This window comes from Mytilus trossulus, unplaced genomic scaffold (genome assembly GCF_036588685.1).
Source record: "Mytilus trossulus isolate FHL-02 unplaced genomic scaffold, PNRI_Mtr1.1.1.hap1 h1tg000024l__unscaffolded, whole genome shotgun sequence".
In the NCBI taxonomy this organism is placed as follows: Eukaryota; Metazoa; Mollusca; class Bivalvia; order Mytilida; family Mytilidae; genus Mytilus; species Mytilus trossulus.
The window spans coordinates 4,198,128-4,270,216 of record NW_026963290.1 but is presented as its reverse complement, the minus strand read 5'-3'; the positions used below and the strand labels follow the sequence as shown (position 1 = coordinate 4,270,216).

General features: G+C 32.1%; 6 protein-coding genes and 1 pseudogene across 6 annotated transcripts; 4 read left to right on the top strand and 3 right to left on the bottom strand.

Moving 5' to 3' along the window:
* Nucleotides 1–1,089: 1,089 nt before the first annotated feature.
* On the bottom strand, nucleotides 1,090–2,223 carry LOC134699052 (cholecystokinin receptor-like). Its single transcript, XM_063560738.1, has one exon. It carries the CDS (start codon nucleotides 2,221–2,223, stop codon nucleotides 1,090–1,092), a length of 1,134 nt encoding a protein of 377 aa, XP_063416808.1.
* Nucleotides 2,224–9,485: 7,262 nt separating this feature from the next.
* LOC134699051 (endonuclease/exonuclease/phosphatase family domain-containing protein 1-like) lies at nucleotides 9,486–19,710 on the bottom strand. The gene is made up of 9 exons (XM_063560737.1): nucleotides 19,137–19,710; nucleotides 18,054–18,282; nucleotides 17,648–17,699; nucleotides 16,869–16,976; nucleotides 16,303–16,431; nucleotides 13,694–13,829; nucleotides 13,258–13,311; nucleotides 11,896–12,036; nucleotides 9,486–9,661 (listed from the first exon to the last, which is right to left on the bottom strand). The coding sequence occupies exons 1-9, from the start codon at nucleotides 19,708–19,710 to the stop codon at nucleotides 9,486–9,488; spliced, it is 1,599 nt and encodes a 532-aa protein (XP_063416807.1).
* Nucleotides 19,711–19,720: 10 nt separating this feature from the next.
* On the top strand, nucleotides 19,721–28,788 carry LOC134699050 (endonuclease/exonuclease/phosphatase family domain-containing protein 1-like). Its single transcript, XM_063560735.1, has 9 exons — nucleotides 19,721–19,788; nucleotides 19,961–20,200; nucleotides 20,555–20,606; nucleotides 21,278–21,385; nucleotides 21,823–21,951; nucleotides 24,433–24,568; nucleotides 24,951–25,004; nucleotides 26,226–26,366; nucleotides 28,613–28,788. The coding sequence occupies exons 1-9, from the start codon at nucleotides 19,721–19,723 to the stop codon at nucleotides 28,786–28,788; spliced, it is 1,104 nt and encodes a 367-aa protein (XP_063416805.1).
* A 4,439-nt stretch (nucleotides 28,789–33,227) lies between these two features.
* Nucleotides 33,228–37,207, top strand: LOC134699088 (uncharacterized). The gene is made up of 3 exons (XM_063560773.1): nucleotides 33,228–33,402; nucleotides 33,823–34,119; nucleotides 36,762–37,207. The coding sequence occupies exons 1-3, from the start codon at nucleotides 33,261–33,263 to the stop codon at nucleotides 37,160–37,162; spliced, it is 840 nt and encodes a 279-aa protein (XP_063416843.1). The 5' UTR covers nucleotides 33,228–33,260; the 3' UTR covers nucleotides 37,163–37,207.
* A 3,510-nt stretch (nucleotides 37,208–40,717) lies between these two features.
* Nucleotides 40,718–42,277, top strand: LOC134699049 (uncharacterized; annotated as a pseudogene).
* A 4,566-nt stretch (nucleotides 42,278–46,843) lies between these two features.
* On the bottom strand, nucleotides 46,844–48,122 carry LOC134699048 (uncharacterized). The gene is made up of 2 exons (XM_063560734.1): nucleotides 47,781–48,122; nucleotides 46,844–46,983 (listed from the first exon to the last, which is right to left on the bottom strand). Exons 1-2 carry the CDS (start codon nucleotides 48,055–48,057, stop codon nucleotides 46,844–46,846), a joined length of 417 nt encoding a protein of 138 aa, XP_063416804.1. The 5' UTR covers nucleotides 48,058–48,122.
* Nucleotides 48,123–54,891: 6,769 nt separating this feature from the next.
* Nucleotides 54,892–63,688, top strand: LOC134699046 (endonuclease/exonuclease/phosphatase family domain-containing protein 1-like). The gene is made up of 8 exons (XM_063560733.1): nucleotides 54,892–55,136; nucleotides 55,491–55,542; nucleotides 56,217–56,324; nucleotides 56,766–56,894; nucleotides 59,436–59,571; nucleotides 59,953–60,006; nucleotides 61,408–61,548; nucleotides 63,468–63,688. The coding sequence occupies exons 1-8, from the start codon at nucleotides 54,892–54,894 to the stop codon at nucleotides 63,641–63,643; spliced, it is 1,041 nt and encodes a 346-aa protein (XP_063416803.1). The 3' UTR covers nucleotides 63,644–63,688.
* The last annotated feature ends 8,401 nt before the right edge of the window (nucleotides 63,689–72,089 follow it).

Here is a 72,089-nt window from a genome sequence, read left to right as displayed (position 1 = left end):
AATGTGTCAAGGACAAAGAAACGTTTTTGTCATGAAGGTGGAAATGGTGTTTACATTCAGGCGTCAAATGCCCTCTTATCGATATACTCTCCTTCCTCAATTCGCAGTTGAGATTTGACCAATCTTTGTACCGTGTGAATTTATTTGCTGCGGATTGATCAGCTCATGAGCTGATGATATGATGACATATGCATCGTAGTGTTGTTATTATTCGTTTCTGAGTACTTTCAAACTATAAAAATGTTCATATTTTCCTGCATTTTTACAAACAAAGGTGTTTAGTCTCATTCGTGAAAAATCTTAGAGATTGATTAGATGCTCATTGATATACCAACGAGCAAAATGTGATAAGTGCTTTATTTTATTCAATGAGTGAAAGAAATTATGATAAAAATAATATTTGTTGAACTTCTAAATAGATATAGGAAGATGTGGTGTGAGTGCCAATGAGACAACTCTCCATCCAAATAACAATTTAAAAAGTAAACCATCATAGGTTAAAGTACGGCCTTCAACACGGAGCCTTGGCTCACACCGAACAACAAGCTATAAAGGGCCCCAAAATTATTAGTGTAAAACCATTTAAACGGGAAAACCAACGGTCTAATCTATATAAATGTCTGTATTCTTTTTTAAATCAGAGATAAATAAATCATCAAATTTACAGATCGGGTCTAAACTTGGCAGAAGATACCGTGGGAACACTCATGTCGAAGAAAAAGTGACAAACCCATTGCAAAAAACGAAAAACGACGAAAAGACGGATAAACCCACAAAACACTTCATAGAAAACTTTAGATGGAGCAACTTAAGTTCAGTCCAGTGTGTTAGATTTGGGGTTTTTAATCCATAAGAATTCGTAAACTCGATCCTCAAAAATGAAATAAACAAATATATCATAGCTATAATTTACTTCAATGGAGATAGATATAGCGAGCAGAGCTTTCCCATACAGATAAAATAAAAAAAGCCGAAGAACATGCATTGGTGTGGCCTTGTCTTTATTGGTTATAATACAGTTGTGTTATGCTTTGTAATAATGTGTGCAAGCTGTATTGTGTTGTTTATTATTCACAATCAAAATTTGCTTCAAAAAACACGACTTAAGAGAACTATCGCTTCTTCACGAAACTTGATATCCATGAAAGCGTATATAAAAGGGTTCACGATATTATTAATAATAAAGATATGATATATAAACATCAATCCAGGTCTTTCTGTGTTTGACACTTTTTCCCAAAAGTCTTTGTTTAGGCCTTCAACAATAAGCAACATCACTTTCGACAAATAACTTAATATAAAAACCAAAGTTATAACAAAAAACATAATCGTTAGTTTGTAAGTTATTCGACGGTTATTCTTCTGTCTTCTTTTGGATCCAAGAAGTTGAGACAGAGATGTTTGGTGATTGTTTTCCAGCCGCTGTTTTTTACTTGAAATTGATATTTTGAAATCTAGATCAGAAATGATGTTATTATGTGAAACACCACTAGTTTCGGTTACAGAAGCTCCATCTCCATCAGTTTTTGTCATCGAATTTCTGAATTCTACTCTACTACTTCTACGTTTGTTCAACTTTAATTGACGAAATACTGCACATCCAATTAAAGAGTATAGGACAATAAGTGTTGTTATTAAAGCAACAACAATAACACCTATCACGATGGCATAGATTGTCCTTGCTAGCATGTAACCTTCTTTTACTTTGCCACAACGTTGGCCAATAGTGCCATGAGTGATGCTATGGAATGGAACAGAGCCGTAAACATACGATAAAGGTAGTGCACATAACGATGAAATGACTATTGTTAATATCAATGCAGTTCTTTTGACATTGAGCGATATTGCTGGTTTCAGGGGCATACACACTTTCATATATCTCTGAACTGCAATTATTAGTAATAAAAATATTGGAATAAATGTTGTTAGTCCAATAAAGAATTGTGTCGTTTTACACAAAATGTTGTGTGTAAATGTGACTTGGTTAAGACATTGATATATCATATAAATTCCACAGTAGATCGTTGCTATTAAGTCAAATGCAGCTAAAATCGGTATAAAATATCTTTCATCTGATGGTTCTTTCATTTGAAAAGAATAAACCAACAAAACAAAAACATTTCCGCATGTTCCGAGTACGATGTAAATCACAAGTATAACAATGTTCGGTATAAGAGTTTCTGATATCATGTCATTAAATTCAGAAACTGTAATATTATACATTGTATTATATTTTGTCCTGATTTAGTGAGCAAAAAACAGTTCATTCCATTCCCAGCTTAATACATTAAATGGCATTAACTTCAAGGAAATTGCAGATGTCAATATTTTGATTTTCACACGGACACCTTCCGGCTTCAAAAACAATAACATGTTTCCTCAATCAAATAGTTATTTAAAAATATCTAACGAAGAAATTGTTTTTTAAACAAAAAATAAATACACAATCTATTGCATTAATTTTAAGTTTAAATTATGGCGTGTCAAACGTTGCAATATTCACAAAAAATAAAATATATGGACATAAAATTTGTTCATTAAAAAATTAATTAAAAAAAAAAAGATAAGAAAAAATCCAAATATGTGTTCATAAAATAAATTATATATATTCCCAAAGTAGCCTTAAAATATATATATGTTCACAATAAAATATGGGTGTGGACCCATATCAGTGCAGAAAGTATGTTTTGGTGTTTGAATGTTATCTGACAACAAAAGTTTTTAAAGGTTTTTTTATAGGGTTATAATTGTATGTGAAAACGTGTTCCATAGCGACATCAATCCTTAAACATAAGTTACAAAAACTAACACATAGTTGTTTATTCATTTCTATATTTTAATGTTCAAGACGGTCATGTCTTGACAGCTTTTTATCGAATATAGAAAACATATACATTACATTAAAACACAAAACATGCAGATAAGATATATAAGCAGCAATTATTATTTCAAATGCATAGAAACAGCACAGGCATATTGACATACATGCAAACAGGGTTTCCACTGGGTCAATCATTTTTTTCGCCACCTCTTTCGCCAAAACAATATATTTTTTGCCACTTTATTGTTTTTTTCGCAAAGTAACACAAATATATTTTTCTTTGAAAAATTTCCTTTTTTCCAGCCCCCCTAAATAAGAAGTGTTTTTTACAACAAAACAAAGCATCTTATTTATTGATAATTTTATCCCGACTTTTCCGTATTTCATTTTCTTTAAAAAAAAAAAACCACCAACACATTGTTACGTTTAATGCATTCTTATTTTCGGAAGAGACATTCCAACGAAATGTGTTCATCAGAAGCAGGAGCGTATTTGTTGAACTTCCCCTGTATGGGGTCAAAGTCTCGTGACAGGACTTCTAAAGATACTCAAACAATGACTGGTTATTCATCAGATTTTACACAAAAGTGAAATTTCTGTGAAATGCATTCCAAAATATCGTAATTTGGAGAACGTTTGAAATAAAACATTATGAGAGACAATGATTTACACTTCAATTAGTTCAGAAATAATAGCAAACTGTAGACGATTTTTCTTTTTCCTGTAAGGTAAATTTGAACTATACATACATTATTTATGGGGTAATATACATGTACTCTGGTAGAGTACACCTGTGTGTATAATAATCGTGTGTAATTTAATCTTAACCAATAAGGAATTGCAGAGCTAAGCATGAACATGATTATTATGGAAATAGGTTTCATTACTCTCAATAGCGTGGGTAGACTACACTCACCTTGGCCGTCTGTAGATTTGTCTGTTCGTCCCAAAAATATTTAGGTTTGTCTTTCCTGCGGCGAAAGTCGTTGAAAGCGAGACATACGGATTGCTTTTCCGGTGGCGGCGACGGCTGCGGCTTCAACAATTGTTATGTTTTCTGCTGAATTTAGTTTGATAGGATCTACTTGTGGTGGTTAAATAATATGTTGTATGAAGTCGCATTACTATCAGGACATATCAGTTTTACTACTGTTTTGGGGCCCTTCCCCCTAGACATGGTCAAGTGCCTTTGAATTTATTAACAATTTTCAATGTTGTTTTTTGCTTGAGTTAGTTGTATATGGTATACTTATGAAAGAACAATGATATTCTATATGAAGTTTCCTCATATCAGTTTGATGACTATTTCAAATTCCTGTCCCCTTTAGTCATGTTCCAGTGATTTCAATGGTGAGTTTTTTATGCTTAACTTGTTTAGAATACTTGCGATAAATCAATGCTATTTTGTATAAAGTTGTATATAATTCAGTACATATCAGTTCGACTACTCTTTTGAGGCTCTGTCCTCTAAGACATGGTTCAGTGACTTTAGATTAATTAGCAATTTTAAATGTTTTGTTCTGCTTAACTTACATTGATAGAAACACCTTACAATAAACAACGATATACTATATAAAGTTACTATCCATTACATTGTCTTTTTCTGAACTGTATGCCGATAAGCTAAACATATATCTATGTCAATACTTTATTCATTTAATTCAATAGTTTTCATTATTAATTGTGTATACCAAATATTCTTTTATTAACGTTCACATATATTATTATTTTGTATATTCTTACCAATTTCATTAGTTCAGAAATGCGTTACTTCTTGAATGGGGATTTGGCGAACATAGCTTAACATTAAAAAAAAATCCATTAAGAAGGAGATAATGGTTCTATTAAAAATTTGTAATTACTGCTTACAAATAAATTATACATCCGTATCACAAGTACATGTAGATGCATTTAAATAAACTCATCATAGATACCAAGACTAACTTAGTATACACGCCAGACGCGCGTTTCGTCTACAAAAGACTCATCAGTGACGCTCGAATCCCAAAAAGTTAAAAAGGCCAAATAAAGTATCTATAGCATCGTTGTTTACATTTAATATCATTAATGTTTTCATATGTTGAAAAGTAAATCAGACATTTGAATTGTTACTTAACGGATGGTCATGTGGAGGTGATGAAAGGGATCATTTTCAATTTGAACAGAGCTATACACAAGTAAAGAATGTGAAGCGGATTTAGATGACAGCTTTGATAGTTTAGTTGAATAGAATTGTAAATGGAAACAGGGAAAGTGATAAAGAGACAAAAACCCGACCAAAGAACAGAAAACAGTCAAAGGCCACTTATGGGTGTTCAACGCAGAAATATAATCCCGCACCTGAAAGAGGGCTTCAGCTTGCTCCTAAACAAAAATGTATAATAGTTCAGTGAAAACTGACGCGACATAAACTTCGAAACAGATAAATGAACCAAAATTTAAAATGACAATAGACTTACAAAGGCCAGAGGTTCCTGACTTGGGACATGCACAAAACTGCAGCGGGGTTAAACATGAAGTATTTAATTATATGACAGCAAGGGAAAAGGATTAAAAGAAATAGAGTGTTCACTTGATTACAAAACCCTTTGTGTGCAACCTCATAGATAAAAGGATTATTATAAATGAATACTTATTTCATATTTAAATATATATTTAGCATACTGCAATAGATACTGAAAGACAGTGCTGTTTTTATAATTTCTGTTCAATTTACGTCGTTCTTAAAAGTAAAATGCAAAAGCAATGACAGAGATATATATAATGCTAACTTGTTATTTCACCAGAAGAAAAAGAAACCGCAATCTCCTTCGAATACAGTTAAAGTATAAACGTCATGTATGTTATATATGATGTAATGACTGTATTTTAGCAAAAAAATGATTCCAACTTCAATACACATATATGCATTGTTTATATTGCTGAAAGTGCTCATTGTAATCATTCATTATGAAAAACAATCAGAGCAAAACATTAAGAATTACAAGGATAGGAAACACATTGTAAAAGAAAACAAATCAAAGATGTCAGGCTTATAAATTGATAAACCAGATGCGCGTTGTTTCTACATAAGACTCATTGGTGACACTTTAATAAAAAAAAAAGTCAGAAGGTCAAATCAAATTAACAGACGAAGAGCATTAAAATCCCATAATTCAAAAACAAGATGACAAATATGGTGAAGACAATCTTTGCCTGGGACTAGAAAAATAACCCTTAGTGTTTCAAATAATTTAACAATATATAAAAAGTAAATTTACAGAAAATGAACATATTAATAATATTTCATGTCATCAAAAATTTTCATACTGACTCCTTGCTTGGTTATAACCTTTTGGAAAAAATGTCCATCAGCAGTCGCATCTACCCAATGAATGTAAAATTCTTCAAAGATATTAGAACGTATAATTCAGCAAACGTAGAAAAGACAATTTATCAGAGAAATTGACACTAACTTTTTATAAAAATATAACAATTTTAAATATTACTTACGATGAATTTATTACAATGTATGTAAATAATACAAGAGGTTATCAGTGATGTACCTGAACAGAGTTTCTATTCCGTTATAAAAACCTTAAAGTAAAATTCACAATAAATTATGTATTTTTTTTACTAGATCGATTATATAAAACAAAAGCGAAACCGACATTGATATAATAAAAGTAATCTAAATATTAAAATGTTCGACTCGAACTCTTTGGGTCAATCAACCTCTTAAAAAATAGTAGATTTTGTATAGTGTAGTGTGAAGGTTTACAATCTCCTCTGATGAACCCGGACTAGAAGGTCATGTACAGTTCAATATTATGCTGCATTTCCTTATTCGCACATATGGATAATAATATAAGATGTTAAAGTTTTACATGCAAGGCGGATGTATTAATTTTTAATTTAATAATTCTAGAACATATTTAATTTTGATACGATTTAATTGTGTACTTCTACTTCTACTTCTACCGGATAATGGCCACAATCAACAAACTGAATATTTTGCCATGTCTTCGGTGCGCATACGGACCCTCCCCCCTCCCCCCATATTTTTTGAATTTAGTTCAGCTTTGTCACCGAGGCTTTAAAAGCCTCGACTGACGGCGCTGACACTACCCCAGGAGGGAGACTGTTCCAATCTTTGATGGTTCGTGGAAAGAATGAAAATTTCCGGTAATCATTTGATGCTGCTGGAATTTGGAAGCTTCTATCATGCATATTTCTTGACAATCGTTTAGGTGGAATCAAACGGTCTTCCTTTGTCACAGCAACTTTCTCGTTTACTATTTTAAAGAGCATGGTTAGTCTTGCATCTTTTCGTCTTTGTTCTAGTGATCTCCATTCTAGGTGGTTTAGCATCTTGCTTACACTTGAGTGATTTTGGTGTTTATTCATCACATAACGTGCTGCACGTCTCTGGACCATCTCTAGTCGGTCTATTTCTGTTTTGTTGTATGGATCCCATACAGGACTGGCGTATTCTGTTATCGGTCTAACAAGTGTTTTGTACGCACTTTCCTTTACAGACGTTGATCCGATGTTCAGGTTTCGTTTTAGGAAGCCGATTGTTCTATTGGCTTTGTTGCAGATGTTGTTACGAAGTTGAAGAGCATTGAGAACCAAAATTCCTTAAAGCCTTTTTAACTTGTTTGGATTCGAGCGTCACTAATGAGTCTTTTGTAGACGAAACGCGCGTCTGACGTATATACAAAATTTAGTCCTGGTATCTATGATGAGTTTATTTACTGCCACTGGGTCGATGCAACTGCTGGTGGACATTTATTTCCACGAAGGCATCACCAGCCCAGTAGTCAGCACTTTTGTGCTGACATGAATTATCATTGATATGGTTATATTTATAAATTTACTGTTCACAAAATTTTGAACTTTTGAAATACTGAGGCTTTTCTACCTCAGGCATAGATTACCTTAGCTTTACAACGTACTTTGTTTCGTCTTTTTAACTTGTTTGGATTCGAGCATCACTGATGAGTCTTTTGTAGACAAAACGCGCGTCTGGCGTATATACAAAATTTAGTCCTGGCATCTATGATGAGTTTATTTACTACCACTGGGTCGATGTCATTGCTGGTGGAGATTTATTTCCCCGAGGGTATCACCAGCCCATTAGTCAGCACTTTTGTGCTGACATGAATTATCATTGATATGGTTATATTTATAAATTTACTGTCATCAGGCCATTAAGGGTGATCAGCTGATCAATCAGCAGTCACACATTCCACACGTTTTTTAATCAAATATGACAAGTGCGATGTATGAAAAAAAGAGACAACCTTCTGTCTTTTTCCATTCAAAACATGTTTTCTTTTTTTACTTTATACAAACTAACATAAAAAAAAATGAGGAATAGCATTAACTCCTGACGAGGAAGACTGGATGGGTCGAAGGGATAAGCCTCTCTAGTTAAAACTGTACTACATTTAACAGAACTGATTAAGTTACAAACATTTAGATGTAGTAATTCAAGTTTATCTCAACTGTTGTAAGGTTTAATATAATGTTTATAGAGCTTTTGCTTGAATTGTGCTGCTTTATATTTTGAAAATCTTATTTCTTCTGTATTTTTAAGCTCTAATTAAAATCTGGCTATTTTTATTTATTATCTTTATTTTCCTTATCCTAAAAAAAAGAATCAGGTAACATAATACTATTCCGTTTCGTTTAAATCATGGACATGGTTACGGCAATGAAATATAATTTTTTATTTAAGAAATATGGAGTAAAATTTGGCTATTCGCAATTTAAAGTGCCGGTTTTTATCTAGGTTCTATAGATTTGTAGACCTATTTCACAAATATTTTATAAAATACATTTGACAATATATTAAATGCTACATATATAAAATCTCTTCAACATTCCGAAATATCGCCTTATTACTTATATGTAGTACCTATAATTTGCCTAAAATGTTATTTGAAATGATGCAGTTTGCCTGTAATTCATTAGTAAAACTATTTATTTTGCCAGTTTTACATGCAAATATTGCGTTAAATGTACAATATATTGGACAATAATCTATAACTTGGACGTTTGGAACGTTGAATATTTTCTTGTTTACTGGTATTTGACACAAGAAAATCATGTTTACTATTGCACTTTATTTACCAACATGGGTTAAGAGAACACTGTGCAAAATGTCGTAAAATTTGGCATGAATTGTGTCCTGGATTTAATGCGTCAGCAATTCATATGTACCAATTCAAAATAAATGATGATAACTATCACATAACGTAAATTTATACAGATCACAAGCTTAATTATACAGGAAATGCATGTGAGCTGAAGATTTAATAAAATAATTAGTGTAGAAATACATAGTCTTTAGAGTTTTATTGTTTTACTTTTTATTCGTTTCCCATTGTAGTTTTCCGTAAGTAACGATTTATCAATTACATAAATCGTAATTATATAATTAGTTCCTAAAACCTAACATCTATATATTTTATTGACTAATTTTTCTAAAAAAGTCTACATTTACGTCTTAATGATACTAACATATGCACCTTTCGACAAATATATGTATGATGAGTCATTGCAGGGATTATTTTAATACATGATAATTTTAATAAAGCAGATATTGTGTTAACGATTTTTGTAGAACGCTATCATCATTAACGTTTGATGTGATTTGAAATTTGTTCCACAACGTCTATCAACCAGTTAGGGTAAAACTTGTATCCGGAATCATTCTCAGATCTGCCGAGTCATAGTCTTTCCCTGTGTATAGCTCTGTCCAAACTGGACAGTGGTCACCGACAACACCTCCCCACGACCATCCGTTGGGTATCAATGGACTTGTCAGATTTTCTCTAATAACACCTGAATTACCTTTAAAATAGAAATATAAAATAATTACACAAATTATATTGCTCACAATCATGATAATCTGCTTATAATCATTTTTTTTTTGCGCAGTAACATTTACAAGAACATGCACATTTTAGATATTGATACTTTCTACTAAAGCTTAAATTTTGAACCTATTGACAACAATCAGTTTTGTCTTATATCTTTCGATTAGAAAAAAGTAAAATCACAAAATTACTGAACTCAGAGGAAAATAAATTTGGAAAGTCCATAATCACATGGCAAAATCAAAAAACAAAACGCATCAAAAACGAATGGACAAGAACTGTCATATTCCTGACTTGGTACAGGCATTTTCAAATGTAGAAAATGGTGAATTAAACCTGGTTCTATAGCGCTAACCCTCTCAGACAAGCTAAGTTTTGCACGAGAGAAGAAGAGCTTTAGTTTTAAAGAAGAGAGAAAGAATTTTTTTAAAACATATACTTTCCCATAATAAAATGAATATATAAATAGTTGATCTTAGCTGTATTTGATCCTCAATGTTCTTTCTCAAATGTCTTTTTTCTCGGCCTTTTCAATTTTGGTTAGAGTGTCACTGATTCGGTTCGAGTGTCACTGAAAAGATTTTTTTGAGAGGAAACGCGCGTGAAGCATACAAAATTATAATCCTGGTATCTTTGGTGAGATTTTTTTTTTTATAAAACTAATGACTAAACATTTACCACTAGACGAATTATATAAATTAAAGAATACACAAAATTTTAGCATTGGTATGGAACAAGTTATAGAAAGTTAACTCATGCACTTTTTTTATTTAAGTCTAAATGTAACAAAAGCTACGCGACACGATATATTGTGACATATTTTTAACTTATTATGCTGAAGATCATTCTCCACCAGTTTATAAGAGAAATGTACATTTCCAGTGAGTTTGTTTTAATTATTTGTAGGTTTTCTAAACCTTGTGTATTTGTGTTTTAACTCGCGTCTAAGGCAGTTTTTGTGGCAAAGAAAGAGATATGATTACTTTGTATTACATCCCTTTGTATTAGAGGTATCAAGCATTATTTTAATTTTTGACTATTTTAGTCGAATGTACATTAAATTGTACGTCGATGTTTTGACATTTGTACTTTAATATTACCCCAGTTTTGTGCTTATATACCAGTATTAAGGTAAGCTACAAGGAAAGAGAACAAAATAACGTGCGTAACATCTCTTTGGCTACCATGTAACAAACCTTAATTTGACCATTGAACGCGCGTCTGGCGTACACAGCCTGGTATCTTCGATCAGTCTTTTTACATAAGTACTACGTTAGTACGTTAAGGCGAGATACCTTGATGAAATATGTGCATGAATGTCATAATCAATGATACGACGCATGTATAGTGGACCATTGACTGCATAATTTACTAGATAAACTAGAGTTTACCCTTGCTTAATCTTTATGATTTTGTGATATGTCTTGGAAGATTATTGTGTACACTACTGATTGATTTTTTGTTATCTTATTATTTTTCCAACTTTAATATTAACATTTTCATGATGAGTTTGTTAAATAAAGGCAACAGTAGTATACCACTGTTCAAAACTCATAAATCCATGGAAAAAAAATCGGGGTAACACACTTAAACCGAGGGAAACGCATTAAATAGAATGAGAGAACAACGACATAACACTAAAATGTAACACACACAGAAACGGACCGAGCATCAGACAAATTCTGAGAATAACAAATATAACATGAAAACCCAATACATGAATTTGGGATAGACAAGTTCCGTGACACGTCTTATTGCAATGTGAATTTACACTAAAAAAATAAGAGAAAACAAACGATGCAACGTTGAAATGTAACACACACACACACACACACACACACACACACACACACACACACACACACACACACACACACACACACACACACAGAAACGAACCTTAATATAACAATGGTCATATTCCTGACTTGGTACAGGTCTATTTTAAAGGAAAAAATGGTGGGTTAAACCTTGTTTTGTGGCATGCCAAACCTCGCACCTTTATGGCGTGTAATACTAAAAAGTACATTGTTCCTCTTGGTTAATCATTGACGTATACGGTTGTGTTTTGCTTTCCGTGAAACCTGAAGATAACACGATGGTTATAGTTGTTGTCTCATTTATCAGTTTTCAATATGTCAGATAATTTTCATGCTTCAACATATTAACGAGTGTCAAATATTGCTGACAGATAAAATTATTCAATACCTGAAAATGCCTTATTTGTTCTGCTACTTATCCATATATGATCATAAATCTGGCTACCTTCAAGATTGCTATTGCTGATGTTCGTAAACTCACTAACTGGAACACAATTACTATATCCTTTCTCTCTCATAATATCAAAGTCTAATAAGAAATATAGTAATTTTTAAAAAGGTCAGATTGTTTACAATTGTATAAAATCATTAATATCAGTTGTTCATGCTTTGACTAAGATATGAAGTTATTGTTTTAATTTCTTTTTTTATATATTTGAAAACAAACATTTAAGTAGACAGATATGTCACTGCATTTCATTCTACTGTAAACCATTATTCAATGATACAGTCCAGACCGAGGAGCCATTCTAATTATTTACTTAATAAATGTTAAACCAAGAATAAATTCCCCATTTCTGTGACAGTTTAAATGTGGACCCCTTTTGTGTGCAATCTAGAACTGTTAAATGGTAATTTTGTATCGTCCATTTCATCTCCTGAATACAGCCTAATTACGCTGCAGGGGTGTAAACACTAATACTTCAAATTATTATAAATAAGGATCAACAGTGGTCTACTGATGTTAAAACTCATAAATTGTTTTGATATACGAGCGAAGACACAAGGAGAACCTGGGGGATCGCAATAACTCCAAACACATTTCGACCTGGTGCATACATCGACAGAGAGAGCTATTTGATAGCATTGTCCATTCATTTGTCTACTAAAAAGTAAAATCACAAAAATACTGAACTCCGAGTAATATTCATAAAGGAAAGTCCCTAATCAAATGGCAAAATCAAAAGCTCACACACATCAAACGAATGGATAACAACTCATATTCTTTGGTACAGGCACTTTCTGATGTAGAAAATGGTGGATTGAACCTGGTTTTAAAGCTAGCTTAACCTCTCACTTATATGACAGTCGCATCAAATTCCATTATAATGACAAACGATGCGTGAACAAAACAAACAGACACTGTAGGTAACAATGTCAAAAATAGGGACACCGCAGTCAACATTGTATTATCATCTTAATCACTATAAAAACAAACAAATGTTACTAAGAAGCACAAAAAGACATACATCAAATTTAACATCCTCATTTTGTTTTCTTATTATACGATGTTCTTTATCTAATACTAATTATTCTTTCTACCTTTAGTTTTATTTGAAATTTTATCAAGAACCATAACCATAATTCACAAGCATTGCCATCAGTATTGGTCATATTACGGAGTGTTTTTCAGGTTAATGTCTCGAGTTCTACCTCATGAAATGGGTTGCATCAGCAGCTCTTATAAAATTGAAATATAATACAGTTTAACTTGAATAAACTGTGTACTGCTGTTACGCTGTTATCATACCTTCCATTTTTGGGTCTAAATTGAAATCTCCTAACATAAGGATATCCTCCTCTCCTGAAATAATATTAAAATGACATATAATTAAATTATTGTTGCATAAAGGCTTTTGGGAGCATTGCTTAAAATTATTTTACACTGAACAGTAAATGACAGATATGTAAAAACGCTGTTTTTGTCATATTCAAAACTAGCATTATGTCTTTAGGTAGCTTTAAAATACTCTAACCATTTAATCTGAAATATCTGAAAAGGAGGTAAAATTATATGATTTTTTTATTCTGATAGGTTGATAATTCCGTGATTGACAATTTATTACAACAAACATACATTTCAAGACAAGCTAACATAAAACCCGGGACTTTTTTGATCGATTCTTTGACACAATCACTAGCCTTGGAAACTGGTTTACTGCACTGCTACCAACGTATTTGATTACCTGGGTATTGTTTTTCTATGGCATCTATCACTTCAGGTACTTTATCTATCTCCTTCTGAAGCCTTTCTAAGTCTTCATTATCTAAACCAGTAGCTTTTAGATGTACACTCGCTATTATAAAATCAAATTTTTTTATCTACAAAACACGTATTATAAATGTTTTTTCACCAGATCTTTATAAAATTATAATATTCACCATTCAACAAATATCAAAAAGAATCATATTGCAGAATGCCAAGACCATCAACACTGTGCTATTGCAAAAGAGAGGCGACATGGATATTCAAACTAAAAAACAGACTGACCATGCAATTTAATTGACTGTATTGTCCTCTCTTATAATTATCATCATTATCATTGCCTTAGTCTTCAATACATTTTATATTAAAAAAAGGTCAATCGAAGCATGGTAAAGGAAAAAAAACAACAAAAACAACAACACTACAAAACACTTCAAAGTTAACTAAATATTAAAAGAATTCAACAACTGGAAGTGAGTTAACGTGCTCTGCAAGAGTCAATTGCACAATCAGGTCTTACCGTCATGAGTGATAAAAATCCGATGTGGTTTGCTGCATTGGGTTGAAGTCATAAAAACGGAATTGAAAGACTGATTATTGCTGAGCGAAATAGAACACATCCATGGATTTCTGTGAAAACTCCTCAAATATACCATGCTTATAACTTGGTATGCCAGATGAGCGTTTTGTCTACCTAAGACTCATGTCAACTTATCGAAAGCAGCACAGATACTAGTAGTCTCAATACGGTCAACCAAACGATGTTATTGTCAATAAAATTAAGTAACAAATGCCTCCAACTTTACCAGCAAGAACCTTTGATTCAATAACTGCCTTCGATCGATTATGGTTTCCAGCAACAATCTATTTAACAAATCCTTATAAAGCCGAAAGTCCTGTTAATTCGTAAAAGCTTAGATAGATAATTAACTTATGCGAATGTTGCGTCAATGTTGCAAGAAAAATGAAAAGTAAACAATAAGAACTCTTAGTCATATCATATGAGTATTCAGTCCTTATTTGACCCTCACTGTCAATATCAGGTTGCGAGTATGAAACTACATCTAACTGTTTGTTTCGTTTTAACTATTTCATGTTTAATGAGATATATGCCAAAAAAAAACAAAAAACTTTGAATTACTCGTGAGATTACCTTGTTTTTACCGTACAGTAGAATGACTATTTGAATATAATGGTAAAAACTTTTATATGACTTAAATGGCTAACAACTGCTATTTTTAAGGTTTGCTATATCTTGCACTACTAGGCAATTATCCTTCAAGTTTAGTACTGATATTCAATGATAAGTATTGTAAATTATCCTATTCTTGATATATATCCCAATGGGTAATAATATTCCATACCTAATAAGTCTGCCAGATACCGGGCTTATATTTTGTTCGACGGACGCATGTTTCGTCTACATAAGAAGAGGAACTAAACGTTTGATAAATGACGACACGACATGCAAATACCAAATACTATCAGTCAAATTATATAAATAAAGGCATATATATATATATATATATATGTATAAATTACTCCATATCTCCAAATAAAATATGACAAAAACTTAATACTTAATAAGGATGTACTTAGGTGAGGTTTTGGAATTTGTGTCAAACGTTCGGACTCCTTGGTGTTTTCCATACAATACAATGTAAAATATTTTGCCCCATAACACCCATTTATTTTTTCATATAAGACTTAAAAGCTTATGAAAGGTCATTAATCGAAATTCAAAAAAAACTCTTGATTTTCTTTCTTTTGTTTTGAGACTTAATAATATCAATGCAAATATAAGGTAAAAGTCCGAGTCAGCCTTTTCCCGCCATATTTTATATCTCAAATATCTCGAAAAGGAGGTCCATGACCTATCAATATTTTTAGCTTATTCTTATTATTAATCATGTTAATTGATGCTCTACCAGATTATAGTATCAATTTTAACTTCTTAATTTATTAATTTTCACCTAACCTCACTTAAGTACATCCTTGATACATTTTTCATCCAAAAACAATTGATTTTGTTCAATTCTTTTTCGTGCATGCGGTCAGTTTTATTCAATCGAAATAAACTACATATTGTGCCTGTACCAAGTCGGGATCGTGTGGTGTTTGTGGTATATTTGATTGTTTCTATTTTAACGTCTAATTCTAGTTTGTGTGGTGGTTTGCATAGTCTGTTTTCTGTCCAATATCATTGTATGTATTATTTGATCTCGCTGAATATTTTGAATATGATGAAATTAATCTGAGTAACTAGTTTTTTTTCCATTCGATGGTAAACATTTATCAAATTGTACGAAAGTAAATGCAATTTCTTCTTAGGTATTTGTATTTACTGTTATTAAAAAGTAAAATAACAAAACATCCGAACTCCAAGTAAAATTCAAAACGGAAAGTCCTTTATCAAATGGCATATTCAACAGCTCAAACACATCAAACGAATGAAAAGCATTTTCCATACTTGGTAGATTTCCTTATGAGGAAAATGGTGGATTAAACCTGGTTTTATAGCTATTTAAATATCTCCCTAATATGACAGTCTTATAGAATTCCATAAAATTTTCTGTATATTAAACGCACCTTAAACGTTCCAATAAATGGTGCCCTAGTAAATGGTTTAGGTGAGTCATTTGGTTTTTCTAGCAACTCTGAATGATTTAATGTTATCCCCCTTGCGGTGTCGTATAAAAAGCCATTGTACGCCATACTCTACAAAAATTCAATAATTAATTATTATCTTAACAAAAACTGGAAAAAAACCCAAACATTTTTACTATTTTGATGTTATTCTAGAATGTCAAGCGTGCCCTTTGGACCTTGCCCTACCTTGGAATGTTGGGATTGTACAATTATTTGTTTTCTTCCTTTAATTCATTTCTATACTACAGCTTAAGCTAATTGTACCCTCGGCGTCCGAGATGCCACCGTCAGCCACACTGATTAATTTTTATAATTAGACTAATCCAAGAGGTACCGATTAATGGTAGATGATCTGGATGTACCCTTTGTGTATAATAGCAATTTGAAGAAAAACTATACTTTAAAACATAATTGCAAACGAACAGAATAGCGAAAAGCTCAACACACTTTTTTCTAACTAGGAATAATCGGTATGGCTATTTCTACAGAAAAGAGAGGTGACATACTTGGTACATCCTCCCAGTAGCATCTGATACTACATACTGCCACTTGCCACGATGTCCTGGCCAATTCTTTGTACAGGATAATGATGGACTATTCAGTTCTTCACAAATCTACAATCAAAAACATAAAACTTGCATGTGTAATTGTCTATAATCGGTTACATCAACATCATGTGAACTATTGCAGATAATTGTCTCAATTGTATTCATACTATATATCCTGATTTGAATATTATTTTAATTAGCCCTTTTAGAAGCTTTTACAAAATATGTTTTATTATAAAAATACTTCATAATCAAATTTCGCATTATTATTGACTTTAAACGGACTTTTTGATTATGTCATGTGTACAATCATCAATTCTAATTATCTTGATGATATTTCAAAATAAGATTATCATAACAAGACCGTTGATTACTTATTCATTTAGCTTTTACAAGTAAAGCCCGCATTGCTTACCTGACTTCGTATTGGCTTTGAGAAGAGCAAACGAGCAGCCGAAAATACAGGTAGAAAGCAATGATTTATTTGGCACTGGGCCTACTGATTAGCATTCATTAAGTTTGAAAATACAACTTTTTGTAGAGAAAAATACATACACATCTATCATTATGAATATAGAACTCTCCCTTACAGACATTCCATTGAAATCAGGAAAGGTTAAATAGTCCTAATGATTTATAATTTGAAGACAATATAATGAAAATGAAACAACGATACAGCAAACTCCAGACGAAAGAAGACAACAGACGCTGACATGGTAAATTTTATTGGTAAATACCTTTTCCAGGGCCTTTTTATCAGCCAGCTCTTGAAATGCTATTAAACTAAATCTGAAATTTAACGAAAGTAATATAAGTATTTGTTTCTACTTTCTTTGCTACGCAATGATCAGGGCATTAAGCTCTATTTTTGATTAAAATGTTTTCTTTTTGCATCTCTTAAAAATCGGTAGTGTTTAATTGTCATGATCCCTATCTTCGGGTCTATCAAAAGCGTCTTAATTGACATTGTTTTGCTTGTCCCTCTTTGACTTTATTATTTTGTTTTCCTTTTTGTACCTTCAATCAATATATAAAATTTCCTTCTTACGACGCACATTAATGTATGACTTCAGATAAGCACGTGTCAATAATTAAATATTTATTTTATCTTCTTTTTCATAAGATTGTTTTCATGAAACTTACCCATTTTCCAGGATTGTCATACAGACAACTTCTTTTACTCCTGGATTATTAGCTTTTTCTTCATCAAATCTTTCTATATTCCAACTAGCTATTCGTACTACACCTTTTCGTCCATGTCTAAACTTAAATGGTGTCACTGTTGGTCGAGAATATGATTTAATTATGTTAATGATGGGTTCTAATACCTTTAATATATTTTCCGTGGATTCGGATAAACGCCTTTTTTCTGCTATTAGGTATCTCCATGGTTAAAACGGTATGAATGATTTTAGTGAATAGAGCTATTTTTATCTCTGTATATAGAGCAGAGAACTACCGACCAATATCTCTGACTTGTATCTGCTGCAAACTCATAGAGCACATAATCACAAGCCATATCATGAACCATGCAGATCGCCACCAAATTCTATACCCATTACAACATGGCTTTCGCTCCAAACGTTCTTGTGAAACCCAGCTAATTGAATTTGTGGACGACATCACTAAAAACATGAGTGCAGGTAAACAGACAGACGTACTAATTATGGATTTCTCTAAGGCTTTCGACAAAGTTGGTCACAGTCTACTCGTCCATAAACTCGAACACTACGGAATCAGAGGAAATGTCAATAGGTGGATTGCTAGCTTCCTATCACATCGGACGCAAGCAGTAGTAGTGGATGGAGAGAGCTCATCACATATTGATGTAGAATCTGGGGTACCCCAAGGCTCAGTCCTTGGGCCCTCGCTATTCCTGTTTTACATCAACGACATGCCTGATGGAATTAAATCTACTATTCGCCTATTTGCTGATGACACCATAGCCTACCTTACAATATCAAACGACAAAGATTCCAACGACCTACAAAAAGATCTAGATAAACTGGCAATATGGGAAACCAAATGGAAAATGGCCTTCCACCCAGACAAGTGCAATGTACTCACCATCAGCAGGAAAAACAACACCATTGCAACATCATACAAACTACATGGTCACACTTTAGAACCTGTCAAAAGCGCAAAATACCTGGGCTGCACATTCACGTCAGAAATGAAATGGAATGACCATGTTCATGAACATGGTCATTCCATTTCATTTCTGACGTGAATGTGCATGAACATGGTCATTCCATTTCATTTCTGACGTGAATGTGCAGCCCAGGTATTTTGCGCTTTTGACAGGTTCTAAAGTGTGACCATGTAGTTTGTATGATGTTGCAATGGTGTTGTTTTTCCTGCTGATGGTGAGTACATTGCACTTGTCTGGGTGGAAGGCCATTTTCCATTTTGTTTCCCATATTGCCAGTTTATCTAGATCTTTTTGTAGGTCGTTGGAATCTTTGTCGTTTGATATTGTAAGGTAGGCTATGGTGTCATCAGCAAATAGGCGAATAGTAGATTTAATTCCATCAGGCATGTCGTTGATGTAAAACAGGAATAGCGAGGGCCCAAGGACTGAGCCTTGGGGTACCCCAGATTCTACATCAATATGTGATGAGCTCTCTCCATCCACTACTACTGCTTGCGTCCGATGTGATAGGAAGCTAGCAATCCACCTATTGACATTTCCTCTGATTCCGTAGTGTTCGAGTTTATGGACGAGTAGACTGTGACCAACTTTGTCGAAAGCCTTAGAGAAATCCATAATTAGTACGTCTGTCTGTTTACCTGCACTCATGTTTTTAGTGATGTCGTCCACAAATTCAATTAGCTGGGTTTCACAAGAACGTTTGGAGCGAAAGCCATGTTGTAATGGGTATAGAATTTGGTGGCGATCTGCATGGTTCATGATATGGCTTGTGATTATGTGCTCTATGAGTTTGCAGCATATACAAGTCAGAGATATTGGTCGGTAGTTCTCTGCTCTATATACAGAGATAAAAATAGCTCTATTCACTAAAATCATTCATACCGTTTTAACCATGGAGATACCTAATAGCAGAAAAAAGGCGTTTATCCGAATCCACGGAAAATATATTAAAGGTATTAGAACCCATCATTAACATAATTAAATCATATTCTCGACCAACAGTGACACCATTTAAGTTTAGACATGGACGAAAAGGTGTAGTACGAATAGCTAGTTGGAATATAGAAAGATTTGATGAAGAAAAAGCTAATAATCCAGGAGTAAAAGAAGTTGTCTGTATGACAATCCTGGAAAATGGGTAAGTTTCATGAAAACAATCTTATGAAAAAGAAGATAAAATAAATATTTAATTATTGACACGTGCTTATCTGAAGTCATACATTAATGTGCGTCGTAAGAAGGAAATTTTATATATTGATTGAAGGTACAAAAAGGAAAACAAAATAATAAAGTCAAAGAGGGACAAGCAAAACAATGTCAATTAAGACGCTTTTGATAGACCCGAAGATAGGGATCATGACAATTAAACACTACCGATTTTTAAGAGATGCAAAAAGAAAACATTTTAATCAAAAATAGAGCGTAATGCCCTGATCATTGCGTAGCAAAGAAAGTAGAAACAAATACTTATATTACTTTCGTTAAATTTCAGATTTAGTTTAATAGCATTTCAAGAGCTGGCTGATAAAAAGGCCCTGGAAAAGGTATTTACCAATAAAATTTACCATGTCAGCGTCTGTTGTCTTCTTTCGTCTGGAGTTTGCTGTATCGTTGTTTCATTTTCATTATATTGTCTTCAAATTATAAATCATTAGGACTATTTAACCTTTCCTGATTTCAATGGAATGTCTGTAAGGGAGAGTTCTATATTCATAATGATAGATGTGTATGTATTTTTCTCTACAAAAAGTTGTATTTTCAAACTTAATGAATGCTAATCAGTAGGCCCAGTGCCAAATAAATCATTGCTTTCTACCTGTATTTTCGGCTGCTCGTTTGCTCTTCTCAAAGCCAATACGAAGTCAGGTAAGCAATGCGGGCTTTACTTGTAAAAGCTAAATGAATAAGTAATCAACGGTCTTGTTATGATAATCTTATTTTGAAATATCATCAAGATAATTAGAATTGATGATTGTACACATGACATAATCAAAAAGTCCGTTTAAAGTCAATAATAATGCGAAATTTGATTATGAAGTATTTTTATAATAAAACATATTTTGTAAAAGCTTCTAAAAGGGCTAATTAAAATAATATTCAAATCAGGATATATAGTATGAATACAATTGAGACAATTATCTGCAATAGTTCACATGATGTTGATGTAACCGATTATAGACAATTACACATGCAAGTTTTATGTTTTTGATTGTAGATTTGTGAAGAACTGAATAGTCCATCATTATCCTGTACAAAGAATTGGCCAGGACATCGTGGCAAGTGGCAGTATGTAGTATCAGATGCTACTGGGAGGATGTACCAAGTATGTCACCTCTCTTTTCTGTAGAAATAGCCATACCGATTATTCCTAGTTAGAAAAAAGTGTGTTGAGCTTTTCGCTATTCTGTTCGTTTGCAATTATGTTTTAAAGTATAGTTTTTCTTCAAATTGCTATTATACACAAAGGGTACATCCAGATCATCTACCATTAATCGGTACCTCTTGGATTAGTCTAATTATAAAAATTAATCAGTGTGGCTGACGGTGGCATCTCGGACGCCGAGGGTACAATTAGCTTAAGCTGTAGTATAGAAATGAATTAAAGGAAGAAAACAAATAATTGTACAATCCCAACATTCCAAGGTAGGGCAAGGTCCAAAGGGCACGCTTGACATTCTAGAATAACATCAAAATAGTAAAAATGTTTGGGTTTTTTTCCAGTTTTCGTTAAGATAATAATTAATTATTGAATTTTTGTAGAGTATGGCGTACAATGGCTTTTTATACGACACCGCAAGGGGGATAACATTAAATCATTCAGAGTTGCTAGAAAAACCAAATGACTCACCTAAACCATTTACTAGGGCACCATTTATTGGAACGTTTAAGGTGCGTTTAATATACAGAAAATTTTATGGAATTCTATAAGACTGTCATATTAGGGAGATATTTAAATAGCTATAAAACCAGGTTTAATCCACCATTTTCCTCATAAGGAAATCTACCAAGTATGGAAAATGCTTTTCATTCGTTTGATGTGTTTGAGCTGTTGAATATGCCATTTGATAAAGGACTTTCCGTTTTGAATTTTACTTGGAGTTCGGATGTTTTGTTATTTTACTTTTTAATAACAGTAAATACAAATACCTAAGAAGAAATTGCATTTACTTTCGTACAATTTGATAAATGTTTACCATCGAATGGAAAAAAAACTAGTTACTCAGATTAATTTCATCATATTCAAAATATTCAGCGAGATCAAATAATACATACAATGATATTGGACAGAAAACAGACTATGCAAACCACCACACAAACTAGAATTAGACGTTAAAATAGAAACAATCAAATATACCACAAACACCACACGATCCCGACTTGGTACAGGCACAATATGTAGTTTATTTCGATTGAATAAAACTGACCGCATGCACGAAAAAGAATTGAACAAAATCAATTGTTTTTGGATGAAAAATGTATCAAGGATGTACTTAAGTGAGGTTAGGTGAAAATTAATAAATTAAGAAGTTAAAATTGATACTATAATCTGGTAGAGCATCAATTAACATGATTAATAATAAGAATAAGCTAAAAATATTGATAGGTCATGGACCTCCTTTTCGAGATATTTGAGATTTAAAATATGGCGGGAAAAGGCTGACTCGGACTTTTACCTTATATTTGCATTGATATTATTAAGTCTCAAAACAAAAGAAAGAAAATCAAGAGTTTTTTTTGAATTTCGATTAATGACCTTTCATAAGCTTTTAAGTCTTATATGAAAAAATAAATGGGTGTTATGGGGCAAAATATTTTACATTGTATTGTATGGAAAACACCAAGGAGTCCGAACGTTTGACACAAATTCCAAAACCTCACCTAAGTACATCCTTATTAAGTATTAAGTTTTTGTCATATTTTATTTGGAGATATGGAGTAATTTATACATATATATATATATATATATATATATATATGCCTTTATTTATATAATTTGACTGATAGTATTTGGTATTTGCATGTCGTGTCGTCATTTATCAAACGTTTAGTTCCTCTTCTTATGTAGACGAAACATGCGTCCGTCGAACAAAATATAAGCCCGGTATCTGGCAGACTTATTAGGTATGGAATATTATTACCCATTGGGATATATATCAAGAATAGGATAATTTACAATACTTATCATTGAATATCAGTACTAAACTTGAAGGATAATTGCCTAGTAGTGCAAGATATAGCAAACCTTAAAAATAGCAGTTGTTAGCCATTTAAGTCATATAAAAGTTTTTACCATTATATTCAAATAGTCATTCTACTGTACGGTAAAAACAAGGTAATCTCACGAGTAATTCAAAGTTTTTTGTTTTTTTTTGGCATATATCTCATTAAACATGAAATAGTTAAAACGAAACAAACAGTTAGATGTAGTTTCATACTCGCAACCTGATATTGACAGTGAGGGTCAAATAAGGACTGAATACTCATATGATATGACTAAGAGTTCTTATTGTTTACTTTTCATTTTTCTTGCAACATTGACGCAACATTCGCATAAGTTAATTATCTATCTAAGCTTTTACGAATTAACAGGACTTTCGGCTTTATAAGGATTTGTTAAATAGATTGTTGCTGGAAACCATAATCGATCGAAGGCAGTTATTGAATCAAAGGTTCTTGCTGGTAAAGTTGGAGGCATTTGTTACTTAATTTTATTGACAATAACATCGTTTGGTTGACCGTATTGAGACTACTAGTATCTGTGCTGCTTTCGATAAGTTGACATGAGTCTTAGGTAGACAAAACGCTCATCTGGCATACCAAGTTATAAGCATGGTATATTTGAGGAGTTTTCACAGAAATCCATGGATGTGTTCTATTTCGCTCAGCAATAATCAGTCTTTCAATTCCGTTTTTATGACTTCAACCCAATGCAGCAAACCACATCGGATTTTTATCACTCATGACGGTAAGACCTGATTGTGCAATTGACTCTTGCAGAGCACGTTAACTCACTTCCAGTTGTTGAATTCTTTTAATATTTAGTTAACTTTGAAGTGTTTTGTAGTGTTGTTGTTTTTGTTGTTTTTTTTCCTTTACCATGCTTCGATTGAACTTTTTTTAATATAAAATGTATTGAAGACTAAGGCAATGATAATGATGATAATTATAAGAGAGGACAATACAGTCAATTAAATTGCATGGTCAGTCTGTTTTTTAGTTTGAATATCCATGTCGCCTCTCTTTTGCAATAGCACAGTGTTGATGGTCTTGGCATTCTGCAATATGATTCTTTTTGATATTTGTTGAATGGTGAATATTATAATTTTATAAAGATCTGGTGAAAAAACATTTATAATACGTGTTTTGTAGATCAAAAAATTTGATTGTATAATAGCGAGTGTACATCTAAAAGCTACTGGTTTAGATAATGAAGACTTAGAAAGGCTTCAGAAGGAGATAGATAAAGTACCTGAAGTGATAGATGCCATAGAAAAACAATACCCAGGTAATCAAATACGTTGGTAGCAGTGCAGTAAACCAGTTTCCAAGGCTAGTGATTGTGTCAAAGAATCGATCAAAAAAGTCCCGGGTTTTATGTTAGCTTGTCTTGAAATGTATGTTTGTTGTAATAAATTGTCAATCACGGAATTATCAACCTATCAGAATAAAAAAATCATATAATTTTACCTCCTTTTCAGATATTTCAGATTAAATGGTTAGAGTATTTTAAAGCTACCTAAAGACATAATGCTAGTTTTGAATATGACAAAAACAGCGTTTTTACATATCTGTCATTTACTGTTCAGTGTAAAATAATTTTAAGCAATGCTCCCAAAAGCCTTTATGCAACAATAATTTAATTATATGTCATTTTAATATTATTTCAGGAGAGGAGGATATCCTTATGTTAGGAGATTTCAATTTAGACCCAAAAATGGAAGGTATGATAACAGCGTAACAGCAGTACACAGTTTATTCAAGTTAAACTGTATTATATTTCAATTTTATAAGAGCTGCTGATGCAACCCATTTCATGAGGTAGAACTCGAGACATTAACCTGAAAAACGCTCCGTAATATGACCAATACTGATGGCAATGCTTGTGAATTATGGTTATGGTTCTTGATAAAATTTCAAATAAAACTAAAGGTAGAAAGAATAATTAGTATTAGATAAAGAACATCGTATAATAAGAAAACAAAATGAGGATGTTAAATTTGATGTATGTCTTTTTGTGCTTCTTAGTAACATTTGTTTGTTTTTATAGTGATTAAGATGATAATACAATGTTGACTGCGGTGTCCCTATTTTTGACATTGTTACCTACAGTGTCTGTTTGTTTTGTTCACGCATCGTTTGTCATTATAATGGAATTTGATGCGACTGTCATATAAGTGAGAGGTTAAGCTAGCTTTAAAACCAGGTTCAATCCACCATTTTCTACATCAGAAAGTGCCTGTACCAAAGAATATGAGTTGTTATCCATTCGTTTGATGTGTGTGAGCTTTTGATTTTGCCATTTGATTAGGGACTTTCCTTTATGAATATTACTCGGAGTTCAGTATTTTTGTGATTTTACTTTTTAGTAGACAAATGAATGGACAATGCTATCAAATAGCTCTCTCTGTCGATGTATGCACCAGGTCGAAATGTGTTTGGAGTTATTGCGATCCCCCAGGTTCTCCTTGTGTCTTCGCTCGTATATCAAAACAATTTATGAGTTTTAACATCAGTAGACCACTGTTGATCCTTATTTATAATAATTTGAAGTATTAGTGTTTACACCCCTGCAGCGTAATTAGGCTGTATTCAGGAGATGAAATGGACGATACAAAATTACCATTTAACAGTTCTAGATTGCACACAAAAGGGGTCCACATTTAAACTGTCACAGAAATGGGGAATTTATTCTTGGTTTAACATTTATTAAGTAAATAATTAGAATGGCTCCTCGGTCTGGACTGTATCATTGAATAATGGTTTACAGTAGAATGAAATGCAGTGACATATCTGTCTACTTAAATGTTTGTTTTCAAATATATAAAAAAAGAAATTAAAACAATAACTTCATATCTTAGTCAAAGCATGAACAACTGATATTAATGATTTTATACAATTGTAAACAATCTGACCTTTTTAAAAATTACTATATTTCTTATTAGACTTTGATATTATGAGAGAGAAAGGATATAGTAATTGTGTTCCAGTTAGTGAGTTTACGAACATCAGCAATAGCAATCTTGAAGGTAGCCAGATTTATGATCATATATGGATAAGTAGCAGAACAAATAAGGCATTTTCAGGTATTGAATAATTTTATCTGTCAGCAATATTTGACACTCGTTAATATGTTGAAGCATGAAAATTATCTGACATATTGAAAACTGATAAATGAGACAACAACTATAACCATCGTGTTATCTTCAGGTTTCACGGAAAGCAAAACACAACCGTATACGTCAATGATTAACCAAGAGGAGCAATGTACTTTTTAGTATTACACGCCATAAAGGTGCGAGGTTTGGCATGCCACAAAACAAGGTTTAACCCACCATTTTTTCCTTTAAAATAGACCTGTACCAAGTCAGGAATATGACCATTGTTATATTAAGGTTCGTTTCTGTGTGTGTGTGTGTGTGTGTGTGTAGGTGTGTGTGTGTGTGTGTGTGTGTGTGTGTGTGTGTGTGTTACATTTCAACGTTGCATCGTTTGTTTTCTCTAATTTTTTTAGTGTAAATTCACATTGCAATAAGACGTGTCACGGAACTTGTCTATCCCAAATTCATGTATTGGGTTTTCATGTTATATTTGTTATTCTCAGAATTTGTCTGATGCTCGGTCCGTTTCTGTGTGTGTTACATTTTAGTGTTATGTCGTTGTTCTCTCATTCTATTTAATGCGTTTCCCTCGGTTTAAGTGTGTTACCCCGATTTTTTTTCCATGGATTTATGAGTTTTGAACAGTGGTATACTACTGTTGCCTTTATTTAACAAACTCATCATGAAAATGTTAATATTAAAGTTGGAAAAATAATAAGATAACAAAAAATCAATCAGTAGTGTACACAATAATCTTCCAAGACATATCACAAAATCATAAAGATTAAGCAAGGGTAAACTCTAGTTTATCTAGTAAATTATGCAGTCAATGGTCCACTATACATGCGTCGTATCATTGATTATGACATTCATGCACATATTTCATCAAGGTATCTCGCCTTAACGTACTAACGTAGTACTTATGTAAAAAGACTGATCGAAGATACCAGGCTGTGTACGCCAGACGCGCGTTCAATGGTCAAATTAAGGTTTGTTACATGGTAGCCAAAGAGATGTTACGCACGTTATTTTGTTCTCTTTCCTTGTAGCTTACCTTAATACTGGTATATAAGCACAAAACTGGGGTAATATTAAAGAACAAATGTCAAAACATCGACGTACAATTTAATGTACATTCGACTAAAATAGTCAAAAATTAAAATAATGCTTGATACCTCTAATACAAAGGGATGTAATACAAAGTAATCATATCTCTTTCTTTGCCACAAAAACTGCCTTAGACGCGAGTTAAAACACAAATACACAAGGTTTAGAAAACCTACAAATAATTAAAACAAACTCACTGGAAATGTACATTTCTCTTATAAACTGGTGGAGAATGATCTTCAGCATAATAAGTTAAAAATATGTCACAATATATCGTGTCGCGTAGCTTTTGTTACATTTGGACTTAAATAAAAAAAGTGCATGAGTTAACTTTCTATAACTTGTTCCATACCAATGCTAAAATTTTGTGTATTATTTAATTTATATAATTCGTCTAGTGGTAAATGTTTAGTCATTAGTTTTATAAAAAAAAAAATCTCACCAAAGATACCAGGATTATAATTTTGTATGCTTCACGCGCGTTTCCTCTCAAAAAAATCTTTTCAGTGACACTCGAACCGAATCAGTGACACTCGAACCGAATCAGTGACACTCTAACCAAAATTGAAAAGGCCGAGAAAAAAGACAGTTGAGAAAGAACATTGAGGATCAAATACAGCTAAGATCAACTATTTATATATTCATTTTATTATGGGAAAGTATATGTTTTAAAAAAATTCTTTCTCTCTTCTTTAAAACTAAAGCTCTTCTTCTCTCGTGCAAAACTTAGCTTGTCTGAGAGGGTTAGCGCTATAGAACCAGGTTTAATTCACCATTTTCTACATTTGAAAATGCCTGTACCAAGTCAGGAATATGACAGTTCTTGTCCATTCGTTTTTGATGCGTTTGGTTTTTTGATTTTGCCATGTGATTATGGACTTTCCAAATTGATTTTCCTCTGAGTTCAGTATTTTTGTGATTTTACTTTTTTCTAATCGAAAGATATAAGACAAAACTGATTGTTGTCAATAGGTTCAAAATTTAAGCTTTAGTAGAAAGTATCAATATCTAAAATGTGCATGTTCTTGTAAATGTTACTGCGCAAAAAAAAAATGATTATAAGCAGATTATCATGATTGTGAGCAATATAATTTGTGTAATTATTTTATATTTCTATTTTAAAGGTAATTCAGGTGTTATTAGAGAAAATCTGACAAGTCCATTGATACCCAACGGATGGTCGTGGGGAGGTGATGTCGGTGACCACTGTCCAGTTTGGACAGAGCTATACACAGGGAAAGACTATGACTCGGCAGATCTGAGAATGATTCCGGATACAAGTTTTACCCTAACTGGTTGATAGACGTTGTGGAACAAATTTCAAATCACATCAAACGTTAATGATGATAGCGTTCTACAAAAATCGTTAACACAATATCTGCTTTATTAAAATTATCATGTATTAAAATAATCCCTGCAATGACTCATCATACATATATTTGTCGAAAGGTGCATATGTTAGTATCATTAAGACGTAAATGTAGACTTTTTTAGAAAAATTAGTCAATAAAATATATAGATGTTAGGTTTTAGGAACTAATTATATAATTACGATTTATGTAATTGATAAATCGTTACTTACGGAAAACTACAATGGGAAACGAATAAAAAGTAAAACAATAAAACTCTAAAGACTATGTATTTCTACACTAATTATTTTATTAAATCTTCAGCTCACATGCATTTCCTGTATAATTAAGCTTGTGATCTGTATAAATTTACGTTATGTGATAGTTATCATCATTTATTTTGAATTGGTACATATGAATTGCTGACGCATTAAATCCAGGACACAATTCATGCCAAATTTTACGACATTTTGCACAGTGTTCTCTTAACCCATGTTGGTAAATAAAGTGCAATAGTAAACATGATTTTCTTGTGTCAAATACCAGTAAACAAGAAAATATTCAACGTTCCAAACGTCCAAGTTATAGATTATTGTCCAATATATTGTACATTTAACGCAATATTTGCATGTAAAACTGGCAAAATAAATAGTTTTACTAATGAATTACAGGCAAACTGCATCATTTCAAATAACATTTTAGGCAAATTATAGGTACTACATATAAGTAATAAGGCGATATTTCGGAATGTTGAAGAGATTTTATATATGTAGCATTTAATATATTGTCAAATGTATTTTATAAAATATTTGTGAAATAGGTCTACAAATCTATAGAACCTTGATAAAAACCGGCACTTTAAATTGCGAATAGCCAAATTTTACTCCATATTTCTTAAATAAAAAATTATATTTCATTGCCGTAACCATGTCCATGATTTAAACGAAACGGAATAGTATTATGTTACCTGATTCTTTTTTTTAGGATAAGGAAAATAAAGATAATAAATAAAAATAGCCAGATTTTAATTAGAGCTTAAAAATACAGAAGAAATAAGATTTTCAAAATATAAAGCAGCACAATTCAAGCAAAAGCTCTATAAACATTATATTAAACCTTACAACAGTTGAGATAAACTTGAATTACTACATCTAAATGTTTGTAACTTAATCAGTTCTGTTAAATGTAGTACAGTTTTAATTAGAGAGGCTTATCCCTTCGACCCATCCAGTCTTCCTCGTTAGGAGTTAATGCTATTCCTCATTTTTTTTTATGTTAGTTTGTATAAAGTAAAAAAAGAAAACATGTTTTGAATGGAAAAAGACAGAAGGTTGTCTCTTTTTTTCATACATCGCACTTGTCATATTTGATTAAAAAACGTGTGGAATGTGTGACTGCTGATTGATCAGCTGATCACCCTTAATGGCCTGATGACAGTAAATTTATAAATATAACCATATCAATGATAATTCATGTCAGCACAAAAGTGCTGACTAATGGGCTGGTGATACCCTCGGGGAAATAAATCTCCACCAGCAATGACATCGACCCAGTGGTAGTAAATAAACTCATCATAGATGCCAGGACTAAATTTTGTATATACGCCAGACGCGCGTTTTGTCTACAAAAGACTCATCAGTGATGCTCGAATCCAAACAAGTTAAAAAGACGAAACAAAGTACGTTGTAAAGTTAAGAAGTTGAAGAGCATTGAGGACCAAAATTCTTAATAGTTTTGCCAAATACAGCTAAGGTAATCTATGCCTGAGGTAGAAAAGCCTCAGTATTTCAAAAGTTCAAAATTTTGTGAACAGTAAATTTATAAATATAACCATATCAATGATAATTCATGTCAGCACAAAAGTGCTGACTACTGGGCTGGTGATGCCTTCGTGGAAATAAATGTCCACCAGCAGTTGCATCGACCCAGTGGCAGTAAATAAACTCATCATAGATACCAGGACTAAATTTTGTATATACGTCAGACGCGCGTTTCGTCTACAAAAGACTCATTCGTGACGCTCGAATCCAAACAAGTTAAAAAGGCTTTTAGGAATTTTGGTTCTCAATGCTCTTCAACTTCGTACTTTATTTGGCATTTCTGATAGTACATTTGAAAGACAATGTAGGGGTGACGCGTTGTCCATTACGCTCTTGAACAAATAAATGTTTCCATATATATGTATCACCATTACGATCTTTTTTGACAGCTGTGTTTTAAAAGACAAATGTACATATATTCGCTATTAGGTATTAAATTTAGACCTTTTCAACTTGAAACGTTTGTCTGATAATTTGTATTTTCATGTTGGCTTTCGAGCACTTGCACTGCAATACAATTCTATCTCAATTCCGAGAGATAAAACTACTTGACAGATTAATGCTTCATCCCTTAGTTTTGAATTTATATAAAACATTGTTTATATGAACTGTCCATCTTTCTTTCATAAAAACTGGCAATAATTGTTCGTGTAAGAATGGAAATTCGGATAGATGTGCATTGCACCGCATATTACGCAAGGGACAATAATATATATGCTCATTTGAAGACAATAAACCTCTTTGTGTTAATTACTTCAGGAAGAGATACCTGTTACAAAGGATAGACAAAAGAATACAGTGGATTTAATGGCAGGATAGAATGACCCCTCCGCTTCATCAGAAAACGCATGCGTAGATAATGATGCTGAATCTATAATTGACGACTAAAGGTGTAATACCACCATTGATTTCGCCTTTGTTAAATTTGCACTTTTCCAAAAATTGTACAGAATTTATCATTGTTTTAAATAAAGAAATACTTGGAATGAGTAAAGTTTTATCCTGTCCAGTTCTATAGAAAAAGTTTCACATAACATTTCATTGCATATAAGAAAATAACCATCACTGGAAGTTAACCAATGAAATTTCTCCCCTTATTCTATCTGTGTACAAGGTTTAGTCACCATGTAACCCCAAGATTACAAAATTTTCTATAGAAATCACAAATAAAAAATAATGGTGTTTTGAAATACCCAAGACATATGTTTATGACACAGAAATAGTTTTACTGCAATAAAATGTAGGTATAATTACCTACAACGGTCAAATTCAAGGGAATATTTTTTAGACCTACTTTCGTATGCAACCGGATGTGACATACCATGATTTGGTGGTATTACACCTAAAAGGATAAAAATGGAGTTTTATTTTATCCCGTAAAAACAGTCTGCGGGTCATTGAAAAATCTGCCATATAAACAAGACAAGACAACTTGAAGATAGGTGCAATTTTGTGAACCTTATATGTTAACTGCATTCAAATGAAATACGGAAATCTGACAATTTTGTAAACTACACTTGTATTCAACTCAGCTACTACGAATACTGTTATATTTAGGAAATAACTAGATTGTATTTTAAGCTCCGATAGCATTAATTGGAGATTTGATGTCGCAAATTAAGTTTACTGGCGACTCGTTATTTCCATTCTAATGAAACTGACAGAAAACAACGTTAAAACGTGTAATTCTGGCATATGCTGTCTGCGCTTGTGCGTACGTTCCATAGCATTAATTGTCAATTGATGTCACGTAAATACGTGACGTTATCCAATCAAAATGAACGTTACAAACGTTGTCGCATTAGAATGGTTCTTTCTGTCTCATTGTTTTATATTCAGCTTTCGAAATTATTACACTTCTTATGTAGCCCCGCACACCACAGACTACAGGTGGTTTTGAGCCCTCACAGAAAAATTTATCATCGACCTATTATAGGATTGAAAGGGTTTCTTTCAACATACATTTCAGTTTGACGGAGACTTTCTAAATGTATATAATTCTTATATGATTTACATATTAGGGAAAACTTTAATAAAGGACAAAATAATGAACTTGAAGTTAGCATAAATCAGTAACTGATAAAGTTTACTTATTGATTTCCTAAACCCATGAATGTTGAAACGACAATAAACAGAAAACATGCTTTAAAAATGTACATCTTTTAAAACTAAAGTATCTCCTCCTAGGATATATCCGTGAAATATTTTTGTTATGAATTTTTACTTGTCAGTGCAGAAATTATTTATAAATATATGTACTGTTATTACAATTCCGAATACATAATACATTTAAATCTTTTCAACTTCCATGCACGAAACCTATACCTTTGCTGAATGCATACACATGTAAATACCAAAACAGTGTTATTTAAACTTTTTGATGAATGATTTAGTTTAATAAATTATTGAAGTACTACATTTTTGAATACCTTTAATTATTTGTGAATACACCTGTATTTTAAACATGTTAAATGTCCACTGTACGTTCCTCGTCTTACCAGACTGCTTAATGGTAAAATTTAAATTGTCCCCCTTTGTTCGATCATATCCTAGTTAATGACATCATTATAACACGGTCGTTTGATTTATGATATTACTAGACTATGTGTAATTGTCAAAAGCATCTTAAGGACATGAGTTATTTGCTAATATTCATAAATGCTATCGTTGTAGCTTTGATGGCTATGTACGTGTATGAAAATGAAAGAAAAATGGAGAAAATGTCGACTAAGCAAGATCTAACAGGTAATGAGAAATATAACAAATTAGGACTATGTGTTACACTAATAGTTTTACTTCTTTAAAGGTTAGGAAAACATATATGAAACGATCGTAGTTTGTCAAGAAATGGAAAATATAAATATGATAAATATTTCCTTTAATGTTTAAGTCTGTTGACATCTCTGGCTTTCATATGTTTGAGTTTGAGAATTCATGTTAAAAGTATATCTTAACAAGCGAGTAGGATAGACAAATTTAAGCAAGTGTTATTTTCACCAATTCACTGGCTTTTTACCTGTTAATGATATGATATTTTGGTTCTCGAAATGCTGTCTATTTGTTTTATGCCCTACATTTTTTTTATATCTATAAAAACTTTTTGTGATCTTTTTAATCGTACAAATTGATGTTTTTATAATGTTACATGATATATCAATATAATAGAAAAGGAGATCGGTGAATTAAAGACAGAAGCTAAGAGGAAAGAGGACCAAATCAATGAGTTTTTATCAAAAGCAGAGACAGAAAAACTAACCCAAATTGAAAATCAACAGATCGAAGGAACAAAAAAACTAACTGAAATAGAAAATCAACAAATCGCTGGGACAAGAAAACTTACTGAAATAGAAAATCTACTGATCGCAGGTACAACAAAACTAACTGAAATAGAAAATCTACTGATCGCAGGAGCCAAAAAAAATACTGAAGTGGAAAATATACTTCTCCAGTCAAATGAAAAAGGTTCGGTTCTATATTTCAAGTAATAATAACTAATATACTTTACACATGTTTGACTTAATCAACACGCTAGTGTGACCAACACGTGTTCTACAGTCAAAAGTTTATTATGTGTGGAAAAATTGTAAAATTTTCACTTCAAACGTATGATATTATCATTATTACGTTAAAGGTTTTATAATAATCTGTATTGCAATATTACACTCATAAGGGTCAAGCAATACAATTAAACAATTTTATACAATACAATACAATACAATACAATACAATACAATACAATACAATACAATACAATACAATACAATACAATGCAATACAATGTAATACAATAAAATATATAAAATATAGTTATCGAAGCTACCAGGATTATATTCTAGTACGCCAGACGCGCGTTTCGTCTACATAAGACTCATCAGTGACGCTCATACCAAAAATAAAGCCAAACAAGTACAAAGTCGAAGTGCATTGAGGATCAAAATTCCCAAAAGTTGTGCCAAATACGGCTACGGTGATCTATACCTGGGATGAGAAAGTCCTTTGATTTTCGAAAAATTTAAAGGTTTGTAAACAGGAAATATATATAAAAAAATGACCACATTATTGATATTCATGTCAATACCGAAGTGTTGACTACTGGTGATGCCCTTCGGGACAATTCGTCCACCAGCAGTGGCATCGACCCAGTGGTGTAAATAGGTATCAAAGGTACCAGGATTATAATTTAGTACGCCAAACGCGCGTTTCGTCTACATAATACAGTGCCAACTATTTTGTTTTTATCAAAAATATGATAATAAATAGCGAAAACACGAATGGAAAACAAAGATAAGAAATCTAAAATAAAAGAAAAAGAAAAAGAACTCTGTACATAGCAGTTTAATTGAAGACAGTTTTGCTGTCAAAACAGGAAAAAAGGAAACAATATATACACATAAGAAAATCGTGGAAAGAACATTTTGTGACAATCCTGTTTAATTTATTGATGAATATTAAGAAAAACAATTTAACGAATGATGATTATGAAATTGAAGAAATCACTTCTAATAATGAGACAGTTCTAAGACACGATTCCAAAACAATGAGGTCGAGAGATCCAAATTCATTTACACATGAGAACATAAACATTGGTACATGTAGATAAGAAAATCATGCGATGGTCTCTCTTGAGTAAAGAAGTTAATTGTGAGGCAATTTTTAACTCTTCTTAGAAATAATCTGTACTTTTTGTTTTAAATTCTTACTCTTAGGGGTTTAAAAGTAAATAGAATTGGAACGATTTTTGATACATGGACGACGGACAGACGATGAGGCTGCTTTAAATAGATACGAAACGATGACTTTGTGAAAGAGGGGCGAACGATACTAAAGGGACAGCCAACCTCATAAATCGAAAATAAACTGACAAAGCCATGTCTAAAAAGAAAAAGACAAACACACAGATAATAGTACACAAGATACAACATAGAAAACTAAAGATAAATATATGTTTCAATTTCTTAGTCAACAACTTGTATCCACTTTTCAGTATTACATAAAGGTTTATTTATGGGTGTGTTCTCTATAACTTGTGTAAATTGCATTATCCTCTTGTACATAGCCTCCGCAATAGTACTTAATAGTGTCAATATTAACTTCGAATACAATACAGGTACCTCAAGTGAAAATGCTTATGATATTGATCCAGAAGAAAAAAAAATTATATAACGTTTTGTTGACAACTGTTACAATCAAATATGATAGGACAAATCTGTCATGCATCCAAAAATATTCCTGCACTATAATGTTACTGGTTTATTTATGTGTGAAAAGCAAAGGAGACAATAACATTGCCATGATGAATGTTTTCAAATCTTATCTATCACTTGCGTTCACAAGTTGTCTTGCAGACCAAATTATCAATGTTATCAGGTTGTCAATCTGACAGTAAGTATAATTTGGTAACAATCATTATTACAGCTAAACAGTTAGTGCGTTCTTTAACTTGTGTTAAAACTGTCTTATATGAAGAAAGAAACATTGTGCATGGCATGTTTTGCCATAATTTTGTCATATTGTTAAGATTTTGAAATGTTCAAACTAATATATTTATATACGATTATTTCTCTTATTTGGTGACTATCTGATGTATATAAAGATGATTCAGTGCGTAGTAGTATAGAGTTGTACGTGTATTGTTACAATTATAGCCTCTTACAAAAAAACTGATGCAAGGCTTGATAATCTTAATGTTGATTAACTACTAGAAAACAATTTAAGGTGATACAAGTTATCTGAAAAAATATAAAAATGAATGAACCTAAATGCAAATATTTTTTTTTAAATTTCCAACAACTATACAACACCTGCGTTCCTTGCGTTTATGGATACATATCATTATATGCTATAACTTATATTTTATAATAACTTTGTTTTACTATTTATAAATTTGTGTCCTGGAACATGATACATTATATTATTTTTATATATTTTATAGCACAGTTTTATCCAGTGTAGGGTATTTTTTCGCCTTATTAAAAAAACAATTTTCATTAGATATTAAAAAAACTGCGTTTGTTTTTCACGTTTGGTCTATGCAAATCTTAACAAAATGTTGGTTAGCTACCATGTTGCAACCTCAAAATGAATATAAAACATATTTATTTCAGGTCACAATATCAGCCCCGCGTTCCATGCGTCTATGGTGAGGCATCCTTATACCTTCTCAGATCCAAATGAGATTCTAAGATTTGAGCATGTGTGGACAAATATTGGTGACGGTTATCATTCGGATACGGGTGTGTTTGTTGTACCAAGAGATGGACTCTACCAGATAATGGGTACACTTTGGTCTACTGATGGGAAACAATGTGCCGCGAATCTCTATAAGAATGATTCAAGGCTGAATTATGGTTATGCTGGTGCAGAACACGCTCGGAGTAATACTGTGCATGCGCTTGTTATATTGAAGAAAGACGACAAAATTTATTTTAAAAACAGAGAGAGTACGAGCTTTCAATGTCATGGAAATTACCACTCTGAATTTTCTGGATGGTTTGTTCATAAATAATTTGATTCAGTGATTAAACATTTCTCATTTTCCTACAAAGAAATGATTGTACACGCATTTCTCTTTCATTAAGAATGTCTCTATCAATTTGATTTTAGCTATAATAAAGATACAGTCTTATTCTCAATTTTATTATCAATAGGATTGATTGGATTCGTTCTTTATCACAATTATTGATGTTACTTGATAAATCGTAAGATAAAAATGCTTTCAAATAAATAAGAATACGGATTATCCAGACGGATTCTAAAAGTGGGATATATAAATCTAGGATGCAAATAAATAATAAAAAAACCGAACAAAAACGAACAAAACTGATTATACTATGTTGTGTTGAATATTACTATTTCTCTAATTCATATTATATTCATCCTTTTCCTGACCTGTGGTTCGTTTGATATCAGTTATTCATTGGTCAAAATTATGATTATGACGTTAACTTTTCTTGCTTTACTCTGAAATTTCTATTGTGATGGCAAGTAATACGGTGACCATGCCCAATGATGTCATAAAGAAAGGACACATCCTTTTGCAGGTCGTTCGTAAAGAAGGACAACGATTGTCGGCATATCATTTTACAATCATTAGGGAAACACATCCAACCACCAAATATTGTGCAATACGATATCTATCCACTCTCGTCCGTTCAATTGTAAATAGTAAACCGTTTCGAGTGGATAAATATCGTATTACACACGATGCAGTGTTAAAATCTATATGCATATACCCGATAAAGTTTGAGTATATTTCAGATCATTCAGTTTGTGTTTTAAAAAATAAAAACGATAAAAAAAAAGGATAGATCGATTAACTCCGTAAAATTGAACAAGATTAAGATTTTGTTGTCAGTTTGATAAGAGTTGTTATTACTTATAACAAAAATAGCCCGTAAAAGTAAACAGAATTTACATATAAATACATTAAAAATAAACTGCTTAAAGTGGACAGTCATAGTTTACCAACTTATGAGTCACCAGGAAACTGTATCAAAGAAAGTGAATTATTTCCCTGACAAAGCATTAAATTTGCAGCTCTACACGACTTTTCATAAATAAATACAAATAGAAAGACATGTTGTATGATTGCCATTGATACAACTATCCATCAGAGACTTATTGAAAGGATTGAAGCATTTTTAAGTTAACATGCATACGACCTAGTATGTTTCCGCAAATCATCTTATCCCACCTTATTACAATTCATCGGAACTTACTCACAATATTAACAAGTCGGTTGTTACAATTGTATGGACGTTACTGAAGAATTTTGAGGTGTATTTATTACTTTTTTATGCAATCAATTAGTGCTCTCAATTTTCATATGACAGTTATTTTATATTTAATTCGACGTAACAGAAATGTACACATATGGAAAATCTTTTCTTGTCGGTTGTACCAAACTCCAATCTCATTACTAAAGAGTGCATTCCCTAAGCAATAGTTTAAGCATAAATGTACTAGATCTCGATCACAGTATAGCTGTGCATTGATTCAAAATTTAACACCTATAGTGGGTAACATCAACACACTAATAATTAAATCTAGCACAAAATAATAAGGATTACTTCAAGAATAATTCCATAAGTTTATAGTAAAGGGTAAAGTAACAACAATACCAAACTCCAAGGAAAGTCCCTTATCAAATACAAAACTGTAAAACTCAAACTCATCAAACAGATGGAAAATACAATAACAATGCAACCAAGAAGACAACCACGGTGCACATCAATCTACTATAGATTAAATGAAAAACGACCCTTTTCGACCTTGTCTCTTGTTTCGTAACGATTTTATAGACATATGAATAGTACAGATTCGTTGCAATTTCAAAATAATTAGACATATACACTAATAAGAGTAAGAAATTAACAACTATAGGTCACCGTACGGCCTTTAACAATGAACAAAGTTCATACTGCATATCGCATAGTCAGCTATATGCAACATGCCCACTTATTAAGGAATAAAAAAAAAAGGTTTGAAGGTCAAAGAAATCTTTAGTCATGAAGGTGAAAATGGGTGTCATATTCAGGGGTCAAATGTCATTTTTTTCGAATTTGCTCTCACTCCTCAAATTGCAGTTGAGGTTTGACCAGTCATTGTATTGTGTGATTTTATTTGATGCATATTGATCAGCTTATGGTATGATGTCATATGCATTGTAGTGTTGTTATTTTATTTCTATGTCTTCCAAACTATAAAGATTTTTACATTTTTGTGCGTTTTTACATTTCTGAAATCAAGGGTATTTACGTCTTAGTCCTAAGAGGGTTCGCGCGTTTTTAGTATACAGCCAAATTTTGCTCACGTGAATTTCACGTGAATCTCATTTCACGTGAATTTCACGTGAATTTTACATTAATTTCACGTGAATTTCACATGAATTTCACGTGAAGTGATTTCGCGTGAAATTCACGTTAACTTTTCACGTGAATTTCATGTGAAGAGATTTCACGTGAAATTCACATTAAATTTTCACGTGAATTTCACGTGAAAAAATATACAAATGGTTTCTAAGTTATAAAAAATTAAACGAAAAATCAAAAATTTTGTCAACATCTCACACGTTGTATTTATGTATCATATATTCGCTTGGAATCTCAATTTAATTTAAAAATTTATATTTTCACGTGAAATTCACGTGAATATTTCACGTTAAATTCATGTTAAAAAAATCATGTTAAATTCACGTGAACAATTTCATCAGAAATAAACATGAATCAAAACCCCTGTGAAATTTATGTTTCATTTTATCTGAATTAAACCATGAGTTCATGAGAGAAATTTGAATTTATTGAGTTAATTTTTTGCAATATATATATGAAAACAAATTCACATGAAATTTACACATACTATTGTTCATTTCAATTTTGCAGAAGTGAATCATTTCAAAGCTGTTAATTATTCTTTGTGTCTAAAGATGTACATAAAAGAAGGACATAGAACCAATGTTAATGGTTAATATTTATCATTTTTAAGCATGAATTATCTCCCTTGATAGTGGATTAAATGCAACTACAAAAATATGTTGGTCTTTAAATATATATTTTTATCACTGTTTATATTAATTATCTCTAGTAGAATCACATAAATGGAATTTTGTATACATGTGTAACTCTCATTTGAATTTCAAATTCATAGATGCATATATTATAGTGATGGACTAATTGATTTAGTAGTAATGTTTCTATAATTATTAATTTGTAAATTTAATTACTTTCACACATCTAATATCTTCTTTACTTTTAAACTTTTAAAAAATGAAAATAACTCCACCTTATGAAATAGATACTAGCTGTTACTGTAAATAAATCATTTACTTCCAAAAAATTAATTATCTCCCTTTTTTTTTTACTGTGCATGAAACTTTTCCTCAAACCAGAGACATATAAATACAGAGACATGTATACTAAAAGATAAACGACATAAATCAAATGTTAATTCAGATACAGAGTACCCTTATTTGGACCATAGCTATTGTGCCCTCCCTGATTCTGACGACTATTCAGATGGTGAAAAAGCTACAGTTTCAAGTGCATATTATGAACATTCGATAATGACTGAAGTTTTGAACACTATTGACACAGAGAACAATGGTCAGACATTATGCAGCAATGAGATTGACATGTGTTATAATTTTAGGGGAATAATTTTAAGCGATGTGTATAGACATAGTGATTGCCATCCTCAAATGACAACAGTGCAAGGACAATGTGAAATAGAAACATCACCAGGTACATATGATATACTTAATGAAGCACTGAAATGTAGTTTACCTGCACCGTATATATTGAACTCTACAAGCAGTGATATTCAGATCCTATCATTTTACAACAACTCTGGAAAAACTGTCATTAAATCTGCTATTAACATTTGTAGAAACTTTCAGGTCAATATAAGAATACATCAGATTACAGTGTCAGCCGACCACGAGATATGAGAAGGAATGCCATCAAGTTTCACCTCTGCTAAAGATGTAGTATTGCTTCTGAATAGACTTTCAACATACAATGTTTGTATAGGAAATCCAGATGATGAATTTCAAGATGTGACCGTAGTCGGTGCAGGTATCAGTCATCAAAGTTCACCTGGCGTTGTTGCATACAAAGAGGGTGACTTTTGTGCATCTATTGGAGCATTCACCTACCATTCCACAATACGATCATCGTCTTGTTGTTTGCTTGTGCAACATAACCGTTGTAAGGCATGCTCACAGTATAGGAAGTCTTTGAAGTTAAGAAAGCAACGTCTCGACCAACAGACAGAAAACAGAAAAAACCAAGGTACAAATCTTTTGCATTCAACTTATAAACACAAAGACATGTCAAGGGGAATGTTAACCAATAAACTGCAACAACAAAAGAAACATATTCAGACACTAGACAGTGAAATTTCCAAGATGAAACTAACAGTTGAAAGGGACATTCTTCAGAAAGGTGTCGCACTTAATGAAATTCAAAACAACGAAGTTCAAGATTTGATGGCTACTTGTCAGGAAGAGATATACAAGGCATATCCGGATGAGAATTCTTTTCAAAGACTTTTCTGGGAGCAACAGATGAAGTTTAACGGGTCTGGTAATGGAATGCAATGGCATCCAATGATTATTCGCTGGTGTCTTTTTATCCGACAAAAGTCTAGTAAGGCATATGATGCAGTGAGAGAGGCAGGCTTTATAAATTTGCCAAGCACCAGAACATTATTTGATTACTCCCATTATATTAAAAGTGCTACTGGTTTCCAGACAGATGTTGTAAAGATGCTGAAGGAGGAGGCGGCCAAGATGGGACTGTTTGATGAACAGTGGAAGTCGTATGTTGGTTTGTTGTTTGATGAAGTCAAAGTTAAAGAAGACCTTGTGTATGACAAGAATACAGGAGAACTTGTTGACTATGTAGACCTTGATTCTGTGGGCAACCAAATTCTTGAAATTGAAAAGATAACAAACAATACATTATCGAAACTTGCTAAGTTTATGTTGGTATTAATGGTTAGAGGTGTGACAAGTTTTATTAAGTTTCCCTTTGCTGCTTTTGCAACAACCAGCATCACAGCAGACTTCCTATATCCAATTATTATAAAGCAGTACAGATATTGGAAAGTTATGTTAAATTAAAAGTACTTTTCCTCACGTGTAACGGTGCTTCACCAAACAGACGATTTTTTAATTTACACAGATTAAATAATGAACTTGTGTACTACACTGTTAATCCACACGATACCAGTAGAAATTTATACTTTGTGTCTGATGTTCCCCATCTACTGAAAACCACCAGGAATTGCTTCAGTAATTCGCAGTCACACAAAAATACAAGACGTTTGTGGACATTTCCTGGTTACATTTGGTTAGACTGTTCGAGGAACATTGTGAACTGGAGTTGTACAATCCATGTCCAAAATTGACTCGAGGCCATATTGACATGACAGCTTTTAGCTACATGAAGGTTAATCTAGCAGCTCAAATTTTAAGCGACACAGTTGCAAATGCTCTTGAGGAACTGTATGATGAGCAAGTGTCAGAGACAGTTAATTTCATCCGTAACATGAACAAATTTTTTGATTGTATGAACGTCCGTAGTCTTTTTGAGGGTCGCAATAAAAGGAATCCAAATCTAGATCCTTACCGAAACCTACAAGATGTGCGCTTTAACTGGGTAAAGACAGATTTCATAAACTATTTGAGCACATGGAAAGATTCTGTGGTAAATCGTCAAGGTAATTTTACCAAATCACAGCAAGCTGGGATGCAGCTAAGTTACCAGACATTGCAAGGCTTGCAAATAAGTGTAAAGTCAATCACAGAATGTACAGAGTTTCTCCTGAATGAAAGTGCTCCATTTGTACTTACACATAATTTTAATCAGGACCCTTTAGAGCAACATTTTGGACATTTACGACACAAAACTGGAGCCAACAACAACCCAACAGTGTATGAAGTCAGAAATATAATGACACAAATAAGAACAATACAAGCTTTAGCACCAAAGCGTGGAAATACTCAAAGAGGCAACATGAACAGAGTTATTGACAATACTAAATTGCCACGTCGCCGTGCAATTATGTTTTAACTGTCTAATGCGGGGTTCACACATTGCCGATTATTGCGTCCCGTAACATTCGGGACAACTCAGCCGATTTTGTCTAGTCGGATAACAATCGTGGTTATGTCGTGACATATTCTGCTGTATCGGATCAAATTCCGAACAATGTCTTGTGTATTCTGGACGGTGTCTTGTGGAACGGGAATGATCTGGAGTAATTTTTCATATTTGTTTTTCTGCCGATTGAGTCCAGATTGCATCCAGATCTTGTCGATTGCGAACCGTTTTTGCCGAAACCGTTCCGAAAAGGTCCCGTTATTAATACGAAATTAATCAATGATACACACGTCAGAGTCCCGACAATTACAGAATACAATACGACTGAGACCACACAAAGCCGTTTGCAATGCGATAGAGCGGACAGTGATAGGATTACGTTCCGACAGTACCTGATCATTCCGAATATGCCGACAGTTTTCTAACGGATATCTATCGTCAGCGTCGGTTCACTGTCTGGTCACTGTCTGGTCTCTGTCGGATTACGTTTGATAGAGTCGGGACGAAGTCGTGACAAACTCGGTCGAATTTTACCTGGCGAAAAATACAAATCGGGTTAGAAGCGGATTCAGAACGGGATTATCGGGACTAATTCGCTTAGAAACGGTTGAATATCCTCGCTTCCTGAACACTATCTGATTGTTGTCGTGATCAAATTACTTTTTTTACAAATTTTGATTTAAGTTTGAATTTCCATTCACGATTCACAGGATCTTGTTCAGACTTTTGATAAATTTTAATCGGGAATGGTCCTGTCGAGGACGGTAGTAAAAATCGTGAATGTATGACCCCAGCTTTACGGTAAAATTGATTATGTGTAATATGTTTTAATATTGTTTGAAAATTGGACAAATATTTTTCTCAATGTAATACAATAGTCTGTCAACTTTCAATACTGTAACATGAATGAGGGACTTATATTGAATCCAAATACCCCCCCCTTTTTTTTATGCCTGGCACCATGATTTTTTTTTATTGTTTATGGCACTTTCACATGCTTTTTAGATCTGGTAGGAAAGATTTGTTTAAGTCCCTGACAACATGTTCGATGCATGTATGAGATAAGCATGTATTTCAGGAAAAAAATCATTAAAATTGGAACAGGGTGGGTAAAATTTCATTTCTGTCATGAAGAGAAAAATTGAAGATGACCTTTTTAAACAAACGTTTTGCTCAAGAAAATGTGTACATACATTACATGTAAACAAATGTATATAATTCACTATATTGTATTTATAATCAAATGATGTACGTAATATTTTCAAACATCTTAGCAGAGCAATACTGTCAGAATTAAACATTTGTATTAATATATATTACTCCACCTACATGTATTCTGCTAAAAGTTGTTATTTCACATGTCTCAATTTAACCTATTAATATATAATGCAATCTTGAAATACGGTTCAAAACATGGTCCGAGAGAAATAGAAGTTAGAAGATATTTTTTGTAGTTTCATCAATTATGTAAAAGGGTTTGGATAATTTAATTCTGTTGTATTTCGCTTGTAACAATGTCTAAATGGTGCTGCTCATGATGTATTGTTTTCATATACATGTATATATATTTTCTATGTATGTTTATATAAATGTTTATACGTCTTATCAAAAAGTAAATTGATCTATTTATTTACATTTGTGTTTGTTTGTGTTTTACCTATTTTTAGCTTTTCAAAATACTTCCCTGTAGACTTAATAGGTTTTGCTCATGGTGAGGGAAGCATGGTGGTTTGCTATTGTAAAATAAGACACATAAGAGAGGGTATGAATGACAATGAGAAAATTCTGAATAACAAAATATGGTTTATGTATTAGCAATTATAGGATAACAGTATGACCTTCAACATAGAGCATAAACTTACACTTGCAACAAGCTTTAATTCAGGGCTATGGCTTTGTATAGTACATTGTCACTTCAATTTAAGAATTTAATTGTCCTTTTGGTATCATACTGTATGGTTGAACACTTCATATGTATGGATAAATCTTAATGTTTGAATAATTTTATTTGCTGGGTTTCTGTCTCAGTGGTGAACGCCATACATCTTCATATACATGGACATTTCAGTTTTCTTTGTATTCAAGTGGTTTGTTTTTGGTTTCAACTCTTGTTCTCTTATTCAAGTATAGTTTTTGTGTAATGAATGAAACCCGATCATCTTGACAGAAAAGAATTACACTTTCATCTGAATTTACAGTAATCATACATGTATACTGATTTATTTAGAATTCTTCATATTTTCACAAGAAAATTGCCACGATACATAAACAATAAAGATCAAATTTAAAACATAGAGATGTTTTAATGAGACAAGAAACAATACTTTTTCAATCACCAACCACTTTAACATTCTTTGAAAATGCAGAATAGCTCCTGCTTTACAACTTATAGCTAGTATACATATGATTGTCAATAATTAAGGCCAATATTGAACATAAATTAAATTGTTGATCAATTGATATGACTATATAAAAATTTATTTAATTAGTAACTTTAGGTTTTAGTACTTGTCGTAAACTACTTGAAGGCTTGGAAGGCTTTTTGGCATTCTGTTTGTTGCTTTTAACAAGTTTTCTGCGATGAAGTTTACTCACTGCATTTCCGCGAACAGTTAAAAACACATTTACAATGTCCTCCATTAAACATAAAGTATTTTCACTGGCTGGAAAAAGCTGAGAGGTATAGTGCTTCACCATGAATGCGTCAATAATCTTTTCTTTTAGTGAGTCTTTGCAGAGGGACGATGCACTTAAATTATCCAAATTTACACTCTGTCTTACAATAATCTCCATGTGACGAACCAGAAGATAAAAATTATCAGTTGGAAACTTGAGACCACCACGATCTTTCTTAACTGTCCATGATTTAAATTTACTTAGAAATGTCTTGGTATCTGATGATTCTTGCAAACTGTGAACACACAATAACTTTTCTTCTTTAAGATTTGATACTTTTAGTTTATTGTATCTCTTATGGAGTGCACGAATGATGAACCTAGCAATATAAAACAATATTTTCTGGTCATTATCTGTTAGAGAGTTGGCAAAGGCTTCCGTTTGCTTCATTTTTTTGAGAAGTGTTCCTTTAGGACTTGATTCATCAATTCGAGCAGAAATGTCTGAACAAAATTTGTTATGACTGAGGAGTCCATAAAACCAAGTGATTGAAAGAGGGTGATACCTCCAGTCTATAAAGTGTCTCTTAAACGTATGCAGTGAACACTTGAAAAAATGGTTTCCCTGTCAGCTTCAATAGTGATGCTTGCATTGTCTTTGAATATGGCACAGAATGCATTGAAACATAATTTCCAACTTTTGGCTTATGCTTTGATACCTGAAGAAGGGGCAAAAAATCTGTTGATCCAAATAAAGCTATCATAGGGTCATCTTCAAGGAATGTATCTCCCTCGTGCAAAGCTCTGATTCCTTTCACGAATTTGGCTATACTTTTTGGACCTTTTGGATTATAGCTCTTCACCTTTTATATAAGCTTTGGATTTCAAATATTTTGGCCACGAGCATCACTGAAGAGACATGTATTGTCGAAATGCGCATCTGGTGCAACAAAATTGGTACCGTTGATTTTATTCAAGGGCTTTAAATGTTGACTGGTATGCATTAGGGAAAATCTCATCTATGGATATTGTGGGAGTTGAGGAGTGTGTATTTTCTTTCTCCTGTACATGTACAAGTACATCTGGTTTATTGGCCTTGTGGTCTGTTGCTGAAAAGTTTAAAGTTGGGTTATATTTATTGATTTGGATGATTTCCAGTGGCAAATATTACATATTGACAGCAGGGGTCAGAAATATGGATTGCATGAGGAATGTGATACATTTGTACTTACCAGTCTGTTTTTTATAGTACACAATTTGCCAATGATTGAAGGATGCACATATAAAATATATTCATTAAAATTTCATTTGACCATTGGAGTAAAATGTATAAAACGCATATTTTTAATATTTGCTGTCAAGTGACTGATTTATTAACTAGATCAATGGCAAATCGAGATTGTAAAGCCTCTGTTTATTACAAATGATCATAGTAAACTGGTGTACATAGTTACACATTTACCAGATTCAAAATCTCATTTAAAAATTTCTTCTTTTTTTTCTATATTTGAAAACGTAAGTACTTACATTGACTAAAATACAAATAATTATATATATTTTCCCTGTGTTTAAAAATAATAATTTTCTTTCAATGTTTACATAATACTTTGAACTTCAGTTATTTTGGGGATCATTGGTTTATTTCTTTTTGAAAAGATCAAATTCATAAAAAAAAACTTGTTTGTTTCATAAATTTATAAAAAAAATACTTTTCCCTTTAATTGTGTTTTAAAAATAAATTTCTATTATCAGATTTAAAAACATTTATATGTTTTTTTCCCTTCTGTTTAACATTATTTAAAAACTTCTTAAAAAATTATTCATTTTTGGAGCATAATTTCTTTTTTAAACAAATGCGTCCTTGTTAAAAAGATGAAGAAAAGAAAAACATTTTCGCTTAAATTACCTTTCAGTTGATTTCCATGTTGTCTTGAAGTGTGTCCACGGAACCCAGAGATAGATTTCATAATCTTGTCACAGTCAGGACATTTGTAACCATCAGTAGCAGTAACATCTGCACTTAAACTCTTGTCAATTCCCTTGGCCTTTTTTGGGGGGTGCACAACCGTCTCTAAAACAAAGTCGTCGTCACTATCTACAATTTGGTCAGTATCTGTGTATTCCCCTAACAATATATCTAAATCTAAATCGTCGTCCCATGATAAAAAATCTGTCTTGGACATCGTGAATAAGACAACAACCACAAAGCATCAATTTTAATATAGATATAAATATTGAGATGAAAGTTAAATTTAAAAGGGGAAATTTCGCTTGCTGACATCTTCGACATTACACAGTAATTTCCTGTAAAGGTAATAATTTTCAATATACAAACCTAATCATGGGACCCCCTAATTAACAGACCGATTAGTGCTACATGTAACTGTCATTATCATTCACCTGCGAATTTGTTTCAAAACAAGATTTTAATTCGGAAAGTCTTTGTCCTGGTCCTTTATGCAAAGAAAAACAACAGGTTGTTCCGATTTATTATTTATCGATTGTCTAGACTACCGCTAATCTCGTTATCTATGATTAGAGGATGCTGGGTACGAGTTTACACGCGTGAAGTCAGCGGGATTTACAAGTCGCGAATCTCTGTATTTATATGTCTCTGTTGTCTTGCAGTATTTAACAGTCTTCACAATTAACTCTTAAATCTACAGGCACAGAGCTCAATTTTTGAATTTTTTTAGTTAGATTCTGTAGGCCTGTCCTGTAGATAGGATTTTTACAGGCCTGATAGCAATTTAACATGCCTGGGCTGCCACTCAGCGTGAAGACGTATTATAACAGAGACATATAATAAATAAACTGTCTGTTGTCTCTTTGACATCATTACACATTTCTATTCTCAATTTAATCAAAATACTTTTCATGTTTTACAATATGTACATCATTGTTTTTACTCATTTTTTACTAGTTTATCAAAACAAAACATAATTTACAGTCACACTAATAAGCGACAAGAAGAATATGTTTTTATTAATCAAACCGATACTACATTGTACATGTTGTACTACATGTATCTTATCTATGATCTACTCAGTCATATATAGATAACAAAACACTTGCAGTTTAATATCGCATACATTTGAACATGTATAACACAGGACAATAGTTATCACATACATGTACATTTGTACATGACACAGGACAATCACTGACAAGTTTCAAGACTTCCTAGCAGTAACTGAAAGCCAGCACAAATACCTAATCTGTGGTACACTTTTATTCTGCAGGTGGCTGTACCTCACTTTTAACATTAGATATCATTTAACATCATATCATAAGGAAAACAACTGTGTTGATTTCTCTTATTCAAACATATTTGGATAACAATTTATAGAAAACTACCACAAGGGCCAGAGAATTTCCAGCTAGGGGAGGGAAATGTTCCCATACATTTTTGTAAGTCTTGAACTGGCAAAAATGTATGAATCAATAACTACAAGAAGATACAATATAAAACAGATGTGGAATTGATTGTCAATGAGACAACTCTCCACAAGACACCAAATGACAAAAAAGTAACAGCTTAAGGTCACCGTACAGCCTTCAACAATAAGCAAAGCCAATATCACCTACTCAGCTACATTTACATGTACATTGTATGGACATGATGGAAGGCCTCAAGATCACAAATGTATATATAAAACATTAAAAACAAGAAAACTAATGGCTGAATTAATAAACAAAAAAATGATTAAAAAACAAATATCATTAAGTAACTAACAAAGCAACAAAGAAGAACCACTAAATTACAGGCTCCGGACTTGGGACTGGCACATACATGTACAGAAAGGGGCAGGGTTAAACATCATTGACATGTAAGGAAAATCCCAACTCTTATTATAGTTATATTTATTTTAGATCATGACAAGCAGTAACAAGTTTACAGATCAAGCTCAATATATATTCTGTTCAGAAAATAATAACTTCAGATGTTTTATTTTTGCAGAGCTATGTAGTCCTTGGACAGTGGGGCAAAAAAAAAATCATGCAAATAATCAGTTTATTTCTTTTTTTGGGGTTATAATATATGCTTGAAGATATTGATCTGATTATTATGATTTATCAAAGATTATTGTATAGCTTTTCCATGACAAGTTGCATATCAAGTGTTAAATTTGTTTCAGTTCAGATTATTTTATTTTAGCAGAAACTGATCTGGAATTATGGTCCAAAACAAGCATTTTTCATGGCAATAAATTGTGTATATGTAGGATCTCTATGCAATTGTACCACTTTGTACATGGAGCATTGTAGGGTCCATACATTTACCTCAAATGGAAGGTTTTGGATTACTTTTTGGGGTAATGGACTAAACCTTTTTATAATTATGGGTAAAATACGAGGATTTCTGGTATACAAACATTAAACTCTTGAATAATATACATGTACATTGTGCATCATTTGTGTATGTTCATACATGTACAATGTACATCATGTACATCTGAACAAATATATAGATATAAGAAGATATGGTATCATTTCCCTTCGCCTAAGATAAAATGACATAGAAGTTAACATGTTATAAAACTACAGGTCACAATACATGTACATGCATTGTATTTCAACAATGAGCAAATCCCATACAGTGTACATTTTGTACCTTTCTATGGATCTCTATGAAATTGAGCCTCAAGGTTCGATACCAAAGTGGTAAAAATATGATAAGATCAAAGGGCTGGGGTTTATTATAGAAGTGTAAGGGAAATTGTATAAAAATCAATTTCAAATGGTAACAACTTGAAAACTAATTTAATAATGACAAAAAGGTGGAGGGTCTTCAGTTACTATTGTAAGACTACAATCTGACATGACAATGGGATGACCTGCTTTTAGTTATTGTGCCAAATTTAATCAAACGTTGCCTCAATCATTAAAAGGGTATCTTAGGCCATAATAAATAATAGGTTTGTTTGCCCAAACGCTACTTACCCACCAGAAAAAAAGCTGCCTACTCAAATTCTTTTATTGTCCTGATTTGAAGAAGTTTTTTTTAATCAAATAGGCATGAAGACTAATAAACACCTGATACTTCAATTTCTTTTTTTGAAGAAAAAAAAAGACAATGCCTACCTACCTACCCACTGTCTCAACCTTTGGGTAGGGTTTGGGGCCTTTGTGCAAACCAAAATATTTGTAAGTGTGGCCTTATGCTATTAATGGTGATTTTCTAAACAACAGTGAAGACAGGTGAGCGACACAGGCTTATGATATTTGATACATGTAGTATAATTCCAAGTCTAAAAATATTTGGTTTAATAATCAAATAATCATTAAAAAAACGGCCAAGTAATCACATAATCAAAAACCCCATGAGGGCCCTCATATATGCATTTTGAAAGTCATCTAGGGACAACACTAATTGGTTTTTGTTTGTTGATTTGTTTACCATAGGATGAAGTAACGACGAATAAAATAATAAATTTAAAAAAATTATGAAAAAAAAATGTTTGAATTTTAGGTCAAATGTTTGTACCCTCGAGCTTCCTTAACAGTGTTGGTCTTTTGTGGATTGTTGTCTCATTGGCAATCATACCACATCTTCCTTTTTATATTAGCAAAGATTGTTTAAATGATAATTGATATACCAACGAACAAGCAAAATGTAATACGTGCTTCATGTCTTCCAATGAGTGAAATTATGAAGAAAAGGATTATATGTTTGACTCCCAAAAAGTCTGTAACAACGACGAAAAGACAAACAAATCCTCAAAATACTTAATAAAAAACTTAAGATTGAGCAACCGAAAGTTCACTCCATCGTGTAAGATTTGGATATTTTCAAGGTCAGAAAGTCATCCCTACCTCAATCCTTCAAAATTCAATCAATGATTATAGCATAGTCTCTTTCTTACACTTTATGTGCACCTTACAATGAATAATTTATTACTTAAAAAGATGGAGATTCTATCCCTTAAATAAAAAAGAAAAAAGCCGAAGAACACCAACAGCAAATGCACTCGTGCTGCCTTATCTTTATTGGTCATAATACAGTCATTTCATGAATTGTATAAATGTGTGCAAGTTATATTTCTTTGTTTATAATCTACAATAAAAATTTGAATTGTAAAACACGATTTAAGAAAACTGTCGCTTCTTCACGGAACTTGATATCCATAAAAGCGTATAAAACAGGATTCACGATATTATTAATTATAAACATATGATATAAAAACATGAATACAGGTCTTTAGATATAGGAAGATGTGGTGTGAGTGCCATTCTTTGTTTAAACCTTCAGCCAGAAGCAACATCACTATCGGTAAATAACTAAATAGAAAAACCAACGTTATAATAAATAACATAGTCGACAATTTGTGAGTTATTCGACGATTATCCTTTTGTCTTCTTTTGGATCCAACGAGTTGCGATAGAGTTGTTTGGGGATTGATTTCCAACCGCTGTTCTTTACTTGAATTTGACAATTTGGTATCTAGATCGGAAGTGACATAATTCTGATCATCACAACTTTTTCCGGTTGTTGATTCGCCACCTTCATCAGTTTTTGACTTCGAATTTCTGAATTTCTACTCTACTACTTTTACTTTTGTTCCTCTTTAATTGACGAAAGACTTTACCCCCAATTAATGAATATAATACAATAAGTGTAGTTACTGTAGCATCAGCAAGAATACCTATAACAATGGCATATACAGCCCTTTCTAATTGGTGTCCTTCTTTTAATTTACCACAACGTGGTCCCTTAATCCCAGTAGTGTGGCTATGAAATTGAACAGAACCGTAAACAAACGGTATCGGCAATGCAACTAAAGATGACATAACTATTGTTAATATCAACGCAGTTCTCTTAACATGAAGCGATAGTTCTCGTTTCAGAGGCAAACACACATTGAGATATCGCTGTACTGCAATTATAACTAATAATAGAACTGGAACAAATGTTGTCAGTCCGGCAAAGAACTGTGTCGTTTTACACAAAAAATTGTGGGGAAATGTAACTTGGTTAAGACATTGAATAATCATGTTAACGCCGCAGTATATCGTTGCTATCAGGTCAAATACAGCTAAATTCGGTATGAAATATCTTTCATCTGATGGTTCTTTCATTTGAAAAGAATAAACCAACAAAACAAAAACATTTCCGCATGTTCCGAGTACGATGTAAATCGCAAGTATAACAATGTTCGGTATAAGAGTTGTTGATATCATGTCATTAAATTCAGAAACTGTAATATTATACATTATATTATATTTTCTCCTGATTAAGTAAGCAGAAAACAGTTCATTCCATTCCCAGTTAATACATTAAATGTCATTAATTTCGAGGAAATTGCAGATGTCAAAATGTTGATACCTTTGACACCTTCCGGCTTCAAAAACAATAACACTTCCTCGAATATGAATGACATATACATTACATTGAAACACAGAACATGCAGATAAGATATATTAGCACCAATTATTATTTCAAATATATAGAAACAGCACAGGCATAGTAAATACATGCAAAGCATTACTAAGCTAAACATCTAAGCACGCCGGAACAGAAGCATAACAAAAATTTCAAGCACAATCAAAAAGCTCAAATAAAAATATAGCACACATACAAAATTTAAGGCATAATACAAAAATTTATAGCAATTACTAAAAATATTAAAAAGCTTATCTGAATCAAGAAAAACAGCATTTTGATTAATTCCAGGACTGTATACGGCTCTTGAATTAGAGTTAAGAAAAACTTTTTCGGTCCTTAAATGGTCCGATATGCTGTTTCCCAGAGTAGCAGATGCAAATATAAAATGTTTCTTATCAAACTGTGTAGTTTTTGCACGTGACATATCCAGTATATCACTACATCTGCAAGAATAATTACAATCATGAAAACAGACAGGTGCTAATCTATTAACTGTATTTAAAGTTTCAATTGTCATTCAGCATTGTTGTGGTTTAAAAATTAACAGTGCTGTAATAAACATGATTTCAAATTCAATATTAATACCAATAAAAACAATATTCAAAGATCTAACTGTGTTTGTTTATAACGGTGGAAGTGCTATTTGTAATCATTGATTCTGAAAAAGTGAGAGCAAAACATTAAGAAATACAAGGAAAGGAAACACATTGTAAAAGAAAACAAATCAATGATGCCTTGCTTATAAATCGGTAAACCAGATGAGTGTTTTGTCTACATAGGACTCATTGGTGACAATGAAAAAAGTCAGGAGGTCAAATCAAATTAGAAGATGAAGAGCATTAAAATCCCATAATTTGAAAACCAGATGACAAATATTGTGAAGGTAATCTATGTCTGGGCGAAGAAAAATAACCCTTAGTGTGTCGAATTCAAGATAATATAAATAGTAAATTTACATAAAAAAATCATTAATGACTACTGAGTCGGTTATAACCTGTCATAAATAGTATCCACCATCCGTTGTATCTAACCAATGAATGTAAAAATTCTTCAAAGATATCAGTACATGACTTTAGTTGACTATAATTCAGCATACGTATAAAAGACAAATGGTTCAAAGTAAACTATTTACGTTGAATTTATTACAGTGTATTTGAATAAAAAGAGAGTTGATCAGTGATGTACCTTAACAAAAAATATATTCCGTTATAGCGCAAGCTTACTTAAATTATAAAAACCTCAAAGTAAAATTCACAATAATTTGTTTACTAAATTGATTTTATAAAACAAAAGTGAAACCGACATTGATATAATCAAAGTAATCTAAATATTAAAATGTTCGGATTCTTTGGGTCAATCAACCTCTTGAAAAATAGTAGATTTCGTATAGTGAAGAGTGAAGGTTTACAATCTCCTCTGATGAACCCGGACTAGAAGGTCATGTACAGTTCAATATTATGCTGTATTCCCTTATTCGCACATATGGATAAAGATATAAGATGTTAAAGTTTTACATGCAAGGCGGATGTATTAATTTTTTATTAAATACTTATAGAACATATTTAATTTTAAAACTTTTTCATTTTGTAAATTAGCTCTATTCACTAACATCATTCATACTGTTTTAAATATGGAGATACCTAATAGCAAAAAAAGGCGTTTATCCGAATCCATGGAAAATATATTAAAGGTATTAGAACCCATCATTAACATAATTAAATCATATTCTCGACCAACAGTGACACCATTTAAGTTTAGACATGGACGAAAAGGTGTAGTACGAATAGCTAGTTGGAATATAGAAAGATTCTATGAAGAAAAAGCTAATAATCCAGGAGTTAAAGAAGTTGTATGTATGACAATCCTGGAAAATGGGTAAGTTTCATGAAAACAATCTTATGAAAAAAAAGATAAGATAAATATTTAATTATTGGCACGTGGTTAGCTGAAGTCATACATTAATGTGCGTCGTAAGAAGGAAATTTTATATATTGATTGAAGTTACAAAAAGGAAAACAAAATAATAAAGTCAAAGAGGGACAAGCAAAACAATGTCAATTAAGACGCTTTTGATAGACCCGAAAATAGGGATCATGACAATTAAACACTACCGATTTTAAAGAGATGCAAAAAGAGAACATTATAATCAAAAATAGAGCTTAATGCCCTGATCATTGCGTAGCAAAGAAAGTAGAAACACATAGTTATATTACTTTCGTTAAATTTCAGATTTAGTTTAATAGCATTTCAAGAGCTGGCTGATAAAAAGGCCCTGGAAAAGGTATTTACCAATAAAATTTACCATGTCAGCGTCTGTTGTCTTCTTTCGTCTGGAGTTTGCTGTACCGTTGTTTCATTTTCATTATATTGTCTTCAAATTCTAAATCATTAGGACTATCTAACCTTTCCTGTTTTCATTACTGTTAACAAATGGAATGTCTGTAAGGGAGAGTTCTATATTCATAATGATAGATGTGTATGCATTTTTCTCTACAAAAAGTTGTATTTTCAAACTTAATGAATGCTAATCAGTTGGTCCGGTGCCAAATAAAGCATTGCTTTCTACCTGTATTTTCGGCTGCTCGTTTGCTCTTCTCAAAGCCAATACGAAGTCAGGTAAGCAATACGGGCTTTACTTGTCAAAGCTAAATGAATAAGTAATCAACGGTCTTGTTATGATAATCTTATTTTCAAGATAATTAGAATTGATGACTGTACACATGACATAAACAAAAAATCCGTTTAAAGTCAATAATAATGCGAATTTTGATTATAAAGTATTTTTATAATAAAACATATTTTGTAAAAGCTTTTAAAAGGGCTAATTAAAATAATATAAAAATCAGGATATACAGTATGTATACAATTGAGACAATTTTCTGCAATAGTTCACACGATGTTGATGTAACCGATTATAGACAATTACACATGCAAGTTTTATGTTTTTGATTGTAGATTTGTGAAGAACTAAATAGTCCATCTTTATCCTGTACAAAGAATTGGCCAGGACATCGTGGCAAGTGGCAGCATGTAGTATCAGATGCTACTGGGAGGATGTACCAAGTATGTCACCTCTCTGTTCTGTAGAAATAGCCATAACGATTATTCCTAGTTAGAAAAAAAGTGTGTTGAGCTTTTCGCTATTCTGTTCGTTTGCAATTATGTTTTAAATTACAGTTTTTCTTCAAATTGCTATTCTATACAAAGGGGTACAGCCAGATCATTTGCCATTAATCGGTACCTCTTGGATTAGTATGATTATAGAAATTAATCAGTGGGGCTGACGGTGCCATTTCGGACACCGAGGGTACTATTAGCTAACGCTGTAGTCTAGAAATGAATTAAAGGAAGAAAAAAAATAATTGTACAATCCCAACTTTCCAAGATAAGGCAAGGTCCAAAGGGCACGCTTGACATTTTAGAATAACATCAAAATATTAAAAATGTTTGTTGTTTTTTTTTCAGTTTTTGTTAAGATAATAATTAATTATTGAATTTTTGTAGAGTATGGCGTACAATGGCTTTTTATACGACACCGCAAGGGGGATAACATTAAATCATTCAGCGTTGCTAGAAAAACCAAATAACTCATCTAAACCATTTACTAGGGCACCATTTATTGGAACGTTTAAGGTAAGTTAAATCTACAGAAAATTTTATGGAATTCTATACGACTGTCATATTAGGGAGAGATTTAACTAGATATAAAACCAGGTTTAATATACTATTTTCCTCATAAGGAAATGCCTGTGCCAAGTGTGGTAAATGCTTTTCATTCGATTGATGTGTTTGAGCTGTTGAATTTGCCATTTGATAAAGGACTTTCCGTTTTGAATTTTCCTTGGAGTTCGGATGTTTTGTTATTTTACTTTTTAATAACAGTAAATACAAATACCTAAGAAGTAATTGCATTTACTTTCGTACAATTTGATAAATGTTTACCATCGAATGGAAAAAATACTAGTTACTCAGATTAATTTCATCATATTCAAAATATTCAGCGAGATCAAATAATACATACAATGGTAACAGGTATTATCCAAGATATTGGACAGAAAACAGACTACATGTATGCAAACCACCACACATACTAGAATTAGAAGTTAAAATAGAAACAATCAAATATACCACAAACACCACAAACACCACACCATCCCGATTTGGTACAGGCACAATATGTAGTTTATTTCGATGGAATAAACCTGACCGCATGCACGAAATGAATTGAACAAAATCAATTGTTTTTGGATTAAATAGTTATCAAAAGTACCAGGATTATAAAAATGTATTAAGGATGAACGTAGGAGAAGTAAGGTGAAAATTAATAAATTAGGAAGTTAAAATTGATACTATAATCTGGTAGAGCATCAATTAACATGATTAATGATAAAAATAAGCTAAAAATATTGATAGGTCATGGACCTCCTTTTCGAGATATTTGAGATTTAAAATATGGCGGGAAAAGGCTGACTCGGACTTTTACCTTATATTTGCATTGATATTATTAAGTCTCAAAACAAAAGAAAGAAAATCCAGATTTTTAAATAATTTTGGTAAACGACCTTCATGAGCTTTTAAGTCTTATATGAAAAAATAAATGGGTGTTATGGGGCAAAATATTTTACATTGTATTGTATGGAAAAACACCAAGGAGTCCGAACATTTGACACAAATTCCAAAACCTCACCTGAGTACAAATTTATTAAGTATTAAGTTTTTATCATATTTAATTTGGAGATATTGAGTAATTTATACATATATATATATATATATATGCCTTTATTTATATAATTTGACTGATAATATTTGGTATTTGCATGTCGTGTCGTCATTTATCAAACGTTTAGTTCCTCTTATGAGTCTTATCTAGACGAAACATGCGTCCGTCGAACAAAATATAAGCCTGGTATCTGGCAGACTTATAAGGAATGGAATATTATTACCTATTGGGATATATATCAAGAATAGGATAATTTACAATACTTATCATTGAATATCAGTACTTAATTTGAAGGATAATTGCCTAGCAGTGCAAGATATAGCAAACCTTTAAAAATAGCAGTTGTTAACCATTTAAGTCATATAAAAGTTTTTACCATTATATTTAAATAGTTATTCTACTGTACGATAGAAACAAGGTAATCTCACGAGTAATTCAAAGTTCGTTTGTTTTTTGGCATATATCTCATTAAACTTGAAATAGTTAAAACGAAACGAACAGTTAGATGTAGTTTCATACTCGCAACCTGATATTGACAGTGAGGGTCACATAAGGACTTAATACTCATGTGATATGACTAAGACTTCTTATTGTTTACTTTATATTTTTCTTGCAACATTGACGCAAAATTCGCATAAGTTAATTATATATCCAAGCTTTTACGAATTAACAGGGCTTTCGGCTTTATAAGGATTTGTTAAATAGATTGTTGATAATCGATCGAAGACAGTTATTGAATCAAAGGTTCTTGATTGTAAAGTTGGAGGCATTTTTTACTTATTTTTTTTGACAGTAACATCGTTTGGTTGACCGTATTGAGACTACTAGTATCTGTGCTGCGTTCGATAAATTGACATGAGTCTTATGTAGACAAAACGCTCATCTGGCATACCAAATTATAATCATGGTATCTGTGATGAGTTTTCACAAAAATCCATGGATGTGTTCTATTTCGCTCAGCCATAATCAGTCTTTCCTTTCCGTTTTTATGACGTCAACCCAATGCAGCAAACTACATCGGATTTTTATTAATCATGACGGTAACACCTGATTGCAGGTTGACCCTTGCAGAGCACATTCATTTACTTCCAGTTGTTGAATTCTCTAAATATTTAGTTAACTTTGAAGTGTTTTGTATTGTTGTTGTTTTTGTTGTTTTTTTCCTTTACCGTGCTACGGTTGACCTTTTTTAATATAAAATGGATTGAAGACAAAGGCAATGGTGATGATGATAATTAAGAGAAGACGATACAGACTATTAAATTGCATGGTCAGTCTGTTTTGACTTATTAGTTTGAATATTCCTTTTATATATGTCGCCTCGCTTTTGCAATAGCACAGTGTTGATGGTCTTGGCATTCTGCAATATGGTTCTTTTTTATATTTGTTGAATGCTGAATATTATAGTTTTATAAAAATCTTATGAAAACACATTAATAATACGTGTTTTGTAGATCAAAAAATTTGATTGTATAATAGCGAGTGTACATCTAAAAGCTACTGGTTTCGATAATGAAGACTTAGAAAGGCTTCAGAAGGAGATAGATAAAGTACCTGAAGTGATAGATGCCATAGAAAAACAATATCCAGGTAATCAAATACGTTGGTAGCAATGCAGTAAACCAGTTTCCAAGGCTAGTGATTGTGTCAATGAATCGATCAAAAGGTCCCGGGTTTTATGTTAGGTTGTCGTAAAATGTATGTTTGTTGTAATAAATCGTCAATCACGGAATTATCAACCTATCAGAATAAAAAAATCCTATAATTTTACCTCCTTTTCAGATATTTTAGATTAAATGATTAAGGTATTTTAAAGCTACCTGAAGATATAATGTTAGTTTTGAATATGACAAAAACAGCGTTTTTACATATCTGTCATTTACTGTTCAGTGTGGAATAATTTAAAGTAATGCTCCCAAAAGCCTTTATGCAACAATAATTTAATTATATGTCATTTTAATATTATTTCAGGAGAGGAGGATATCCTTATGTTAGGAGATTTCAATTTAGACCCAAAAATGGAAGGTATGATAAAAGCGTATACGCAGTACACAGTGTATTCAAGTTAAATTAAATTATATTTCAATTTTAATAAGAGACGATGATGCAACCCATTTTATGAGGTAAAACTCGAGCCATTAACCTGAAAAACGCTCCGTAATATGACCAATACTGATGGCAATGATTGTGAATTATGCTTATGGTTCTTGATAAAATGTTAAATAAAACTAAAGGTAGAAAGAATAATTAGTATTAGATAAAGAACATCGTATAATAAGAAAGCAAAATTAGGATGTTAAAATTGATTATTGTCTTTTTGTGCTTCTTAGTAACGTTTGTTTGTTTTTTAAAGTGATTAAGATAATAATACAATGTTTATATAATTACTGCGGCGTCCCTATTTTTGACATTGTTACCTACAGTGTCTGTTTGTTTTGTTCACGCATCGTTGTCATTATAATGGAATTTGATGCGACTTTCATATAAGTGAGAGGTTAAACTAGCTTTAAAACCAGGTTCAATCCATCATTTTCTACATAAGAAAATGCCTGTACCAAAGAATTATGACAGTTGTTATCCATTCGTTTGATGTGTGTGAGCTTTTAATTTGGCCATTTGATTAGGGACTTTCCTTTATGAATATTACTCGGAGTTCAGTATTTTTGTGATATTACTTTTTAGTAGACAAATGAATGGACAATGCTATCAAATAGCTCTCTCTGTCGATGTATGCACCAGGTCTAAATGTGTTTGGAGTTATTTCAATCCCCCAGGTTCTCCTTGTGTCTTCGCTCGTATATCAAAACAATTTATGAGTTTTAACATCGGTAGACCACTGTTGATCCTCAATGTTCAATAATTTGAAGTATTAGTGTTCACACTTCTGCAGCTTAATAAGGCAGTATTCAGGAGATGAAATGGACGATAAAAAATTACCATTTAACAGTTCTAGATTGCACACAAAAGGGTACCACATTTAAACTGTCACAGAAATGGGGAATTTATTCTTAGTTTAACAATTATCTAAGTAAATAATTAGAATGGTTCATTGGTCTTGACTATATCATTGAATAACGGTTTACCATAGAATGAAATGCAGTGACATATCTAAAATTGAGAATGGAAATGGGGAATGTGTCAAAGAGACAACAACCCGACCAAAATAAAAAAAAAACACAACAGCAGAAGGTCACCAACAGGTCTTCAATGTAGCGAGAAATTCCCGCACCCGGAGGCGTCCTTCAGCTGGTCCCTAAACAAATATATACATATCTGTCTTCTTAAATGTTTGTTTTCAAACATAAAAAAAAAAGAAATTAAAACAATAACTTCATATCTTAGTCAAAGCATGAATAACTGATATTAATGATTTTATCCAGTTGTAAACAATCTGACCTTATTAAAAATTACTTTATTTCTTATTAGACTTTGATATTATGAGAGAGAAAGAATATAGTAACTGTGTTCCAGTTGGTGAGTTTACGAACATCAGCAATAGCAACCCTGAAGGTAGTCAGATTTATGATCATATATGGATAAGTAGCAGAACAAATAAGGCATTTTCAGGTATGGAATAATTTCATCTGTCAGCAATATTTGACACTCGTTAAAATATTGAAGCATGAAAATTATCTGACATATTGAAAACTGATACATGAGACAAAACTATAACCATCGTGTTATCTTCATGTTTAACAGGAAGCAAAACACAACCGTATACGTCAATGATTAACCAAGAGGAACAATGTATTTTTTAGTATTACACACCATAAAGGTGCGAGGTTTGGCATGCCACAAAACAAGGTTTAACCCACCATTTTTTTCTTTAAAAATTACCTATACCAAGTCAGGAATAGGACCATTGTTATATTATAGTTCATGTGTGTGTGTGTGTGTGTGTGGGTTACATTTTAACGTTGCTTCGTTTGTTTTCTCTTATTTTTGAGTGTAAATTCACATTGCGATAAGTCGTGTCACGAAACTTGTCTATGCCAAATTCATGTATTGGGTTTTCATGTTATATTTGTTATACTCGGATTTTGTCTGATGCTCGGTCCGTTTCTGTGTGTGTTACATTTTAGTGTTATGTCGTTGTTCTCCTCTTATATTTAATGCGTTTCCCTCGGTTTAAGTTTGTTACCCCGATTTTTTTCCCCATGGATTTATGAGTTTAGAACAGCGGTATACTACTGTTGCCTTTATTTAACAAACTCATTATGAAAATGTTAATATTAAAGTTGGGAAAATGATAAGATAACAAAAAATCAATCAGTAGTGTACACAATAATCTTCCAAGACATATCACAAAATCATAAAGATTAAGCAAGGGTAAACTCAGTTTATCTAGTAAATTATGCAGTCAATGGTCCACTATACATGCGTCGTATCATTGACACTGACATTCATGCACATATTTCATCAAGATATCTCGCCTTAACTTACTAACGTAGTACTTATGTAAAAAGACTGATCGAAGATACCAGGCTGTGTACGCCAGACGCGCGTTCAAAGGTCAAATAAAGGTTTGTTACATGGTAGTCAAAGAGATGTGACGCACGTTATCTTGATCTCTTGCATTGTAGCTTACCTTAATACTGGTATATAAGCACAAAACTGGGATAATATTTAAGTACAAATGTCAAAACATCGATGTACAATTTAATGTACATTCGACTAAAATAGTCAAAAATTAAAATAATGCTTGACACCTCTAATACAAAGGGATGTAATACAAAGTAATCATATATCTTTCTTTTCCACAAAAAAATGCCTTAGACGCGAATACACAAGGTTAAGAAAACTTACAAATAATTAAAACAAACTCACTGGGAATGTACATTTTTCTTATAAACAGGTGGAGAATGATCTTTAGCAAAATAAGTTCAAAAGATGTCACAAAATATCGTGTCGCGTAGCTTTTGTTACTTTTAGACTTAAATAAAAAGTGCATGAGTTCTATAACCTGTTCCATACCAATGCTAAGAGTTTGTGTATTCTTTAATTTAATTAATTCGTGTAGTGGTAAATGTTTAGTCATTAGTTTTATAAAAACAATCTCATCAAAAAAACCTTATCAGTGACACTCGAACCAAATCAGTGACACTCTTATCAAAAATTGAAAAGGCCGAGAAAAAAAAACATTTGAGAAAGAACATTGAGGATCAAATACAGCTAAGATCAACTATTCATATATTCATTTGATTATGGGAAAGTATATGTTTTAAAAATTTCTTTCTCTCTTCTTTAAAACTAAAGCTCTTCTTCTCTCGTGCAAAACTTAGCTTGTCTGGTTTATAATCGAAAGATATAAAACAAAACTTATTATTGTCAATAGGTTCATAATTTTAGCTTTAGTAGAAAGTATCAATATCTAAAATGTGCATGTTCTTGTAAATGTTACTGCGCAGAAAAATTTGATAATAAGCAGATTATCATGATTGTGAGCGATATGATTTGTGTAATTATTTTATATTTCTATTTTCAAGGTAATTCAGGTGTTATTAGAAAAAATCTGACAAGTCCATTGATACCTAACGGATGGTCGTGGGGAGGTGTTGTCAGTGACCACTGTCCAGTTTGGACAGAGCTATACACAGGGAAAGACTATGACTCGGCAGATCTGAGAATTATTCCGGATACAAGTTTTACCCTTACTGGTTGATAAACGTTGTGGAACAAATTTCAAATCACATCAAACGTTGATGATGATAGTTTTCTACAGAAATCGTTAACACACATTTCTGCTACAAGTTATCATATATTAAAATATTCCCTGCAATGACTCATCATACATATATTTGTCGAAAGGTGCATATGTTAGTATCATTAGGACGTACATGTTAACTTTTTTAGAAGAATTAGTGGATAAAATATATAGATTATATGTTTTAGAAACTAATTATATAATTACGATTTATGTAATTGATAAATCGTAACTTTATGTAAAACATGACAAAATCTTGAATAATTAATATGAATAAAATTCTGTGTGAAATGGTTTTATTCACATATTTTGCTTCAGCTCAAATGCGTTTCCTTTATGTGCTTGTGATTTGTAAAAATATACGTTATGGGATAGTTTTCATCCTTTATTTTGAATTGGTACAAATGAATTGATGACGCATTAAAGCCAGGACAATTCATGCCAAATTTTACGACATTTTGCACAGTGCTCTCTTAACGCAATATGGTAAATAAAGTGCAATAGTTAACGATTTTCTTGTGTCAAATAAGTTAACAATAACCTGTAAACAAGGCAATATACAACGTTCCAAACGTCCAAGTTATAGAATATTGTCAAATATATTGTACATTTTACGCAATATTTGCATGTGAAACTGGCAAAATAGTTTTACTGGAAGAATAACAGGCACACTGCATCATTTCAAATACAATTTTAGGCAAATTATAGGTACTACATATAAGTAATTAGGCGATATTTGGGAATGTTGAAAAGATTATATATGTAGCATTTAATGCATTGTCAAATGTATTTGATTACAAATTTGTGAAATAGGTCTACAAATCTATAGAACCTAGATAAAAACCGGCACTTTAAATTGCGAATAGCTAAGTTTAATTACAGATTTCTTAAATTACGAATTATATCTTATTGCCGTAACCATATCCATTTAATTTTTATTATAGTGTTACCGGATTCGTTTTTTGCTTTTAAAATCATTTCAATATGAGTGAATAATATATAATAGAGCAATTTTGTTTCTGATCCAATGTTATGCTAAATTTCTGGACTTATTGAAAACAAATCCGGTGACCCTTTCAATATTTTCATACCATTGACATGAAAATGTTGGCAGCAATAACACATATATTTTTATCAAAATGTTGTAAATGAATTTTTTGCCGCTTTTTACGTACATTCTACACTTTAAATTACTATTTTCAAAAAACTTTAGATTGCATTAAAAGAATGGGTATATGGATAAACTAGTCACTGTATTAATTGAGTGTTGGCTACTTTATATCCAGCAGCAAATATTCCTTTCACATTCTTACATGTTAATAACATATCAATATACGTTGCTATGTACTTAACTAACACAGACTGAAAATATGTTTTAAATATTAGCTCTCAAGGAAACACAGCAGGCTAAAGGAAAACATGTCACTCTAACCGAAGAAACTTATTTTGCTCTCCATGTACACCAACTTTTGTTCTTACTCTAAAATGCCACATTGTTGATCAAGCATCAGAAAAGAACAATTTCAAAGTTATGATTTGACCAAGTTTGGAATGGAAACTTCTCACCTAGAGGCTTGTCATCTTCTCACATAGAGGCTTGCAATATTCTCACCTAGAGGCTTGACATCTTCTCGCCTAAAGGCTTGATAATTGACATCTTCGCTCCTAGAGGCTTGGCATATTCTTAACTAGAGGCTTGACATCTTCTCACCTAGAGGCTTGAAATCTTCTCTTTAAAGAAAACTTACATTAACGTTTTCAATGACACCCAGTTAACATGTTTTTTTTCTAGAAACATTTTTTGTTTGAAAAGAATAATATCTTAGACTTTGGATGAAACGAAAATTTCTTAACACTCCATCCATATGCTTAAAGATTTCTTAAAAATACCTTTAAAGATAAATCAAGTTCATTATATCTACTTCTCCTTTCTACCTTCTTGATTATCTAATTTGCGCTATATTGATTAAGTACGGTCTCATTGGACTGAGTAGTCTTTAAGATGATGTTAATGTACGATGACAAACATGTTACCCCTAAGATGTAAAACATGACAAATTATTGAATAATCAATATGAATAAAATTATGTGTAAAATAGTTTTATTCACATATTTTGCATTACTTTCATACAATATTGGTACAGCTTTACAGAAACGATAGTATGAAATATATTGGCCCCAAATTTCTACAGAAATTTTTTTATATATTTTGATTTTGAAATCACATAATGAAGTATTTTGTTGGATAAGCAAAATAAAGATAATAAATGAAAATAGCCAGATTTTAATAAAAGCCTAAAAATTCAAAAGAAATAAGATTTTCAAAATATAAAGCAGACAATTCAAGCAAAAGCTCTATAAGCATAATATTAAATCTTACAACAGTTGAGATAAACTTTACTACATCTAAATGTTTTTAACTTAATCAGTTCTTTAAAATGTAGTTCAGTTTTAACTAGAGAGGCTTATCCCATCTACCCACCCAGTCTCCCTAGTTAGGAGTTAATGCAATTCCTCAATTTTTTATTTTTTTTTCTATCTTAGTTTGTATATAGTAAAAAAAGACAACAAGTTTTGAATTGAAAAAGACTGACGGTTGTCTCTTTTTTTCATACATCGCACTTGTCATTTATGACCAAAAAACGTGTGGAATTTGTGGCTGCGGATTGATCAGTTGACCAGCCTTGATGGCCTGATGACAGTAAATTTATAAATATAACCAAAATAATGATAATTCATGTCTGCACAAAATTGTAGACTACTGGGCTGGTTTTACCCTCGGGGAAATAAATCTCCACCAGCAGTGGCATCGACCCAGTGGTAGTAAATAAACTCATCATAGATAACAGGACTAAATTTTGTATATACGTCTGACGCGCGTTTTGTCTACAAAAGACTCATCAGTGACGCTCGAATCCAAACAAGTTAAAAAGACCAAATAAAGTACGAAGATGAAGGGCATTGAGGACCAAAATTCCTAAAAGTTTTGCCAAATACAGCTAAGGTATTCCATGCCTGAGGTAGAAAAGCCTAAGTATTTCAAAAGTTCAACATTTTGTGAACAGTAAATTTATATATAACCATATCAATGATAATTCATGTCAGCACAATAGTTTTGACTTCTTGACTGGTAATATCCTCGTGGAAATAAATCTCCACCAGCAGTGGCATTTGACCTAGTGGTAGTAAATACACTCATCATAGATACCATGACTAAATTTTGTATATACGCCAGACGCGCCTTTCGTCTACAAAAGACTTATCAGTGACGCTCGAATCCAAACAAGTTAAAAAGGCCAAATAAAGTACGAAGGTCAAGAGCATTGAGGACCAAAACTCTAAAAGTTTTACCAAAAACAGCTAAGGTAATCTATGCCTGAGGTAGAAAAGCCTTTGTATTTAAAAAGTTCAATATTTTGTGAACAGTAAATTTATAAATATAACCATATTAATGATAATTCATGTCAGCACAAAAGTGCTGACTACTGTGCTGGTGATACCCTCGTGGAAATAAATCTCCACCAGCAGTGGCATCGACCCAGTTGTAGTAAATAAACTCATCATAGATACCAGGACTAAATTTTGTATATACGCCGGATTGCGTTTTGTCTACAAAAGACTCATCAGTGACGCTCAAATCTAAACAAGTTAAAAAGGCCAAATAAAGAACGAAGTTGAAAAGCATTGAGGACCAAAATTCATAAGAGTTTTGCTAAATACAGCTAAGGTATTCTATGCCTGTAGTAGGAAAGCCTAAGTATTTCAAAAGTTAACATTTTGTGAATAGTAAATTTATATATAACCATATCAAGGATAATTCATGTCAGCACAATATTTCTGACTCCTGGACTGGTGACATCCGCTTGGAAATAAATCTCCACCAGCAGGGGCATCGACCCAGTGGTAGTAAATAAACTCATCATAGATACCAGGACTAAATTTTGTATATACGCCAGACGCGCTTCCGTCTACAAAAGACTCATAAGTGATGCTCGAATCAAACAAGTAAAAAAGGCAAAATAAAGTACGAAGTTCAAGAGCATTGAGGACCAAAACTCTAAAAGTTTTGCCCAAAACAGCTAAGGTAATCTGTGCCTGAGGTAAAAAGCCTGAGTATTTCAAAAGTTTGAAAGCTTTAGTATTTCTAAAGTTCAAAATATTGTGGACAGTAAATTTATAAATATAACCATATCAATGATAATTCATGTCAGCACAAAAGTTTTGACTACTGTGCTGGTAACACCATCGGGGAAATAAATCTCCACAAGCAGTGGCATCGACCCAGTGGTAGTAAATAAACGCATCATAGATACAAGGACTAAATTTGTATATACGCCAGAAGCGCGTTTCGTCTACAAAAGACTCATCAGTAACTCTCGAATCCAAACAAGTTAAAAGGCCAAAAAGTACGAAGTTAAACAGCATTAAGGACCAAAATTCCTCAACATTTTGCCGAATACAGCTAAAGTAATCTATGCCTGAGGTAGGAAAGCCTTAGTATTTAAAAAGTTCAACATTTTGTGAACAGTAAAATTTATAAATATAACCATATCAATGATAATTCATGTCAGCACAAAAGTGCTGACTACTGTGCTGGTAATACCATCGTGGAAATAAATCTTCACCAGCAGTGGCATCGAACCAGTGGTAGTAAATAAACTCATCATAGATACCAGGACTAAATTTTGTATAAACGCCGGATTGCGTTTTGTCTACAAAAGACTCATCAGTGACGCATGAATTAAAACAAGTTCAAAAGGCCAAATAAAGAACGAAGTTGAAAAGCATTGAGGACCAAAACTCATAAGAGATTTGCTAAATACAGCTAAGGTAATCTATGCCTGAGGTAGAAAAGCCTAAGTATTTCAAAAATTCAACATTTTGTGAACAGTAAATTTATAAATATAACTATATCAATGATAATTTATGTCAGCACTTTTTACTGGCCTGGTGATACCCTCGGGAAATAAATCTCCACAAGCAGTGGCATCGACCCAGTGGTACTAAATAAACTCATTATATATACCAGGACTATATTTTGTATATACGCCAGACGCGCGTTTCGTCTACAAAAGACTCATCAGTGACGCTCAAATCCAAACAAGTTAAATGAACCAAATAAAGTACGAAGTTGAAGAGCATTGAGGACCAAAATTCCTAAAAGTTTGCTAAATATGCAAGCTCGTGCAATATTAAGTTCTACTCGAGACAATATTTCCCAATATTCATGCAATAACCCCTAAACTATTGCATAGCAATATAATAGTTCCCACAGAAAGTAACCAAAAGTTAGCGTGCAATAAATTCCAATATTGCACTAGTGCAATGAATCTTCAAAATTCATGACGTGATCAACGAAAAGATCCTAGTTTAAAACCAATTTTTACTTTCAAATATTACATTGTATTGCTATACAATAAAAGGGTTATTGCATGAATATTAGGGAATATCGTCTCTCGTAGAACATATTTTGCTAGCTCGTGCAATCTAAAATTCTACTCGGGATAATATTCCCTAATATTCATGCAATAACCATATATTATTCTGAAAATATACAAAAGCTCCATCAAATAATGTTCAATCATGATGATAATGTAAGTTTGGATAATGACTGAAAAAAAAATCATCCAAAATTTAGAAAAAATAATTCTTTGATATGCGTTTGATTGGAGTTTTTAAAAACACAAAACATTTTGGAGGCAAGTTATATATTTATTGAAAATACAGACAATACCACATATTATTAAAAGGGCAAAGTTATATTTCCTCATCATTAGACCTACTTCGAAAGAATTTTTTTTTTTTAATTTTTTCCTCTCTAAGTATTCACCTGTTTTGTGCAAACATTGAATGCATTTAGAAAATATGTAAGGGTGGTTGGGAAATATAAATATTTTCACTTGCACATCTTACAAACGGCAGTACAACGATACCCAAAGTGGGGCGTCCGTTTAGCTGTGCAGAATGTTAAAGTTTGCAGATACTCCTGGTCAGAATGACGACGTTAAATCGAGTGCAACGCTATTTACACATTCAGGAATCTTGCAACAATTTTTTGAGAGGTGTTGCCTGTTGCATGGCAACATATCTGTCCCTATATAATACACCACCACTTTCTAGTGGTAGTCCAACTTCCCCAGATCATCATCCAGCATGGCCAATATTACAAGACCTACCTATTGTATTCATTGTTAACTTGTTCTTGTCCTGAACATGCACGAAATTTTAACATTTGCCACTGAACGTTAAGCAACCAACACTCAATCTGCAGTCAATGTATAATCTTAAACACAGCTATTTAAACTTTTCAATGAGCTGATTTAAAAACGAAACTTAAGTATGTGTGTATTCATGACGTTTGGTTTTCATCATGCACATGTAGATTGATAATTAAAATAACCAACGTACCGAATTAAACAGATAATTCAAAAAGAAAAGTCCATTAACAAATGCCATATACTGAATATATCGTTGATTTGGTTTAAGAAATATGTCAATTAATCGTCTATAAAAGTTGAACCTTATATTTTTTATTTTTGTGTATTACGTTACGGTTCGGTTTAGGTATTAAGATTACTCTATTTTGACATTTATATGTGACTGGATTATATCATTCGTATATAACTATCTTCAAGCATTATCATTGTATATATATATTGTATACACTTTTTTCCTGTGTTTGTACTATCGTTGTAGAGACACTCCGATACATATTAAAATTTATATATATATATATTTATAAATTTTACTATAGATAATTTATATGATCTGTAAAAATAACATCTCCATGCCTTATATATCATGTACTGCAGTACGACGCTAGATTCAAACAGACGTGGAAAGGAAACACCCGACACTGCATGAACGCATGCGTTTACTAACATTTAATTTTTCAATAAATTTCTTTCTACTTAAAAGTTTAGAAATATACTTGAAATTTAAGGCAAATTATACTACAAGTTTGTCAGAAATTACTGAATTGCTTCGATTTGAAAATTAATTCACATTGAAGTAAATTTACAATACAATATATTTCAAGTTTATCAGAATTTATAAAAAGTTTTTTAGTTGGAATTGAATAACGAATAATGCGAATTTAGAATATTTTCTACTTCTAATTTATGAGAATTTAATCTGTTATGTTTTTTTGCAATTTAAAGTCTAGTTAAATTACATTTGACCCCATCTTTAATGAGAGTTATTTTTATAGTATACATATAGTTAGGAGTGGTTTAAAGCAAATTAGCACAATATAGCATTTATTTTATATTCAAGTTATTCTATTCTTTCTTCTTCTTTGCATTTGTTCACTGAATTATCGAATAACGAGGAAAGTTACTATACATTACTTTTGTGCAGACATTTGAGACAACAGTTATTTAATCTGAGGTTGGATATATCGGCTAATAAATCATTTATTAAAAAAGACTATGTTTTGGGATCAAATTTCAATAAGTTGCTACTAATTCTTTACTCCCCTTTCCATTATTATATAACTTATTTTACATTGCAAATTCTAATTTTCCTCGTACATAATTTAACAATTTTGGGGTTATTAAGAAATATGGCTTTTAGTTTTCTCAATTAAATTGTTTCATAGTTTTTATGTCGGGGCTTATTGTAGCCGACTATACGGTATAGGGTTTTTCTCATCGTTAACGTTGAAGGACGTTCTGTACGGTTGCCTATAACTTAAATCCACTTCATCTGAATTTTGGTGGATATATATATATATATATATATATATATGAGAGTCCAGGTGGTCGTGTGGTCTAGCGGGACGGCTGCAGTGTAGGCGATTTGTTGTCACAATATCACAGTAGCATGGGTTCGAATCCCGGCGAGGGAAGAACCAAAAATTTGCGAAAGCAAATTTACAGATCTAACATTGTTGGGTTGATGTTTAGACGAGTTGTATATATATATATATATATATTGAGCATTTTGAAATTTAATTTAATTTATTTTTCTACTAGTGTGGACACAGAATTCAATTTTTATAATTTAAACTTAGTTGTCTCATCATGCTTATTCTTTAGATTTCTATGTTGTGTCATGTGAACTATTGTTTTTTCTGTTGTTTTTTTTTCATTTTTTGCCATGGCCTCTTTTCTTATGAATCTAGAATCCTTGCATACTAGGGACACTTGAAACGGAATTGGAGAAGGAAGATTTTAAAAAATATTTATTAATATCATATGTAAAACCCATCAAAGTACACATCCTTTTATTCAGTAAAAATAATGTGTTTAAGAGATTGGTAAACAATTGATAAATAAAAATTCGCTTCATGTATAAAACTAATTCACAAAGAGTTAACAAAGATATTCACTTGACAAATCATTCCAGAGGTCTAGATGAACAAAATTTAATAAAGATTTGAATTTAAACAATACACCACAAC

Bases quoted from the DNA above. Each gene is read 5' to 3' on its own strand.
- LOC134699048 (XM_063560734.1), bottom strand. From the start codon at position 48,057: ATGTCCAAGACAGATTTTTTATCATGGGACGACGATTTAGATTTAGAT. The intron at 46,984-47,780 runs GTAATTTAAGCG...TAAACTTTTCAG, and splicing joins ACATGGAAATCAACTGAAAG to CAACAGACCACAAGGCCAAT.
- LOC134699051 (XM_063560737.1), bottom strand. From the start codon at position 19,710: ATGAGTGCAGGTAAACAGACAGACGTACTAATTATGGATTTCTCTAAG. The intron at 17,700-18,053 runs GTAAGTTTCATG...GTTAAATTTCAG, and splicing joins ATGACAATCCTGGAAAATGG to ATTTAGTTTAATAGCATTTC. The intron at 9,662-11,895 runs GTATTGAATAAT...TCTATTTTAAAG, and splicing joins AACAAATAAGGCATTTTCAG to GTAATTCAGGTGTTATTAGA.
- LOC134699088 (XM_063560773.1), top strand. From the start codon at position 33,261: ATGTGTAATTGTCAAAAGCATCTTAAGGACATGAGTTATTTGCTAATA. The intron at 33,403-33,822 runs GTAATGAGAAAT...TCAATATAATAG, and splicing joins GACTAAGCAAGATCTAACAG to AAAAGGAGATCGGTGAATTA. The intron at 34,120-36,761 runs GTTCGGTTCTAT...TATTTATTTCAG, and splicing joins TCTCCAGTCAAATGAAAAAG to GTCACAATATCAGCCCCGCG.
- LOC134699050 (XM_063560735.1), top strand. From the start codon at position 19,721: ATGTCGTCCACAAATTCAATTAGCTGGGTTTCACAAGAACGTTTGGAG. The intron at 19,789-19,960 runs GTATAGAATTTG...TTAACCATGGAG, and splicing joins CGAAAGCCATGTTGTAATGG to ATACCTAATAGCAGAAAAAA. The intron at 21,952-24,432 runs GTGCGTTTAATA...CGTGTTTTGTAG, and splicing joins CATTTATTGGAACGTTTAAG to ATCAAAAAATTTGATTGTAT.
- LOC134699046 (XM_063560733.1), top strand. From the start codon at position 54,892: ATGGAGATACCTAATAGCAAAAAAAGGCGTTTATCCGAATCCATGGAA. The intron at 55,543-56,216 runs GTATTTACCAAT...TTTTGATTGTAG, and splicing joins ATAAAAAGGCCCTGGAAAAG to ATTTGTGAAGAACTAAATAG. The intron at 59,572-59,952 runs GTAATCAAATAC...ATATTATTTCAG, and splicing joins CATAGAAAAACAATATCCAG to GAGAGGAGGATATCCTTATG.
- LOC134699052 (XM_063560738.1), bottom strand. From the start codon at position 2,223: ATGTATAATATTACAGTTTCTGAATTTAATGACATGATATCAGAAACT.